A 72,089-nucleotide genomic window follows, 5' to 3' on the forward strand; every position below is an offset into this window, starting at 1 on the left:
AAAAACAACAGAATAAATATCCAACAAGGAAGACACGTTCCAAAACACGCAGCCTCACCAAACGTTAATTCAGCATGCAGACGTGCAAAAGACCAACACAAACTCGCTCACACAATGCAAATACACCATCATACACTTTCACAACTCAAACAAATTAGAACAAAACGATCAAATAATGGAGCAAAGTTTTGTTTCGCCTTAGAACGGCCAGGGCAAAACCAACCATCATGGAGCTTAAACCGGTTTATGGAGAGCCTAATAACACTCTTACCCCCACCATGTTCCAAAGTCACAGGGTAGAGTAAATTCAAGTTATACCCGCCAAGCGAAACCCTAAGATACGCAGTGGCAACAGGAGGCATGTTATGCAAAACACAAAAGCACTTTTGTATATTTATTTAAAAAAAAAAAAAAACCTACTGTAGCGTATAATCGGCCTAAGAATCTGCAACACTTTTTGATAAGCTCAAAGTTTACGACTAACAGTACGAACATTTGCGCATCTGAAAGTTGTAAAAGAAACCGTTGTTCACATTGCCCGCGTATTAATACTGGGACATCATTTACGAGTCACGTTACAAAGGAGACATTCAATTTACGTCACAACATGAACTGTCAAACTAAAAACGTAGTGTACTTAATAACATGCAAAAAGTGCAACATGCAGTATGTTGGACAAACTATGCAACCTGTTTCCAAACGTATGAACAGCCACAAATTTGATATATGTAATTTCATTGACTCTGCATTCTCTTCCAATGTTGCTACACACTTCAATGCAAATAATCATTGTATGAATGACTTCTCATTTATGCCGATTGATATTGTGAAAAATAATATTGACCGTCTCTGTAAAGAAACTTTCTGGATCCATAAACTAAAAACAAAAAGTCCGGAAGGATTAAATTCAAAACTGCTATTTACAATAGATTAAATTCATGAATATTATGCATGTGCAGTTGTGCATTTACACATATACTCTGGGTACTATTCCGTTTTTTCCTATCGCCGCTTTTTTATGTAATCTTACTATAGGAAATTTTTGGTATTTTCATATCCGGGATAGTACCTTGTACTAATTATATGTATATAATTATATGTATTTGCATTTTGATATTTTGATTAACGTTTTCCCGCCATTTGACGTTACGTTATCAGTTTTACGTCACGTCCGTTGTTTATATTTGTATGTGTATTATCCTGATGAAGGCGTTAGCCGAAACGTTGATGAGATAAAAAAAAACTATACATAATACGTGTTGTTGTTGAAATACCTATCGTATATTTATTTAAAAATTCGTATTGAACCAAAACGCATGTACTCCATGCCTTTGCAAGAGAAGGCAGAACGACAAGAGAACTCAAAACAGCTCTGTCCCAGTCGGTTTTCAGAACTACCTGTCGATAGTAAAATGCAGCCAACTCTACTTGTTGAAAAAGCGCATTTCTGTATATTGATTATGTTCACTGGAATCCTTATTATGACTACACCTCTTGCAAACCGAATTAATTGAGAAATATAAGATGTTGCCTCGGGTACATCCCCATTCAAATGTGGGAAATTAAGTCAGGTGAATGGCTTCATTACAGAAAAGAGTTGTAAACTTCAAATCCACAGCGACGGAGACGGGAAAGTAATTCTGTGACAACTACCATAACCAATCAGCCCTTAAACTTTACTCGTAATCTCAGAGAATAGCAAAATGTTTATTATCCAGAAGCTTTGGAAGTTTGTAATTAACATCCACATACTAGGAGAATAGTGATATTCCTAGTAACAAAGTAATTCGGTATTCATGTTGGTTTTGTATGTTTTGAAGTTTAATATCGTTAATAACCGTATTTCAGTGATGTTACGGCAAGCAGTTAACCTCACCGGCGTTCCTGGATTCTGTACAATTACAAACCTATTCTCAGCAAGTAACTACCAAATTCCCCATATTAATAAATGTGGAGGACAATTGATTTCAAACACATTGTCTTTTATCAAATCGTTACGGAGAACATTTGCCTTTACCGAAGATTGAACTGACGACCCTGAGATCCTTAGATCTAGGCTCTTCATATTGCGCTAAAGGTGGGCTTTAAATAAATAGTACATATGATCATAGTAAAGTAGCAATGTATTTACGTAAAGTAGGAAAAGTAAAAGGGAGGGGCAGTTAACATCCCTTTTAATGTAACATATGAATGTTATCAAGTGCATTTTCCGAGTCTAATTTATCAGCGGCAAAGTAAACAATCTGTGCGACTTTTACAACCGAACTAATTTATTTCATTCCCAACGACTAATACATTAGTAAACAGATTCCTCTCTTTACTTTGCAATTTGATTTCATGGAAATGCTATCATCTCCGTGCAATTATTACATTTCCACCCTAGCAAAATAAAAAACAGATGAATTGTCTGATTGAATTTGTTAATGAGAAAAATGAAATGTGCAGCATTCAAAGAATTGCTGACATAAATTTGGCCTGTAGACGCTCTGAACTATTTAAGAGATAGCAATTTCCATTTTGACTATAGTTGGTCTTTTCATTTCATTTCATTAATTATACACGCATACATGTATATATTTAAATAATAATGTATGTTATAATGTAGTTAGACTGTATATCAAAAAAGATCGTATTTTACTTAAAATGAAAGTACAGTCCATTATCGCACACAAATAATATTCTATCCTATGCAACACTATCAGCATTATCATTTCGGATAGGAGTGCGCGAATACCAGTAAACTTAAACTAACTCTGTTCATATTCCTCTTGCTAGGCATACAATAAAGATCACAAACATGTATATGATTGAAAATGCATTGTTAAGGCTTACATGTACATCAATCACATTTTATACAAATATTTCCTGTCGTCTTTTTAAAAAATGCATTTTCGCCTTTATGTAATAGTAAAATGTAAATATAGATTATACACATTTACATTGTTTTTATGAAAATATTTAGTATTTTGACTATCAGTCTGAAAACATATTCTTAAAATCTTAATTCAAAACCTACAATATCAATGCAATGACATCAACTAGTGTAGATATGTACCGCCGCCATATTGGACGCCTTCTTGAAATAATACGGTTCCGCAAATCGGTAAAGTATAATAATCATTTAGTCTCTCAAAATGCATGGCTTTAGCTGCTTAGAACAGTCAAAAACATCATTTGTATTACCTGCTTTGCACTAAATTTCGTAAAAGGAACGACTTTTTGTTACTCAAGGTCCTGACTATTATGTACTTGCAGCGATAATACATAAGAGATAAATACCGTTGTCATCCTTGGCTAGTACTAGCTCAGTAACGTTTTTAATGGATAATCATCTGTACCATACACATCCGTATCCAACTGAAAAAAAAATATTACTGGTACTATGTGAGCGTTGCATAAAGAAAACAAATGTATCACCGTGTAATTAATCTTAAACTAGCAGTTTTGAAGGGGAAAACCCCGTTGAAGTTAAATTAACTAATACTGAGAAACACTTTGAAAATTCTGAATTGGGTTTTAAATTTAGTAGAAGTTATGTTATTCTACTATGCTAAGTATCAATCTCTCTTGTAGAATTACATTTATATATGTTGGTGATGAAACAAAAGAAAAGAATATCTCTAATGTAACGTACAGACATTTGATAGAGTATGAGATCTTATAATCACATTCATTCATTCTGTAAAATGACCGCTGTCAACATAGTCTACAGACCGACCAAGTTGCCAACTGCCCGACAAATATACAGAAGACAATGAGCAAAACAATATACTCTCTCCTCTTCGAAGGGATACGTGAAAATATTTACTGTCACTAGTCGCCATTGTGTTTAATTGGCAGTGTTTCATTTGTTGTGAGAAAAAATAGTTTCTTCACGTATTGAAAGATCTATTTAATTTATTAATTTTCGTTTTGTATTTTACGCTCTGTGGAACAATTACTTTCTAGCTGTGCAATTAAAATGGTGAAGCTTGGCTGCTCTCAGTATAAATTGTAGGCGTTAGAAATCTAATCAACGACAAACAGAAATATGTTTCATTAAAATAAAGAAGTAAACAAAGATTCAACATTTGATCATAATTTAGAAACTTATACGTATAAATGATATAATAATCACAGTTGATATACATTGTATACATAAACTATAGATCGTGGTTAAACTTATATTTCAAGTGTCTTCTAAACAGGTTGGCAATCAATAGCCCTTTACAATTTACGTTGTGTTTTTAATGCTTTGCATTGTTTTTATCCAGTGTTCGTCATTTAATACAAAATCAATATCGTAACTTTACCTATTATGATCATATTTGTACGAATGAAAATTAATTCATATGTGGTTTAAGAAAGTAACATTAGCCTCAAGCGAATAATTGTTTTATATATTTCACGACCAGAGCATACATTAATAATCTGCGTTGTCTTTTAATGTTTATGTGTTACTAGGAGGTGTAGGGCGGCGGAAGAGCAAGTGCAAGACCGAATGATGTTTTATGAAACACACAAACAGAAGAAAATCACTGATATTGTTGTGCTGATAATTATAGACACTTTTTAGACTGAGTGCACTACGTTTACCTTACTAGAAACGTGCATGAAACAAATAATTAATGTTTTATTAATTAGATTTCATTTTAAATTTGTTAACATAGGTTACTTATTACGTGTTTGATATATTTCGTCTGTTTACATTTCCTTAGGTTTTATAGGAAATAAATTTGAAAGTGTGATTAATTTTTTTCATATTCGATTCAACACTTGATAACCGGTTATGGTAAATTCTGATCACGCCATGTACCCGGATAATCCTAACTCTGTTCAGCGACCCTAACTCAGTGCCAACATGGCTGACAGAAAGACGATGTATGTAGCTAATTTCCTGGTCTTTTTTCGTGTTTTTATGTGAGTATGCAATGTTAGCGTAAAACTTTTGATAGTCATAATATCCTGTATTGATAACATGTTTTGTGTACTAAATATTTCAATCGAAATGTCACATTTTGTGGCTGGAATTCATTAAAATATACTCAAAAAAGTCTTCAAAATGAACATGTTTTATGTTTCTAACTGTTTTAAAGTACCAGAAATTGCAGTAAGACCTTAATTATTAAATGTATCAGTTCCATAAATATCTCTTTGACAATGATTAACAGTATCAAAGTTTGAAATCGATTTTTATAGCTTAAAAATTGCATTGATTATGGGTTGGGTTTAAATTTGCGGATAATTCCTAACTGGTATAAGAAACAGTGCTGGATAAATACGAACTTAGAATGGAAAAACACCTAACCAAACGAAAACGACTGTTCATCTGTGCTTTTTTATGGACTGTTGATGCTCGAAGTTCTTTGATATACCCACCCCTGCAGGGATGTGGGATTCCTATGTCCAACTCGTGATTTTTTGCCGGCGGACAAGTGCATTTTTCATTCTGTGTGTCCGCGGAAAAGCATACTTTTTCAGGTATAAAATGAGAAAACATGAAATATCATTTAGATTGTGTGTTGCTTCAAGTGTATGGAGGTGATAAAGATAATGGGTTCTTTGACTAGGTCTCGCGCACACTGTAACTCGGTGACTATGATAAAATATTAGAAAAGATTTAGATACAAGCAGATTTATTTAACGTCGGAAAAGTATAAACATATAACACTAGCTTAAAGCTATTTTCCGACAAACACATGTAAATAAGCTCAACATAAGTAAAACAGCTGTAATAAAATGCAAATATTACTGTTAAAGCACATTAAAGCAAATAAAGTATCTGGCTCTAAGTAGATAAGAAACAAATCACAAATTATCACATACATGTTACAGCGCGTTAAAACAAAATAGCACATATATATAGGTACTAGCAAATAAAAGGAAAAAGTAATTTACCACATACAGATTTAGCACATTTAAAGCAACATAAAAGAATTAGCTGACACTACACAAAAATAAGAAGAGTAACATTTTACAACATGCATTTAAAAAAAAAACATGAAAGAAGAAATCATATACATGCTAAAGGGAACATAAGAACTACTTAAAGTAGCTGGAAAAAAATATTTGCTTCATTAGCATATAGCATTCTGTAACTAAAACTAAAAAAGGAAAACAAGGGTTACACACAGAGAACTAAAATGACATTTAAAGACATCAGAAACGTAAACAACTTTAAAAAAATTTAATGACAAGTTTGTAAGTAGAATTCCAACTGCTGAGACAATAAGTCACTGTCAAAGGAAATAATTGACCCAGTAGTCAGCCAAATTAAAATCAAAAGCACACAGAGATCGTAAGAATGGCTAAAACAAGTCGGAACGTTTTAAGAGTCTTTCTCTGAATTCATCTGGCTTTGCACCATTGCGTGGGCAGTGTTTCGGACATGACCTCGAAAGATCCCGAACACTGCTTACGCGATTTCAGACTTTTATAAACGTTAAAAGGCGAATATTTCAACAGCTTATTTTTTACCACAGTTACTGTGATATGCTTTTCTTTTCATTGTCCTAAATAAAGAACTCGATCTCCAGTCTATTTGCGCTTTCATGAAGGTTTAATATTACAAATCAGAGCAAGTGAAATTTGACTATGGACAAGTGGATTTTTAGGTGTCCGTGGACAAGTGAAAAAGGTAAGGATACCCACATCCCTGTCCCGTCAGTCCATGCATCACTCCCCCCACCCCACCACACCACACACACATACTTTTCTTCCCTATTTACCGTCTGAAAAATATCATATTTAATAATTAATCATAAATCTAATCCCATTTAAACAATATCAAAAATATTCCATTAACACCTCTATAAAATTATCTTACATTATACGATATACAAGATTTGAAACAAACACAATTCTTCTGAAACTGTGTGTGGGGGTGTGTGTGTGCGTGCGTGTGTGCGTGAGAGAGAGAGGGGTGGGACAGTTTGGGACTACAGAACTTCGAACATCGGTGGTATTAAATAATTTCTTATATAAATATAATAATTTTGACTTTTAGACTAAGTTATTTTTTAGGTTTTATCCAGATTTTTCCAAGCATTGCTATTTGCATAATATTAAAATTATGAAAAAATATTTGACTGTATTGGGCATACATATAACATCTTGTAAAATTAATGATCAAGTTTTAAGACAAGCTTATAAAGTAATGTTTACAATGTACATGTCCACTCATTCATTTCTATAGAATACTAGTCAGTTAGGTGTTTATCCGTCACGCAATTTCGTGTAAGTTAGGTTTTTATCCATTCCTCATGTAAACTGAGTTCGGTTTTTATCAAATCAAAGTTATGTTTTTATCCCTTTTCTCGCTGTCAGTACATTTGAACATGTATTGTGTCAACATGTAGTGCGTTAACAACATAGTGTAAAAGGGCCTATAAAGCAGTATATCTTTGCTTTCAAACAACAAAATAGTCGAGGCATCAAAAGCATAGAAGTATTTTTAAAGATTTTTTGTAAAAGTTTTCATAGAAAAAGTTGCCTTGTTCGTCGTTTTTCCACCTGAAAACACAAGGGTTGATATATTTAACATGATACATTCTGAAATAAATATACACTTGATCGATGGAGATAGGTATTATTATTATTATTATACCAGATTTAGGTATAACAACAGAAACATTCCTTTATACATCGTAATTACACAGAAAAAAAAGTTGTATCGGCTTTACATCCGCCGTGTTGGCACTGAGTTAGGGTCGCTGAACAGAGTTAAGATTATCCGGGTACATGGCGTGCTGATTTACATTTGCAGTAATTAATAGTTTTAAGGGCGCTCGCTACAGTTTTTCCGGACGGGTCGATATTTACCCCAACACCGTGCCAATTTAGGTAGCAGGGTATACTTAGATGCAAAAATGATTTGCACGGACGGTCTTACATGTAGCGAGTCGCATGCATTATTGCACTTCTCTTATGAGCAGAATCAGGGTGGCCATTTTATAAATTGCGTGCATGTTTTGTGCTGTTAATTAATGGCAAGATCAGGGTTCTCATACAAGAAGAAAGAAAGTTATCAAAACGAAAGGTTTACACCATCCATGAAAATTAGCATTCCAAAATCATCAATTTTTGCACTTTTTGAACAGCCTGCAATGATCCCGCTGCAAGAACAATGCCCGATTTTATTGCATTTCTCAATTTAACGTCAGGATATAAACGGAATGGGGGCCCATCCAGCTCGTTTTGTTTTCACAAAATAGCGAACGTGTTCCTGAGCATCAATCAACAAGCACAGAACCCTTCCGTGATTTGAATTTTTCCGCGAAAAGGTGTCTCATTGATCATACAAAGCTACCAGCAGTTAGTTTTCCAACTGACATCAGAATTTTACATGTATCGGCTGTATAAATTTTCTAAAGAATTAATAATCAATATCTCTCACCTTAATTTACAGACATCCAAATCACTAACTTCTTTTATAACAAATATTGACATGGGCAAAAATTCGAAGTGTACCCTGCTACTTTGGTTGTGTTTCTAATCGATGTAGCTCACTGCAGAGTTCGAGCGGTCTGATGCGCATGCCCGGAAGTGATTATCAAATGTCGCGTACGGCAACAATTCGCAAATTATTGTATGTTCGCATGCATTTAATGTATAATATGTATAATATACTGACTAAAAGTTAGGGTAAGTATCACCATGGTTACAAAATATATACATTTAAAATACTTTTAGTTCAAATTGCTGCAGTCCGACATGTACTGGAGTCTGTAATTCATACCGGCGCTCCAACTCTGCATTGAGTCACAACTGTTTCTACTCCCGTACCGTACCCATACCGTATATCCGTATTCATAAACTATATGTTCTGTTCGGAGAATGGCGGGAACTTTCATCGTTCTATGCCATCAAAATGCTTCAGAAACACCTTAAAATCCGCTTATTAAGAAATCTGCCTTTTGATAATTTGATATATCTCTAAGTCATTTGCTGAAACACTGAAAAGAGTATTTCGTACCAACCTGCGTTGTATAAATGCCCACCACACCCCACCTCGTTGTAATTTGATTTAAGCGAAATCTAATATGGTGACCTATCAATTTTTCTTTTGTTTTAGATTAGGTTGACATACCCAAAGGTATGTGCAGAGTTTGATTAAATTCTATTATGTGAAACTCGATAAAATAGCAGAAGTACCAACTTAAAATTGACAAAAATATGCAAAAATATCCCTTAGGTCTGCTGAACAAGTATTCCTTTCTTTACAAAATATTTTTTTTTTATTTCTCTGAGCACGTTTCAAATAGATATATTGTTTTCCGTCATAAAAAATGCTTAGATATCAAATTTATGCTGATTATTGTACTTAACTGAAATATATTTTAGGATTATAGAAATTTTGAAAAATGTTAAAAATAGCACCATATCTAGGGGCAAATTAAATTGAAACAAAGCTGGTGACCTAGTATTTTTATTTCCTTTTTCAATACATCATAACATGATCTTTTAATACAAAACATTTAATCAAAATCTATTACTGAGAAAAAAATACAAAACTGAAGCGATAATCGCTGTTATCCAGTATGATGTTAACAAGAAAATAACTAAATTATATACAGTCGTTTGAGATTGCAGAACACATATGATCATGATATATATCAAAAAGCTTATGAAAAGCAATATTAAAGACATAAAAGTACAAAATTCATAAATTGATAACTAATAAAAACATTTCTCACCTGATTTCAAATAACGGCAGTACCTAGTTAAAATAAATTCGATAACTCTCTTAAATGTAGCATGCCACAAAGCCCCCATATTTAACATTTGTCTATATATATGAACGAGAACGTTATTTAAAAGCGTAGAGTGTAACTGATATCACATGTAATTGTCTAAAGATCGTTTTGTTAATAAACAGTATGGTATTGTATTTAAATGGTGGGGTATTTGTTAGATACTCGTATGATAAAACTTCAGATATTGTCGTAGAAAAACAATAGTTTAAAATAATCTTACAGTGAGCGGTTATTAATTTCGACAGATAATCAATAACATATTGGTATCTTGAATGTAGGGGATCGCAAATAAGCATCATTTTGCACTCATTTTTACAAAATAATTGCTAGGTAGCAATAACCCGAGTGTTGCAATAATGATCATGTGACAGGCTGTACGAAGCCGTGTGTTATCGGGTTAAGATTTAACCGCAGCATGTCTAAAATAACATTTTTTTACATATTTCAGCTATTAACAAACCTCAAGATGATGTAATCAAGTAGCTCCTGCAAATCCTTATTACCTGATGGTTGTAGTCAGGTTATGATATGAAACAAAAGCAGTCATTCTTTAAAAGTAGGCTATGTAATTGATACAAATTACGTTACTTATTTACTTCACCTTCATTGAAAAGTACGAATTCAATTGACAGAAATCAGCCATATCATTATAATAGTTCTAGATATTTGAAATGAAAACATCGACATATATGACATGAGATATTTATCATTTACTTCGATTTTGATAGACTTGATTTGTTGTTATTTTGTTTATACCCCAGTTACACATTCGGCGCGTATAGCTACGTCTAGCCACGGAATGAAACGTAGTATTCCGTATTGATCTTTACCTGAGCCGTACGTATTGGTACGAATTGATACGGTTTACTACTTAATACCACAGTCACACATACGGCGCGGATAGCTACGTTTAGCTACGGATAGAAACGTAGTAATCTGTATCGATCCGTACCTGAGTCGTACGGACTGGTACGGATTGATTTAAGGTACGGCTCAGGTACGGATCAATACGGATTACTACGTTTCTATCCGTGGCTAGACGTAGCTATCCGCGCCGTATGTGTGACTGGGGTATTAAGGTACGACTCAGGTATGGATCGATACGGATTACTACGTTTCTATCCGTGGCTAGACGTAGCTATCCGCGCCGTATGTGTGACTGTGGTATTAGGTTGCATTAGGTTGTATTAACCTTTACCATGCAAAATTTCTAAAATGAACTTGTTCATTATTTAATTTGGACAGTACGATACCATTTATTATACAAAGGGGAGTTCGCTGAAAATTTACTGACTTAATAGTGAGTAGCGTAAACTATGATCAACATGCACATCCGTGCAGGCTGATCTTGGTCTGCACGGATCGCAAAGGTAGCATAATTTCCCATCAGTAGTCTAAATGTTTAATTCTAGTACAACTTTGCTCATTACATCACCACATCCAGAAAGAAATTGTGAGTATTCTTGCATAATAACTACTTTTCTCACTGTATCCACCCATGTATTAACAGGAGAAAAATCGTGTGCAAATAAGGCTATTAACGTACTGTTTATACCAGATTTTTATTTTAGAAATGCTTTTCCAGGGACATTATTTCCTAAATAAGCGGTCATCTGTTTTTGAGACGTTGTGAAAATAGCGTTTTTTTTAATTAATGAATGATTAATTAGTTTGAACAGTTGGGATCTTGAATATGGACTAATTTGAGGTAATCGCGATGAGACTGTATAATTGAATATTGATGTGTGACGTTTTTATTATGACTGATTCGCATATGCCGGAAATGTTACCTGACGTTTGTTATTAGGAATTATGTTTATGACCTTGATAAGTATCAGCCGGTATGTTTTTGTCTAATTTCTGGAAAAAAATATATAAACAGCTTGAAAGCTTAAGGTGGTGGGAAGCAGATTTTTTGCTAAATTTTAAGAAAGTACACAATTCGCAAATATGTTTCGTTATAAGTTATCAGTACAAAAAAATCAGCACTTCTTTACATTGTGATATGGCATTAAGGTAAGTTTAAAGATGAAAGCTTCAATTTTAATTCATGTAGTCAATTTTAAAAGGGGTAGACATTAAAGCCTTCTCGTAACTCCTCTATAAACATGAAAATTTGAGTACCTTTTCCTTACTTTCAACACATGCAATACACTCGTTTGTAAACTCTCACAAAATTTCTCAAGGTTTTCATATAAATCATCCCTTATACCCCAGTCACACATACGGCGCGGAAAGCTACGTCTAGCCACGGATAGAAACGTAGTAATCCGTACTGATCCGTACCTGAGCCGTACCTTAAAGTAGTAACCCGTATCAATCCGTACCAATTCGACCGGCTCAGGTACGGATCGCTACGAATTACTACGGTTCTATCCGTAGCTAAACGTAGCTATCCGCGCCGTATGTGTGACTGTGGTATTAGGATGCAAAGCCCTGTCCGTCAACCACCAGGTTTCAGGCGAAAAAGCAGGTCAAAGTTACTTACTGTCCATTTTTTCCGTCGAAAACACCTGATTCATCCAAATCTGCCTCCATAAAGAATGTCTCACAAAATTTATGGATATAGGTTTAGCAAAATATTTGAATCTGCTATTTATAGCTTCATGCATGTACACAAAGATTTCTTTTAAAATAGACTTTCAATAATTAGAATATTTATTAATAATACACTTTGAACAAAGCTACTCTAAATATTTTTAAAAATCGGTCATAATTCGAAACTCCACCCGACCCCATCTTTCCTCACACCCTACTTTCACCTTAAGTTTTGTATATGTCATTTTTAAATTGTCAATATGTTATATTTTACAGATTTGTTCTACTTCCAATGTAATAAAAGAAAGAAATTTTGTGAATTGTATATTGTTTTAATTTTATATACAATTTACAATTGTAACTACATTAAAGGGAAGTAACAGAAGCTTTTCCGACTGATGTTTTCAAAATAGTCTTGTAATTAATTGTTTCTAATGTAAATAGTGGAATGTTGCCTATTCATGCCTGTCAAAAGCTATATCACTTACTTCAATATACAACACAATGAATAACCTGGACTATGAATGTAAAACACATGCACAACCACGCCCCCCCCCCCCCCCCCCCCCCCCCCCCCCCCGCCCCACACTGAAATGCAAGCAAAACTAAAATACAGCTTCTTTGTTAACAGAAAAGCATAATTTTATTCAAGTAGATCATTTGCCCTTCAGTTTCAATTTAGAGCATAATAGTCTTGCAGTGAAACATTCATATTGTCTGTGCCATGGAATTTAATCATCTCTACAGATAAAAAATCAACACTATGATGCAAGGGAGGCTATTGAAAACCCAAATATATTATTCAAATCCTCTCCCAGTAAATAGGGAGGGGAAAAAGACAGCAAATGAAACAATGTATGTCACCTGACACCAAGTTGCCTACATCAACACCTACTATATGATTTACCAAGAAACTTGTTTCCAGTCTGCGCGTGAGAATTCAGTTGGAAATAACGTCAGAAAACAGTCTGCAAAGATTGGCTAGTTTCATAAAAAGCACATGCCCCTTTAAACATGTACTGGATTGCTTTCACGGTACCTTCACACTCAGTCGCTGTTTCTTGTACTGTATATCTAAAAGAAAAAAAAAACTTAGTATGGCACAGATGTGATACATGCTTTTACGTGCTCAAAGGCATGCCAAGTGACAATAAGTAAACAAGTCAATGTAGTCTGACTTTTCACAGAAATGTAAAGCGGCACAAATCATAGCCATATTCTGTACATGAGCCAGTCCAGTTACAGCATTTTTCCTTGAAATTTGTGCGGCGCATCATAATTTTAGATATTTTAGGCCTTTCGTATGTGTCAAAGTAAATCTAAAATATGTACGTGGCCAGTTTGTTTGATACCAATAGATTATCAAGAAGAAATTAGTACTTTTTCATGCATAAAATTATCTAATTTTTCATAAAATACATCTAGAATGTGCTTATCCAGTTATACATCATGTTATATATACCAATAAATAGTTTGAAGTGGACAACGGCCACTTGCCCTGGTGTATGAAGGGGTTGCGTACTATAACAGATAATTTCATAATTTTACCGTAGATAATCATCTCCCTTTTCATTTAGAAATTCTCAGCAATGATTTCTTGCTTCTTCGAAAGGAACTGTAGACAATTATTGTGTGATACATTTACCTGATAGAATTGGAAATTGGCTGACTTTTTGTTTTCGTCAACTTTCCTTAAGATGGCAGAGGAGCACTTGTTTGCTATATTATAAGCAAGTCCGCGGTTCGCAAATATTTTTCTTTATAAGTTATCACTACAAAAAGCAGTACTTCTGCTTTACATTGTGATATGACACCAAGGCAAGCTTCTAAATGAAAGCATTAACTTTAATCGTGTAACTATTTATGCAAGAATAGCGATCAAAAAAACATCCCGAGGGCTTCTACAGACATTAATACACGCAAAACAAACGTGTATTATCCCTACATTAGAGTTGTGTCAATGCACGCTCTTTTCGCATAAAAATACGTTATGTCACCATTTTTACATCAGCTACTTACGCCTAAATTATACATTGCTTCACGCAATACTAGATCTGTCTTAACATACACCATTTACTGCCTGGTTTTATGGCACACGAATTGCACAGTAATCCCCGGAACCTAAAATATCAAGTTTTTTTGTTTTCTTTTTTTAAATAATAGGCATACTTCTCCCCTCAATTAATAGGATAATGCTGGTTTAACTGCAAATTAATACATATGGAAATAAATATCGAAAGTACTTTAGTTTCAAATTAGAAATAAATGTGTTTTATTCATGTGTATTCACAATCAACTAGACATGTAAATTTTTCGCGTTGTTTCTACTCGTGCAGTACTCATTAAAATATGCTGAATCGTTATAAACTGTATTTACCTAAACCATAATTTAAATATCATATATTAATAAATGAAGTAGAATAAGGTTGAAAAAGAAACGGCACCGATCTGTTATATCTTTTACCTCATTTCATTCATATCATCCGGTTTTGTTTCAAGCTAAAATTGAAAATGACAGAGATTTAGCGTCTATATCCAGCTATAATATTCCGGTCAATCGAATTTTAAAAAAAAGATACACATACTGAGAAAAATGGTGGAAGTTTCTATCTGAGTCTTAATATACTAAATAAGTAAATTGCTAGGTGACGCTTGACCTAAAAGTTCAACAAGTTGCAGCAGATGAGATTTTGACGTAACGTAACACCTGTAAAATCCGCACTCGCGACGGTCTTAAAAGACTGAAATGTATCATTTATAATCAGCTCTTCGGAATTTCGGTTTTTGTATACTTATTCACTTACCATAGAATTGAAAATACCAATTGTAAAAGCTGTTAGTAAATCTAATGTTTTCAATTTGTGTGTCATTCTAGTGCACTAAATTCTTTGCTTTTATTAAGTTTAGTTCAGTATTTCCGAAGTATAGTGTTTCTTTAAATCATCTGCGATTACCTAATGATGAAATTTCTGTATTTGATGTAATATATCACCCTTTTCAAAAATAACTAGCGAGTTATTTATTTATTTATTTTTTTTTTTTTTTTGGCTTTATCTTTAACTTATTTTCAAAATCTTAGTACATGATTTCAAGTATATTTGATAGATGCATTTTTACGCGTTCATGAATGTGAAGTGCAAGGTCTTTATACGACATTCCCGTATTTTATTGTTTTCACGTAACGTCATTTTAGTATTACAGAAAAGTAATCTCCTGAAGATAAGTACAACAGTGAAAGCGCTTGCAGTGAAAAACTGAAAGAAACAAGAGCTGTCACTAATGGTGACAAATGCCCCCGCAGCACCTTGACCTTTGACCTGGTGACCCCAAAGTCAGTAGGGGTGATGTACTCAATAAGTACTATCAGCATGTGAAGTTTGAAGGTCCTGGGTAAAATGGTTTGCATGTAAAGTGCCTTCATGCAAAAAGTTAACGTTGGCCCCTGTGACCTTGACCTTTGACCTGGTGACCCCAAAATCAGTAGGCTTCGTGGACGTATAAAGTACTATCAGCATGTAAAGTTTGAAGGTCCTTGATGAAGTGGTTCGCGAGTAAAGTGTCTTCATGCAAAAAGTTAATGTTGGCCCCTGTGACCTTGACCTTTGACCTGGTGACCCCAAAGTCAGTAGGATTGGTGTACTCAATAAGTACTATCAGCATGTGAAGCTTGAAGGTCCTGGGTGCAAAAAAGTAACGTTGGCCCCTGAGACCTTGACCTTTGATCTGATGATCCTAAAGTCGGTAGGAGTGGTGTACTCAATAAGTACTATCACCACGTGAGGTTTGAAGGTCCTGGATGCAGTGGTTCGCAAGTTAAGTGCCTTCGTGTAAAAAGATAACGTTGGCCCCTGTGACCTTGTCCTTTAACCTGGTGACCCAAAAATCAGTAGAGGTAGTGTACTTTATAAGTACAATCAGCATGTGAAGGGTGAAGGTCCTGGGTTTAGTGGTTCGCGAGTAAAGTGCCTGCATGCAAAAAGTTAACGTTGGACTCTGTGACCTTGACCTTTGATCTGGTGACCCCAAAGTCATTAGAGCTCGTGTACGTAATAAGTACTATTAGCATGTCAAGTTTAAAGGTCCTGGGTACAATGGTTTGCGAGCAAAGTGCCTTCATGCAAAAAGTTAACGTTGGCTCCTGTGACCTTGACCTTTGACCTGGTGACCCAAAAGTCAGTAGGATTGGTATACTTAATAAGTACTATCAGCATGTAAAGTTTGAAGGTCCTGGGTGCAGTGGTTCGCGAGTAATTTGCCTTTATGCAAAATGTTAACGTTGTGACTAACGAACGAACTAACGAACTAACTAACTAACGAACGAACGGACGGACAGTTGAAAACTAATATGCCTCCCTTCGGGGGCATAAAAACAAACACAAATAATCTAAGAAGTGTACTGCTGTTAATTTCTCGCGCTTCAAACGAAGTAAGTATGAGGACGATTAATGTATCTATTGCAATTTCTGCCAATAGTCATGTTGCACCTACAGCCATTTTGTTGAAATGCATTTATTTACGGAATTCCGCACTTAAATGTATTAATTTAAAATATGTACTTTGAACAAAATTCTGCAGGTCAATTGCTTTGGGTTTTCTTTATAGTATAAGATTAATATTGTTATATTGTACCATGATAAGGGCTTTTTTGGTCTAACATGAATATTTTCACAGATACTTTCTACACTGAAAAGCAAATGGCACGTCTTGTAAAGCTCAAGTTATCGGTGTTGAATTCTGTAAGATGCATAACAACACTGAATCGGAGCATCGCAAATATTCGAAAAATATTGCTTGCCGTTTTCATGGCACTTACTTTCATTTTAATGCATAAACGTCTGGCAATTTTATGCAAAATAAAAGAATAAAGTACAATAGTTTGCAACCAAACGACACTTTACTGAGAAATTTTAACTATGATTTTACAGGAATGAGAAATGCTGTAAAATTATATCTGCACAACATTCTGAACCAGTTCAACATCCCATACGCTTTGTCTGGGTAAAATCATTCTCTGTAAATGTCTGTTAAATTGACGAAAACTGAAAAGCGTACAAAATAACTTAATTATGTTTTGCTTTTGGCTAACAAGCAGCTGAAGCTATAGGAGGATCATTGATCATGATTTCCACACAGAAGCACCGCGTTCGAATCTACAAAACGCCCTATCGCTAGAGCAGCAGCTGTATTAAAAGCATAACTTCTAATCTTCTCATTTTAAACATGCACATGCGCATCGGAAGGCGATGGTGCGATAATAATAACGCGACATTGCGATAATGATAACGCGATAGTGCGATAAAGATATTGCAAAATCACGATGCTACGAGAACGAAAACTCTATAATACGATAGTACGATGGTGAAAACCCGACATTACGATGGTGTAAATGCGACAATTTATCACATTATCATCATCATACTATCGTATTATCGCGTTATCATCATCGTGTTGTCGCGTTTTCGTTATGGTAGTTTCGTGATTTCGCGTTATCTTCATCGTACCATCGAGTTTCGCGTTTCAGTTCAACACATTCAAAGGCAATGGCCCTAACGGGATTCCTTATTTATCAAGATTACCAAGCTTCAGAATTCGGATTTCTTAAGCGCTAGGCTTTAATTTTTTATTCATTTATAATACCGATTTGAACGTTAATACTGCATTAAACATCGTATATGGCGTTTCATTCTATGACAGGTTGAGCAACCTTGTGCGATAAACAGCCTTGCAGTCTGGTCAAGATCTATATTTGCTGATATATCTCTGACGTGCCAAGGACTTAAATAAGAGGACAAAATAATGTATAGGTTGCTACGCTGCTAGGCCGCTGGGCTGCTAGACCGTTAACTTCACGCTGCCAGGCTGCTAACTTATTTCCTGTAACATCATTTCGTGTTATGTTCTTATTTTGTAGCTAGGGCATTTATGTCCATTTTATCCTACCACTATGCATTTATTAGGCCGATATCTGCCTGCCGTGTAAACTTGAGGTTTATTCAGTCAATGCAGGTTTACTACTTCTTCAAGTATATGTGCTATAGGCAAAGTAACTGGGCTAAGAGTTCAAAGCTCAAATATTTCACAGCCACGGTGAAAAAAAATAAAAAAATGGTTAACTCTGTCCTAGTAAACCTCCATACGGAATGGTACGGTGATGGTTTTTAAAGTTTGAGTGAATAGTCCTTGACTTTGTTTATTTGGCGTTCACTCATTTTTTACTTAGAAATTTACACAAATAAACAGATTTAAGCAGTCGTTTATTGTAATTATTGGATCTAAACCATTCATGGTGGAAGGAATTTCATTATTTCACATTGCCTTGTACGAAAATGAAGTAAATTTAAGACTGCGGGCATTTGAATTCATCTCAAGCGTGGATTTCGGCTGTATTTTATCCGAGTCAAAACCATTCTACTTGTTTCGTACGCGAATGCCCTGTTGGCATCGATGATTTATAATACACAGAACTTCAGAAGGCAATGAAATAAAGTTTTATTGTAAGGAATCTTGTGTAACTTGATCAAGCAGACAAGGGGGTTGAAGGGCGTAGGAATTCACAAGTGAGTGAAAATCTGGATTATTTTTGTATACAAAAAGACATTTTGAAAGTAAATATATGTTATACACAGATTTTATTTACTGCATGATAAATAGAATATTAGGTTACTGTCTTTCTTAACTTAAGTTTATCCACCGAGTTGGAGAAAGGTTTATCCACCCGAGGCAAGCTTCGGGTGGATAAACCTTTCTCCAACTCGGTGGATAAACTTAAGTTAAGAATGACAGTAACCTAATATTCTCTATATATTGTAATTATAATAATATGTCTGCAGCACTGGACTTGAAAAATATAAAACCCGACCAAAATTTGATTTTTCCAGCGATTTTTGTATGTATTGTTCAGGTAAAGGTCACTTCATTGAGGGTCAAAATTTATTCATCATTCATTTGTTTTAAAGTTTGTACCTAGCACTTACTAGTACTATTTCTTATTACACCAAACTTTTTTTTCGCATTTTTCAAAGTTTTTTAAAGATACCCACCCCAACAACCATTAGCACCCAAAAATATTAGTTTAGGGTAAGATGTTTTATTTGTGAATACAGTTCCGTCGGTGAAATAGTTTAAACTCGATTTCCTGAAAAAGTAATAAATAATTATAAAAAGTATTTTTGTCTCCGATTTTTATGCCCCCGAAGGGAGGCATATATTTTTCTGACCGTCTGTCGGTCTTTTCGCAATTTTCGTGTCCGGTCCATATCTTTGTCATCCATGGATCGATTTTCAAATAACTTGGCATGAATGTGTACCACAGTTAGACGACGTGTCGCGCGCAAGACCCAGGTCCGTAGCTTAAAGGTCAAGGTCAAACTTAGACGTAAAAGGTCATTTTTCATGATAGTGCATTGATGGGCGTGTCGGATCCATATCTTTGTCATCCATTGATGGATTTTCAAATACCTTGGCATGAATGTGTACCACAGTAAGACGACGTGTCGCGCACAAGACCCAGGTCCGTAGCTTAAAAGTCAAGGTCACACTTAGACGATAAAGGTCATATTTCATGATAGTGCATTGATGGGCGTGTCCGGTCCATATCTTTGTCATTCATGCATGGATTTTAAAATTATTGGGCATGAATGTGTATCACAGTAAGACGACGTGTCGCACGCAAGACCCATGTCTGTAGCTCAAAGGTCAAGGTCACACTTAGACGTTAAAGGTCATATTTCATGATAGTGCATTGATGAGCGTGTCCGGTCCATATCTTTGTCATTCATGCATGGATTTTAAAATTTTTGGGCATGAATATGTACCACAGTAAGACGACGTGTCGCGCGCAAGACCCAGGTCTGTAGCTCAAAGGTCAAGCTCAAACTTAGACGTTAAAGGTCATATTTCATGATAGTGCATTGATGGACCTGTCCGGTCCATATCTTTGTCATTCATGCATGGATTTTAAAATAACTACGCATGAATGTCAATTGACAATAATTCGTCGGCATTCAATGGGACTCTAACAGGGTGCCTTAGTTTCCCTTTGTCAACGGTGTAGCAGAAATTTTCACCAACGGTGCTATAGTAAGAAATAATCCCTATCACCGGGCGACAATGCGAGGTTTTACTTTACAAATTCTCGCAATAATGTATATTTGATTTCAATTTCATGATGCGAGGTTTAAGAAAGACATGCGAAAATTAAGGCGATAATTATCGCGCTCTTAACCTCACGAGGATTGTTAAATCTCGCATGTATATATGTTTTCGGACAAGGCGAGAATGCGTTAATTATCGCGTTGTAGCGTGTTGGCGAAGCGAGAATTTAAGTGGCACGAACAGGATTCCGTATTCAACTCATGTATGTTCTTCACTCTTAACACAATGAATGTATTAGATTGTAGGTTAACCTAATGTATATTTTTTAGCATTTTCTTGCATCCAGTACGTTAATATATATCTGTATCACTATTGCCATGCTGTAGCTTAAAGACAGATATATAGTTTTCTCTTTTGTTATTTAAGATAAGTGTACATCGTTGTCTATCAAAGCACAACATGTCTCTTATATTATATATACCAGGCGACCGGTCAACAGCAATTGTTCCAAGAACTTGTTTTCCGCTATAATCAACCTGATGTACACTTCCTTTAAGGTCTAATACAAGTACAGTACCGTCCCCAACAACACATACATCTAGTATTTGATGACTTATGTCAGCCTTCAAAGTGAACAGATGGTTTCCTTTGTTATCTATTGTTATAAGACCTTTTGCACCATTTGTAAAATAAATTCGTTCAGCGTCATCACTGATAGCAATACGGGAGAAATATGGCCCAGTTTGTTCTATGTTGTAAAGAAGATGCTTCCCCTGACAGTATATGGTATATGTATATATTTCACTACCTATGACATAGAGTGTATCACCATGACAAACCAGACCGTGACATTCGTGCTTAAGCTGTACAGCATGCTCAAGCTTCATCTTACCCGATACATTCACATACTGAATTCTACCATCCTCACTACAGACAACAGCTCTATCGTTACCTATATAACACACGTCTTTGCAGCTATAGGAATCTTTCGGAATATCACAGTGACTGACGACGTTATACGAACTGTCAATTTTCTTCAGTTTCATGTTATAACTATCAATAAGGAGAACGTTACCATCAGGAAGCATACGGATACTGTCTATGTCACAGTTACATTCATCATTGGCGTCTCTGTTTATCCAACGATTCTTTATCTGTATATTATAGTCTCCTAATTTACGGTTAACGGCAAGCCTTTGATTCTGTTTCCCGTAAGACCTTTCTGATACGACCTGCTTTAATCCAACACAGGATCTGGAATTGTTATAAACAATAGGTTAATGTAAATACTATATACTCACTTGTCTAATATAAACAATAGTCCTCCACATATTATTATACAATATACACATAAATAATGAAATAATAATTATAAATATTATATAGAAATATTAAAAATATTAGAAACATATCTAAAAAGTCTTTATACATGTACAGATGTGTAAATGTTATTTCATATATCAAAACGTATTGTAATGAAGAGTATATTTGCTCCAGTTATATAATACTGTTTAGTTAAAGTCAATAAGTGATACATTTAATAATAAAGTTCACATTGATGTTATCATTTTTATTTCATATAAATGTATGTCTTCTTTTCTATGTACATGTACTGGTTCTTGGAATCGTGATGAATGATGTATTTCTAGTTTAGGTATCGTAAACATTCTATACAGCTTTATCAGAAATTACCTACCGGCTTCTTTGTTCCGATGAGGTCTATAAACACCTTTTAGACCACTTAAGTCTATAAACACCTTTGGACAGTTAAGTTGTGTGTCAAGATGCTGTTCATTCGTTAAAAATAATTGTTGTTTTGTGATATACTGCTAAACCTTAAACTATATAATGTTTATTCAAATCGTTGCCATGTCAATCAACGGACGCCTCTAACTACAAACATCTTAATTAGTTGTACTCATCACTTTCATTGTCAAGAAAATGAAGCTTTTTATAATCTTCTCGATAGATGCTCTCCGCGCAGTTTTTAGCACATTTCGTTTTGTCTTTTTGATGTGTGTTAAATCATTGTATATTATGATACGCATTTCTTGTGATAATGTAATGATAAGTCTATATCATTTTTCTACGGCAATGTATATTTAAGTGTCAAATTAAAGAGCTACCTATAATAAACTTTTTTTTAAATAATTCTGAAAAAAACCCATAAAATACCATTTTCGTCAAATTCTGATTGATTGACTAGACACACATTTATGATCCCAGAGAGAGACTATTTCCCAAATGTGCACGGATTTTTCATGCAATACAAAATGTCATGTCCTGATTGCTGACAAATTCGTAGCATGTTGGGCATTATGTTATATCAATAGTATCAAATAAAATGTGACACATATTGTCTTGTTCTTTCTTCTAACTATTTTTATCATACATACACGTTAAAAACGTTCTTCAAATCCGAAACCAATCTGGACTATGTAAAACAAAGAAGCATGTAGGTAAGTCAGTTATAATTCTCGGAATAGGTCTGCGTGGTATTTATAGACCTGTGAGGAGATTTGAAAACCTCGCTCGCTACGCTCGCTCAGTTCACAAATCCCTCACAGGTCTATAAACGCAATGCAGACCTATTCCTCGAACAATAACTATCACTTAAAAACTTCACATATGTTGATAACTATAAATATCTTAAGATATTATATTAAATTTTCCATTCCTCAGAGGGTATTATAAGACTCTGGACCGAGGCGAGATCTCGCGAATGAACATTTGTTATACTAAAAACATATATAGAAATATTACCTGACTGTATTTTCATATTGAATTTATTGAACAAGTTGAACAAAATAATAAATTTTAGGCTCTGCCAAGCACTTTAAAAATTGTTAAACGACTCTAATAACTTCAATGTGGAATGACATAACAGTAGATCTACTATTATTTTATCACAAATTATTTTATCCTTCTTTTTATTATAGACAAACTCAATTCGACCATGGTCTCTTATTTTACTTAAACGTGAAAACCTTTCTTTCTTAACCTATTATAGACAAAGTTAATCCGACATATTCAGAACGACGTCAACTTCGAAGTTTCATTACACTTGTGACTAATATAATACAAAAATTATATCATGGGTTTTAGTTCACTCACATGAAGTCAAATATGTGATAAAATAGGTATATAGTTTATGACGTCATAAGAGTGCAAGGACAGTGTGACGTCACCTGAGTGCATGTTATTATGTTATTTTAGACAAGGCTTTTCCCTAGCGCGTGCTCGGAGAAAAATATATTCTACCCCCCTCCCCGCTTACCCCCCCCCCCCCCCCACCCGACACACACACCGCCTAGGTCTAAAGATTGACATCATGAAATCAACAGAATGAGTTCAATGGTATAGTACTATAATAAAATGGATTAAAGAAGTATTAACATTACAGAATATAAAAATACATACTTTAAGTTTTAATGACCGGGAGATCATACTCTGAAACTATCATGGTGAATCGCGTTTTCGCTTTATACCAATAACAATAAGCGCCTGAACAACTTTAAAAATTTGTCGTTGCAGTCTCTCACCCAATGCGAAATTATTATCTGCCTCACTTTTGTTTACAATGATAAAGTCCCATTACCCAAAAAAGAGATATTTTGTCTATCAGAAACAACCTTTTGACACGTGACCAAGCGAAAGTGACTGTCAGGTCATGTGACAGCGCTGATATTTTGAATGTAGTATATGGGCAAATAACTGCTTCAATTTTTAGCCAAATGATTGCCTTCTTTGTACACAATGTCGTATAATAATGACATCACTATTCAGTACGACATAGGCGATTACAGCGCTAAAGATAAAACTGTTGAATTATATGACTCAAAAACATTTCTAAAAGTTTTCATGTGCTTAATTTTGTTCGGTATAATAAAATGAATATTATATGACAGCGTGTGTGGTGTGTGGCTTGATATTGTCAACCCTCGAAACTGAATGTCACCGCTCGGCTTTCGCCTTGAGACATTCTGCCTTCGGGTTGACAATATCAATGTCACACACACTGCCTTATGATTTTTGTATAATGTCACATGCGCATAGAACCAGGACAGCGATTTAGCGCATGACATATTAAATCCCTGACTGATATATAGTATTAAACAAATTACTTCAATGTTGAATTTGCACTGAGCATTTTTTGTGAGGTATAATATTACCATATATATCAATCTTTGCAAATTTCAATACTTGTACATTTCCGTTTGGAAAAAATGTTATATTTAAAATAATTCAAACATTTTACTGATTTTACATCGGCATATGCTTAATGATGAAATGGCAATCTAGTTATGAGAAACATTTTTGACACGTGAATACTTTACTCTCGGCGATTACTAATACAAATAATGAACTATGTACCGATTTCAAAGAAAATATTTTAGTTACACTTATACTAAGAAACCAAAACAAAAGAGCTAATGTATTTCACAAAAAGGTTGGTGAGTATAGGGAAAGACGGAAAGATGGGAAAGTAAAACTGAGCAGCGTGTCAAATAAACTGACCCTTGCCCTAAACGAAAAGATGTTTTTGTCTTACTATGATATATTATTAGTTATAAAGATTTTTGACGGGATATACATGTACTGTGGACATATAGCCTAACTGTGATACATATAACCCGAGGCGATAGCCGAGCAGGCTATGTGCCCACCGTATATCCCGTCAGAAACATTTATAACGAATTTATAACACGACAATTTACGTATTTGGTCCCAATAGCAATGTTTTTTTCCTACACCCAAGTCACACATACGGCGCTACGTCTAGCCACTGATAGAAGCGTAGTAATCCGTATCGATCCGTACCTGAGCCGTACCTTAAAGTAGTAATCCGTATCAATCCGTACGACTCAGGTCGATACGGATTACTACGTTTATATCCGTAGCTAGACGTAGCTATCCCCACCATATGTGTGACTGTGGTATAAGTTTGACAAATATTACTATTTTTTCCAATTCCCAACATGGTGCCTCAGTCCGCACCTTTTTTGTCGTGCGTTTCCGTAATTGACGCGGAAACATACGAAGATAACGATGGGTTTGCATTGTTCTTTTGGGGGGTGGGGGATCAGAAGAAATGAATTGATAAATGGAATAATAAATGTTTTAAGGAAATTTACAGCTAGTTTCGAGTTTCTCGAGTAAGAACTTGTACTGTAGTAAAGGATAACTGAAGTAAAACTTGCATATTCGTTGAATCTTATATCTCAGCTGTTCAGCCTCGGGTCACGTGTACCTTTTACAGTGTTTTAGCCTGAACATGAAAGTAGAGTGGATATGTCATGATGTGCATATAACGTGGAAATCTAGGAAAAATCAATGTTAGATGTCAGGTTATCTAAGTGCAAGCTGGTCAGATGATGTTATTCAACTTGCTGTGGCTGCATTTAACTTGAATTCATTGCAGAAACAGAATCCAGGAATCATAAGAAAAATGTAAGCACTTTAGAATATGGCATTATGTTTGAAATATTCCTATAAAAGATTGGTTCCATAGCTATTCACAGCTAATTTCTAAATGAGTACACCCGAATATGATAGCTAAACTTAGCTAAACATATCTAATATTTAAATGATAAGGCCCAAGTATAAATAACGAACACTGTGCCTAGCTGTTTGTTACTCTCTAGCGGTTCAGTGACCGGACACAAAACCTGACCTATATGGGTATTCTAGCCGTCCGATAACAAATTTATTGATGACTGTATTATTCTGTTAAAATATTTAAGTATAATTAAAATTATTTTAGATAATAATGTGAAACCGTCATCTAACCAATATTTGTGTAAAAATGGAGCTGCTCATAAATTTCTGTCATTGAATAAAAGCGTTCCGTTTGTGCTGTTTTTGTGATAATGTTATGTCGAGAAAATTTGAAAAATACATGGTTCAAAACAATGTAAATGTTAGTGCAAAACCCTCTAGAATTAAATTAATTTTACAGAATACATATGAACTTCGGTTGCATTTAGAAGTAGTTTTGGAAAAATATACTTTGTGTGGTCTTTGAAATAAAATATTCTTTTTCGGCGAACGCCGCCTAAATTCGTTTTCGTTACCTATGCCACGTGACTTCAGTTTGCAAATCAGACTACTTGATAACGCATTATAGATAATTTATCAAAATAGAAGATTTATGCAACACTCTGCCTGATTGGACAAGAGTGTCAATTTCTTTCACTCTGTTGATTGTGCTACGCTGAGTGAAATGTAGACAAAGCGTTTATCCTAAACGACGCTGTTCACAGTTTTAAAGCTAACTTCGGCTCAGTATATTTAGTAAGAATATTGATATATCTCAAAATGATAAGTAAGTTTAATAAATATGATAAAAACCTGTTCAAATACCAACATATATCAAATTAAAGAAAGAGCTGAATACGGTCTGCGTATCATATGAATAAGGGTGTGATAAGAGTCTTTTATGTAGAGAAGTGCTTTTTAAAAGATTTTCCTTGTTACAATTGTCGTCTGTATATGAAAAGGTTTCTTGCTTTTGTGAATTATTCAGATTGCATATTAAAATGAGTACTTGTTTGCTTTGATATATTTGTTATAAATTATTTAACTGATTTATTATATATGAATATTTTTCTTTAGTATGGTATGCAAATATTGAACTCAGTTGAAATCTGTTTTATTATATATATGCTATATAATGACTGAGTCTCATCACACTGAAAAGAAGGTACGCTGCATACAGTTTTATCTATGTGATATGACTATGGTCAAACTTTGCTTAGGAAACAGAAATATTGAAATAATTACAATTGTTTGTTTTGCTTGACCTTCACTTTTTTATAGGTGTGACGTCATTGTCCAAAGCTTCGTGAATAGCGAATATGCATTTGTTAAAGCAGGATCAGTTGGCCTATTTTAGAAATAAATAAAAATTATAAATAAAAAAATGCTTTAATTGATTTTTTTCTCATGTATTCTAATCAAACTTGATTTGTAGCATCTTTATTAGGCCCGCAGCCAACTTTGTTCAGCTGGGACATTTGGCCCCTTTTAGGGGCTGCTAGACCTAAAACTAGAAATGCCTTTATACAGCGTCTCAAGAACAGCTTGGTGAATCTTTGTCATACTTTGTCTGGAGCATCATTATAAGGTCCTCTTCTAAATTTATTTATATAGGAACTTGGGCCCTATTAGGGACCACTATAGCTAAAAGTAGATATGCCTTTCTTTGCATTAACCACTAAAATGTAATGGATTTTTATCAAACTCGATGTGTAACAATATCGTAAAGTCTCCTGCTATTTTTTTTACAAATGGGGATAGGGACCAATTTAGCTAAAAATATAAACACGTTCAATGACCTCTTCTCAAGAACCGCTTCATGAATCTTCATCAAACTACTGCTGTAATTATTCGTCTAAGGAAAAACGAAACAAAATTGCAACCCTACGAAACCTTTGCGAAGAATTAAAAGAGAACCATTTTAAATTGTTAAAGTGCGGTGTTTAGATTTGCAATTTGAAAAATGTTAGATGAAAGATGAATGTTAGATGAAAAATTCATAAACTTCTTTCCTTATTACAATTCGCCGACCATCATTTTTAAAGATATTTCTTGTTTATATTTAATTGCAGGTATGTATAGTCAATGATGATGATACCTTCTGGCCAAACACTGCCAAAGAATAACCTATTCACAGAAATATGGAACCTTTAACACATATGGAACGTGACATTTTTGCCAAGACGCTACATAAACTCTGACACCTAGAATATGGCACCTTCCACACATATGGAATGGAACATTTTGCAAAAACGCTAAATAAACTCTGACACCAAGAATATGGCACCTAAAGCTTTCACACATAATTATGGAATGGAATATTTTTGCCAAGACGCAACATAAACTATTGACATCTAACGTACATTTCGACTAGTAGGACAAAAATGGTATCATAAATTACACCATGTTAAAAACTCTTGTCTTTTGTATTGCTGCAGCCGGTCAGATTTTGGAAACAGTAACCTTTTCCCACAATCTTGGCTGGCTGATTAAGAGAGGTTTTACTATCCATATCAGATTTACATGGAGAAGTTGTCATTTACTTGTGGAAACAGGTTTCATCTACTTTACAGGGCTAATTATCCTGTCAAGTTATTGATTGTAACGAGTTTTTTATGATTAGGCCCCTGTGACCCTGACCTTTGTTCAGGCTACACCGAAACAATTAGGGTCATTGACTCTGTAAGTCCTATCAGCCTATGAAGTTTGAAAGTTCTGAGTCAAATGACTCTTATGTTATTTATCTGGTCCCTGTGACCTTGACCTTTAATCAAGAGCACCAAAAATCATCAAGGGTCATTCGACATGTCTGATCATTCTATGAAGTTGCAATGTTCTGAGTCAAGTGGTTCTCAAGTTATTGATCAGAAACGGTTTTCTATGTTCAGGCCCCTGTGACCTTGACCCTTGATCCAGTAACCTTAAAAGTCATACAGATAATTTAATTTATAAATTAAATCACCCTCTGATGTTTGAATGTTCTAAGTCAAGTGGTTCTCAATTTTATGATCAAAAATGAAGTGTGGTCACAATAAACTTTTCCCTAGATAGAGTGATCCCAGAATCAACAGGGTCATCTACTCTATAAGTCCTATCATCTTTTAAAGTTTGAAGGTCCTAGTTCAAATAGTTCTCAAGTAACTGATCCGAAATGAGTTTCCCTTTCTTGCCCCTGTGACTTTTTCCTTTATTCGAGTGACCCCAAAATCAATAGGGGTCATCTACTTGGCATGCTCAATCATTTTAATAATAATATGAAAATTAAATATTCTGGGCTCAATGGCTGCCAACTTCTCGACTGGAAATTGTTTTCCATGTTCAGGTCCCTGTGACCCTGACCTTTAACGCAATGACATCAAAATCAATAGGGTTCATCTACTCTACATGTCCAATTTTCTTAAGTTTTAGCATTCTGGGTATAGTTGTTCTCAAGTTACTGATGGAAAATGGTTTTCCATGTTTAGGCCACAGTGCCCTATACCTTTTATTTGATGAAGTGACTTGCGGGGCGTATGTTCTCCGTCACTATTTGATAAACGAAATTTTGTCTGAAATCATTTGTCCTCCACCTCTGATTCATGTGGGGAAGTTGGCATATACTTGCGAAGAACAGGTTTGTACTGGTACCAGGTAATCCAGGAACACTAGTTAGATTAACTGCCGGCCGTTACATGACTGAAATACTGTTGAAAAACGGCGTTAAACCCAAAACAAACAAAACAAAATATTATACAATTACTGCTTTATACATGATATCATGTCATTGGTATGTTGTTTTTACTGCTTCATGTAATAATAGATATTTACACAGGTATGTTTAAAGTTAACCATTGCCAGTGTGTAAGATCATTTGCATGCTACCATGTCACTCTGGAGATTTTGCAGATTTTATTTAACTGCGTAAGAAACAACATAGAGAAATCAGCCATGCAATTATTCACAGAATTTCAGAAATTCAAACAATGATGTTCTTTTCATAAACTTCCTTTACCAGCCTCAGTGGCAACGCTTTTTTATATTTTTATATTTTCTTTCACATTCTGGTCCTATAGGATAAAGGTATCATTTGCTAAATAGATAATCAAATAATTGATCAGAATTTTGATATGTCCCAGTGCAACAGTTGTTTGAATTTGATCTACGTTGAACTATAGGGAGGGCACAGAAGTTTCTTGCACACAACAGGTTTGTACTGGTACAGAATCAAGAAAAACTGCTTAGGTTAACTGGCCGTCGTTACATGAAATATTACTTAATTACTAGTATACCAATTTTACTTGCACATGGCGTAACATTATATTGACGTCACGAGATATGAAGCTTTACTTTTTCCAGATTTATTTTAAATTTGAATACAGTGAAGCGTATATTTTTATGTTAGTGTCTGTATTTATATACACCTGTATTCTTCGGCATGAATTTCCATTTCTTTAACAGTCATATTACTTCGCGTTCAAATATAATTGTGTACCAATGAATAATATAACATACGATAATCTACTACTCTTAATCAGTTGACCTATTATCTGAATAAAGTAGATGCCAACGTTTAAATCAATTTACCACAATTAAAATATTCAAATATTAATGTACAATAAGAGTGAAATTATTAAACGTTTCATTTAGCAGATTCCTTTTCAGAGTATCAGCAATATCATTGGTCAGTGGTATCGTTTATATAATCCTGACTTTTTTAGCGATTCATTAGCAAGCTGTCCGTTGTGTCAGGATAATTTCATAGTTTTGTAATATTTTCTTTTTAACTTCTACTCAAGTCGATGCACACGATTAATTGAATAAGTTAAAAAATTTTACTAGTTTACATTGAAATAGCGGGTCCCGGAATAATACAGTCGTTTAGGTATTCCAAGATTTTAAAACTTTTTAACTACGTGACAGCTTCCCTGATTTCTGATAAGTATTTGCGCGCAAAACTTGCATATTTGTACAGTGAAATCCGCTCTCAACTGGATTTGAACCCACGACTTCAGGATCAGAGTTCTAGCCTCTACCACTTGCACGTTTGTACCCTAAACAATATAAATATCATATACAAACTGAGACTAAAAGACAAAGTAAAAAAGGGGAATTTTCACATTATTCAGACTACATTTTTATAAATAACATTTATGTCATATTAAGTGAATACCTGTGGTCTGAATCCTTACACGCCGAGCAGAAAAACTTGTCATGGTCAGAACAATACCACGTGCACTGCGTACCCTGATGGATATCACAAGTGAAGTTATCTGTAAAACAATTATAGGTGATCAATGGACAATTTATGTTTTATGTTGATTGGCATAGTAAAGAACCATTATATCCGGAGAAAACATATAACCTTAATGCACAGTAACACCAATGTGGTGGTTGTGTTTTTTTCTTTGAATGTATACAATACATTTCGATGACATGTTATTGATATACGTATATTCTTTTCGGCATAATTTTCTTCTAAGTGGTCCATCATACTAGATACAGGCTATATTCATTTTCTTTTAAAAAAGCAAACATTTTGTTGTTGCACATAGACTGTTTCTGTTTAGCCAGTCATTGTAAATTAATAAACGTTTAGCAATTCTAGCAAACCAAATACAATACACGCCAGAGATGTTTAAATCTTATGAAATCCGTAGTTCATAGAGTATTAATAAAACATTATCAAGAGGTAATATTCAGACTGAAAAGTTGACGATGGACGACGGACCATCGCCTGTATACTATGTACTTACAGCTCACCCTGAACCTTTTGGTTCAGGTGAGGTAAGATCAATTGTAGTATAAAATAATTTTTATCAGTATGAAAAATTCACCAGTATGTCTATTTTCTTTGTCGGGTTACCTTAGTTCTAGACTTTCAACAAGTTCAAAACTATTAACAATGAATCAATAGCATCTAATTAGCAAACACAGTTTATTATTTTAGTCAAACAGAAACTTTTGAATACCGAAGGGTGATTTAGATGAAGTAGTAAAAGAGAACTATTAAATCTATCTAAATAAAGTAAAACTGATTCCTGTTATCTTCTGATCAATTAAAGTAAATGTACATTTTACTTACGCAGCCGCTTTCTTGTATTCTCTATATTTTCTGATGAACAGCTTGCTATTACATCATATGCTGTTATCTTGTCCTTTATCTGTAGACATTTTCTTAGCAGCTGCGTTTCTTCTTGCAGCTCGTTTCCATTGATATACTTGAGAAACTGGCTAAAAGCATCACAAGTAAAACAGTGGATTTCAATGTAGGCAGATATCTTTGTTTCTAGCACCTCTTTCATATGACAGCCTTCAATGTTGGTTATATATCCAAGAATACGGCGAACCGATTGATCAGTAGATTGATCAGACGCATATATAGGCGCAGTAGGTTTGTCATGATTGTAGTTTGCAACAAAATCCTTCATGCTGTCGTAGATGCGCTGTCTCCCTTCTGTAATTGTCTCTCCTGATGATCCAATAACTCTTATGTGGAAGTCGAGTTGGAATGGCACTAAAATAATTGTTTCATATAAATCGAGTTAACACAAAACAGGCATTGAAAAGCAATTCTTCTTTACCCTTCATAAACCGAGTTTGTAATTACTTTGCTCGGTTGCGTTCAATTTCCAAATGACCATCATATATTCTATTACCACATTGTGTATATGAAAAGGAACACAGAAATATCTGTAAATGATTCGTAAATGTCGTCAAAGTATTGCACGAGACTATTAGCAGTAACATAATGACTTGGAATTTGGCTTTATTATTTCAGCAAGTGGATAAATAACTATTGAGAAAATATATTGGTAAATCATTTTCAAAGTCAGTTTTATTATTTTGTTTAGGAGGAACAAGTGTAGAGACAGATTTTTGCTTCGTAGGAATAAATACAAACACCTGAGACCACTATGCCTCGATACGTTTTTCACAGTATTCATAATAATTAAGCTTTACTGTCCTCATTGACACAAATGCAATCAAAACTTTTATTTGTCTATAGGCTACCTCTAGCCGAAGTTTAAATTCAAGGCATCAAACCAAAGAAGGGTTACTAAGCGGAAACTATTGTCTTCTAGTTTAGTAACAGTGTCTTTGATTCCAACTGGCCGATATCTTAAGAAGCTATCTGTGCGTGCGACAGTTACTTTCAAACGTACGTCATTTTTAATGTAAGTGATTTCAAAGACTTTAAACGCATCATAATTTCGCGTCACGCGTTGCTGTTAACGATGACAAAAACTTAAGTCTTTTGAGATGTATATCAGCTAACTTTCATGAATTTAAAAAGAATCAACTTCTTTTTTGTAGGAGGAAAATTGAGGGTGCGCCGACTAGCACAGACTGTCGTCATTAATTGAAACATAATAAGCGACGCATAAAATAAAAATTTCAACTGATGTTATATATATATATATATATATATATATATATATATATATATATATATATATATATATATATATATATATATATATATATATATATATATATATAGATTAAAGATATTCCCTATAATTTTGTAATTGTGACCTTGGTCCTGAAGTACATATCCCCAAAATTTCAGCCTAAAATATGAAGATTCTGTAAGCTATCTATAGACACTTTAATACCTCAATTCAATGAATTTAATTATTGCATGGACAAATAATTTGATTTTCTTCTTTTTTTAACAGCAACCTTAGCCTTTACACCACATCCTAATATTAGTGTGAGCATTAGAACTTACAGAAAGATGTGAGTATAACACGTCTTGAGGTTTAGATTTAAAATATTGCCACATAGAAAAAAGGTGAGAATCTGCTAGTTTAATCATCAAAATTACCTTTAGGATCTTTTGACTCTGTTCCTTTCATGTGTGTTGATCGGAAGGCAATCATTAGTTGAAGCTCTTTCTCTTTATCTGAAACACATGTCATGTTTTATTTTGAATGTCAACCAGCAAGGTTTATAAGGTTGTTGTGTGGTGAACATGATCTGCAATTTCCTTAAAAGATACAAATGTGCATCTGTTTTTGATACAAAAGTTGTTTGTTATGATGGTCCGTCCCATTTTTGGTCCCGATATCGCTATAACTACCGACCCACAACCCAATAGGAGCACTGACCACATGTTATTATCCGACGAAGGTTGTGGACTGTATGCCAAAGCCTTCTATTGTGTTTGAGCTGAAATTTTCAGTCTCAAAGTAACTATAACTTGGTGTCATTGTCCCACGAATCAATGAAGACAGGCAATTATCTTTCAAGTGTGCAGGCCCCTAACTTTCAGCTTTGAGGTCACTACGACCTTACCATTTGACCTGTTGATCCCCAAATCGATAGGAAATATCTATTGATCACAAGCTTCCTATAGTCTAAACGTCATTTTGACTCTGACCTTGGATCAACTGTTCAAAACATTAAAAAGAGATACGTAAAATCCTATCACGTTTGAAAGCAGTATGCCAAAAGGTTATTGAGTTACTGACAAGAAACCCTTTTAATCTTTTCTTTCTTAGACCTTTCCATTTGACCTACCAACCCATCAAAATAATAGAGGTTATGTCCAAGCCACAGATAATCATTCTGTGGAGTTTAGTAGGGTAGGCTAAAACAATCTTTAAGTTAACTAATCGAGCAGAAACTGTTTTCAGTCTACAGTTGACTATGACCTTGACCTTTTACTTACTAACTCTTAAAGTAGTAGGGAATACATATTAACCATAGACTGTCCTCCGATGACCTATTCACAACAGATAACAAAAGGCATTCATTCAGTTATATCAGCGATCTTTATGGAGTGGAATTTTTTTCAGTCTCGATGTTATCCATACTGACTCCCGATAAAAAGCGGCCATCTTTCCTCCACGAGCAATCATCCTATGAAATGTGATTGAAGCAATATAGGCCTAAGTCATACAATATTTTTTTACGAGTATTAAACCTTCCCAGATTCGACCCTTGTAAACGATATGATATACCCTTCACGTGACTTTATTGAATGTTATTGTTTGTTTGATATGAATGGAAGCAAACAAAGAGGTAAGGAAACAACTACATTCTTTAGTTGAAACGAAACAAAATCATATAACACTCATAAAATTTGAAATGAAAAGGAGTTCAAAACTGAACTGATGTCAATCATGTCAATACGGGAGGGACAAGTATTAATTGTATGATTAAAAAGTTTAAATATACATACGTGTCAGTTGTTCCTCTAACTTCTGAACTTTCATGTGATTCTGAAAGTAAATGACTATTGCCTAATTGAGATAGTTGAGAAGAATATAGATCATATCGCTCATATCGTTCATCAACTGTAACGATTTCGTTCAATATAAATGGCGTTTCTACTTACGTATAAAAACAATTACTAACTTGCTCAAAGTTCTGTGAAATGTGTGGTTAAACTGTTAATAATTCAGAAATATTTTTTTATAAGTGATCTTAATGAAATGACTGTATTAAGTATTATCATAATTATGCAAACCTGTTTGTCAGCTTCTTTAACCTTTTCCGCTAATTCACTCTGAGCGTGTTCTTGCAGATCCTTAATATACCTACGGTCTTCAGAAATGTGTAAATCAATCTGGTGTTCCCGCAACTGTGTTTAGATAAACAGTACCAAAACTGTATAAAGTAATGTTTGAACATCGATATCTTAAACTCGCTTATCTAAAACTTAAAGCTGTGTTCAAGTCCCGTCCCGAAAACACTGAATAAAATATCATTATAAGTCAAATTTTCCTTATCTCGAAGTAAAACGCTAGATTCATTTGGGTTTGAGATACCAAGTTTAAACTGTATATTTTATATTATAACGTTTAAAATAAAACCTTATATCCGTTCGTATTAATAAATTGCCATGCATTTACAAAAATAATATTTTAAAACAAGGTCATAAGAATAATAGATAAAATATGTAAGAAATTCCTTGGAACCAGAGAATGTAAGAAGGGAACGAATGGTTTGTTCATGAGAGGTTATGGAACTTGCAACACCTCACATGCCAAATAGCACCGGTTTAAGGGCATATTGGTATTGAATGGACTTCATGACTGTAACGTAACTGAAAACATGATAACCCGGAGTATATGTATATCGTTAGACTCAGTTTATTGAGTTAAATGAGAGGAAATGAAATGCCAAAAACCTTACATGCCCTTGCACCCGTTAAAGCGAAACGGTACCAATAACTAAAACAAGAATGAAATTATATTGCACAGCTAAGTGTAGCTTTTGTTGTTTGCATGATTGATATGGCATTTCTCCCTAGAAAAGTAATTCGTAATTCTTCAGTTACCTTTCATTCTCTTTCATACTACTTTCTGGTGAATAAAATAAAGCGTTGCCGTTGGCGTCTGTTTAATTCAATGTCCTTTCCCGGTTGTGATTATTGGCCAACTTCAGGCAACTTTTATGTGAATTTCACGGATAGTAGCATAGTGATAATATTCCTTTATGAACGCTATATTACCGTTGATACAGAAATAGTTTATGTGAAATGTTTGATGCATCATTTCTTCTTATACGGACCGTGTAAAAAAAACAACTAGGATATATTTTTTATAAATAAGATCATCAAGTTCTTAAAAGCTGTATAGGGAAAACTGACGCCCGCTTTATTTTTTTAAAGAATGTTTTACCCAGTCATCTGAGCGTGTTCTTGCAGATCCTTAATATGCCTACGAAGGTCTATATATTGTAGAGACAAATTGCTTCGCCCATTGATATCCACTTTTGCAATGACCTTGTTTGTTTACCTCATTTAAACTGTTGATGGCTTCCTTTACACCAGGATGGTTGAAAAAATACGATCCATCATTTCTGTTTTTGATCTCCAGAACGCTTTTGAATAAGTCTATATAACCACACATTTGACATTCAGACAGCTCATAATTCGCATTGTGAAGAATATCATTGCGTGCATCCTTCGCCTGAAACAGTATTATTTTGATACAAAAATATAAACCGATATTAAAGGTGGTTAATTAGATTTCGCTCCTTGATAAGTGGTAGAATCTTTTGTAGTGTACACAACAGACTTTTCACTAAGTTATGATCACTGAGACCTTAATACATTTTAGATGTTCACTTAAGGTATATTTAACATTTGATTTACCTGTCCTGGTACCAAAGAAATCTTATTGTAGTACAATTATCAATTTGCTAAAAACATACTTGGCTTAAGAAATTATATGAATAATGAATTATCGTATTATATTTGTGAAAGGTGCTTATTAATAAGTTTGTGTAATATCCGAAATTAATTGCTGTCTGTTGGCTTGGATTGTTGAAATTCACTGATATAATATTCAATCGAATTTATATCGTAATCATAAGAAGTATCTTTATATACTCGGATATTAAGTATGTGTTTTGGAGCGGGTACTACAATTTTTCTGAAAAAAAAAAACAGAATGTATATTTGTCATAGGTCTTTTCCTTCCTTAGATATGTATTATAGAACATTTGAAAAATGGAAAACGTCATAGAAAATCGCTGAAATGCGACTTATCATCTTTAACTGAATTATCGCAAAATATAAGCAGTAAAGATATAATAATAAAGACTAACATACTTCAGAAAGCATTTCAAAAACTAATTAAACTAAAGAATAATCCAAAAGCTGTACGTATTTTTAAAACAATTTAAGATAAAAACTTCATTGCATTGTTTTTTTCCAGTTTTAAGCTGCTTTTGTACCAGTTCAATATTAAGCAACATTCATAATCATTATGAATCATTAACTGGTGTACTATGCCACGATTTAGACTAGTTTATCAATCTAATATTCTATATGTTTGCATAAGATGTATATGTTAACTTGACTAGTTCGAACAAGTTGCCCTCTTGAATATACATCAATGTAAAACACTTAATTCTAGGATATGTTGGACATACATTAAACCTTATTCTTAAGTAATACCTTCTTAAATAGATCTGTTTTATCATTTAAATCTGTTTCATCTAGACTTCTCTCAAAGAAGCAGTTATTAATAAACAAACTCAACACTCCCGCACAGTCAATCTGTTTCGCTGACGATCGGTTATTGTAGCCAGCAGTGTGGATATTACATGCACCAACACTCCAAGGATCACTGCTCCACTTTTGTATATCTGTATTTGTCATCATTGGATCGAAGAATTGGTGATCCCAAAGTATGGTGTCATAAAACTTACTGCAGAATCCGTTATTAGGACATACCTTCCTCTTACGTGATTTATTAGAACAAAGACAAACATGTTGTTTGTGACAAAGGTCCTTATTGTGCCAAGGAAGAAGAACTTCTAAAGTACAGTCTGTGCATTCTATTCCAGCAGTAGGAACTTTGCTAATAATTTCATCATGATGAGCTTTTACTGTAGTATCTGTAAACCCTTCTAAACCAATTTTCAAGTATTTTAGACCAAGTGTACTTCTTAACCAATTTTTGTACTGATTTTCCATCAACTGTTTCCTGTGTAAAAGACTGACGTTACCTGAAACTCAAAATATTTACTAGGTGTGTACAATAAATTTCCAGAAAAATACTCTTTATTTTTTACTATCATTAAAAATTGAAGATACTATAATAACGACTTAATTTTCAACATTTATTAGTCATTTAGTTATTATAGGTATAATTGTTCGAAATTTTTGTGTACCAGTTATTCCTAGCATGAAAGTTCGAGGATTTGTTTTCGACAAAACTTTTTAATCTCTTTGCCATCCTATGTTACTTTGATTATGACTGATATATTCTGAAATGTGTACATGGACTATTGACAAAACTTTCGTGTGCCTTTTGGATTATCGATATTTTAATCACTTTATCTTGCAATTACCAAACTTCGGTGACAAAAGTCAAAATACGATGGTTACAATCACAATTACGGTGATGAAAACTCTAAACTACTATAAGGAAAGTCGAAATAACGAAGCCACGATGATGAAGAAGCAAAATCATCGTGTTATCATCATCCTGCTTTCGACTTTAGTCATCGTAGTTTCGTAATTTCAAGTTTTGAGGTAAGCGGTTCAGGAATAAAAATATTGACGGTCCAAACGAAAACACATACACAAAGTTTAATGTATGTATAGAATTACCTTTTATTATTATCTTTGTACTGGACGAAACACCACTGAAGTGAACAGTGTAATCACCCTCATCCTCAAACTTTGCTTTCCGGATTATCAGTCTATGTTCGAATACATTAACTGACGATAGACGTCTGTTACATGATCTGATTTCATCTTCATTATGTCGCCAGACAACTTTATTCGTATGTAGGTTGACCTCACAAATAAGAACAATATCCATGTTCTCTCTGATATCTGATTCGATGGTAGCGACATGTAAATCCTTTACAATCTTTAAACTTTTTTCTGTGTCGAATACATTAATAATATTTTAAATCAAATAGAAATAGCCTGTCATGAATTACATATGGAATTGCTCGTCTAATAAATGTATGTATGGCGTGTATTTTTAGAAGTGTATGTTAAAGCATATACGAGCATAATGTAGTTTACCTAAAAATTCTAAAAACATTAAAAAAACTTTCCTGAATTATTAAATGAAAGAAATGGATTATAATAACACAATCTCTTGTAAGTTAGTACAAAATAGATTTTGTGAAATTATAATATTATCAAAACGTAAAATGTAACGCATGACATATCGAATGGGAACAAAGATGTTTTATATTCAGGAAATATTTTGAGATAAAAGAAGTTTAACATTTTACAGCGTTCAAGAGTATCTGAATATTTAAAGCAATTACTTCGGTATATTTTTATTCATAATTTCAGATAACAACTGGTACATAATATTATATTTAGAAGAGAAAATAAACGTTATATAAATGAAATTATAATATAATGAAATATGTTTAATTAATGTAATAATAAGATACTACATGTAACATGTTAACACAACATAGAAGTCATTAGAATTCTTAATAATGTGTTGAGATACATGTAAGACGAAAACTGTGGGTTTAGTCTCGTAATATTTCTCTAAATCAAGCGGTTTAATACCTAAAACCTGGAGAGAACATTTAGTCGAAGATTTCCCACAAGCACAAGCATATTCTCCTATATCTGACAGCTTCGCGCGAGAAATTGCCAACCAATGTGTACATTTATCTGTAAGAAACTTCAGGGTCTCAGTTTCTTTTACTGGTTTGTAATCATGTCGCCACGTGACTGTGTTCTCAGAAACGTTGAGTTTACACGTAAGAATAGCAGAATCTCCGACATAAACAACCTTGTCTTGAAGAGTTTCTGTGAATACTGGATATTCTGAAACACAAACTTAAGTATCAAATGCCATCCAAATTCTTCAACATATTTTCAAGTTGTGATAAATTGAAATATTTATAATAACATTGGTTGTTATTGAGTTACAATTTAATGTCTTTTGGAATCGTAACATATTCTTTTTATCTTGGTATTTTAAAGATTATATAAAAGAAATCGCCACTGTGAAACAAATAATAAGAATAACTGTTTTGGCGGTAACTTGGATGAGCCTCGTAACCGCTAAAGTAGTTACTCTCGAAGAGGATATCTACAATTAGGGATAGATTATCACTATAATCCTAAATGTTAGCTTTTGTTACTTGCGGGAAAATGTTTTACAGATTCTAAAAACGAGGTTTGCTTTGAAACATTTACCGCTGCAGAAATGTAAAGATATAGATATAATTTCAACAAATCGAGAAACAAGCACAAACCATTGTCGTCTTTGTCGCATGCTTGGTCAATGTCGCCATGTATCCTTGGAGCAATTTTGTCTTGTATGACCATCTTAAGGTGCAATTTGACATCGTGTGTCTTTTTTATTTGTTTAAATAGATCTAAATGAACTCTAATATCTTCCGATTTAAACGAATAAATCATTCGTGTGCATTCGAATTTCATCTTGTCATGAATTCCTGTGTTGAGTTCTAGAAATGCCGAATGCAACGGAACCCATTTTTCCTCAAACGTTTTGTAGGTAATCGAAGCAGAGTGGGCAAACTTTTCTAATTCATTACTTTGATATTTTATTATCTTTATCGCTTCAACCTCATCATTAACTAAGTATGAATCAAACAGTACCAGTATTACAACACAAAGCACGAGTGTGTCCCAAGAATCAATGTCTGTATTGACCTCTTCATCTTTAAACAACTGATAAAACTCTGCATTGTGATACGTCTTGAATGTGTCTTTGCGCTCAGCTAATAGATCGCCAAGTCTTTTACCGCTCTTACTGACTTCTCTTTCTAGAATGGCCTTTAAAGATACAGGTGCAGCTTGTCCCAATAGCAAAAGGTGTCTCAAATAAAATTCATGGCCTCTTGTTATATCTTTTTCACTCTGTAAGAAATACGCAGAAACGTTTTTTTGTTGTTTCTTTTGTATTTACAGACTCAATGTTGAGCTATATACCGGGATATTGGTATATGCCTCCTAAGTGAATAGTTGGCAAATAGGGCACCTAAACAATAGCAAATAACTTTTAATAAGGAATCATGTGCATATTAGTTTGAGGAGCTGGTCAGTTTCAAAGTAATTCTGTAAACTTTTAAGACAGATGAAAATGTTATGCTTCTTCAAACTATACTATCTCTGACAAACGCACTTACGGAACCAAATTTAAATAGAGCTATTGTTGCAGACTGAAAACACATTCATAACAGTTAGTGAACAAACAGTCTAACATGTGTTAAAGACCACCTTCAAATAAAGATCACCATTATAACAGCTCCTTGTTAAGGTCAACGTTTTCTGTAAAAACTGTGAATTTACCTGTTTTGAGAGATACCCTGACAATAAAAGAATCCTATTTTTATTTTTATTTACAGAATGGCTTGACTGCAAGTACTTCGATTATGCATTTTATTACATTACAGAGATAATATTCTTACCTTTTCCTTCCCGCATATTATCCAAATACTATCTGACAAGTCAGTGATTTTTCAAGAATGATTCAATATTTTCCTGAAGCGTATTTTGTTTTAAATGAAAACAAAATGTGTAACTTAAGCACAATTGATACTATGATAAAGATTAAAAGCCTCCCTCATTATATTCTATATTTGTATCTTATTTTGCAGTTTGCAAACCGATGCGGAATAACAAAGCTATCATGGATGAATTACTTTACCAATGTCATCTTTTTTTGTTTGTAGACTACGTAGAATCACTGTTGGTAAGCCGCATCATACATTACAGTGTCCTGCCGAATACACAATAAGATATTGACATTATATATATTATTCTCGCTCAATTGTGAAATATTTTTATCATTTTATTTGGGTTAAAGATGCATACCTACCGGCGATAGCTAAATGTTTTTACTCAAAAATCATAGAGGACATTTAAAGTAAATTGATTTTGTTCATCGAATAGTTAGAAGAAAACAATGTTTTACATGAAGTGAAATATATATTTCTTGTCATAAGACACCACTAACTCCATCAAACGCTATCGATGAAATTAAATATATTGTCAACAATACAATACAACAGCAACAGTAAGCCTACAAAAAGAAAACCAATTACAATTTTTCCAAATATCAAACATATTCCTGAGAGTCATAATATGAGTATTATTATGCATGACTCTTAGATACAGTATAAGAATACATAAAACTATTGATGTACAGATAAGCAATTGAAAAAGAAAACTTCTAAGAGAAAACGGATACCCTAAAACAATAACTACTTCAAAGCCATTCGACATCGGAAGCGGTTGAAGCGGGCGCCATTATATTTTGTGGGTGGCACCGGCAAGCACGCACAAGTTTCTCCAAATGAAGAATTTTTATCTTCCACCGTGTTAATGTTCCTAGCATTTTATGTCTTTGATATAGAACAAGCTTCGTGTAAATTGACTGTGCAATATTCCCAAACGAACGCTGTTCAAGTTAGAATACAAGTTAGAGCTTATAATATCTCTTCGAGAAATTAGTCTCTAGGTAAGACTCGATATATTGATAATATATATTCATGATTAACTGGTTAGGTACCACCAAAAAGTTCATTCAGTTAGTGGGGCAAGATTATGAAAAGCTTAACGTCAATATTTTGTAGTCATAACGACTTCTCTATTTTAGCAGAGAACAGAATGCGGTATCAGCTATTATATTGTTTTTATTACGTTAATGTATAAGCTAGGAGCTTTAATATTGTAGAATAAATACATTATTTAACTCTTACTCTGTAAACACGAAACGTACATTTATCCAATAGAAATATAAAAGCTATGGAATTTCGTTTCAAGAAAAGGACCCGAACGCAGGCGTAAACAAAGATTCAACATTTGATCATTATTTAGAAACTAAAACGTACAAATAATAATAATAACAGTGTATAGACATTCCATATCTAATGTACCGGTATACAAATATTATAGATAGAGGTTAAAGTTAAAAATTTTAGTGTTCTCTAAACAGGTTGACAATCAATAGCTCTTTACAATTTACGCTTTGTTTTTTTGAATGCTTCTATTGTCTTTATCCAGTATTTGTCATTAAACACGCAATCATTAGTGTAACTTTACTTATTATGATCATATTTACACAAATAGATATTAATTCATGTGTGGCTTAAAACAAGTAAAATTGGCCTCAAGCAAATAATTGTTTTATATAGTTAACGACCAGAGTATACGTTTTCTTTTGGGTTTTTTTTTTAATGTTTATGTGTTACTAGCTGGTTTGTGGTTCCAGAAGGGCAATTGCAAGACCGAATGAGGTCTTATGAAACACCCAAAAGAAGATAAAAACTGAAAATGGTGTGCTGATAAAAATAGACACTTTTGAAATTGAGTGCAATACATCCATAGACATTTATAATCGGTCGCCTATAATTTTTTATATATTTCTTTAAGAATACCCTGAAAATAAAACAATAATTTATACCATCAATTTATTTATTTTTTTAGATAATAATATGGGCAGTCAGTTCATTTTATTAGAACATTTGAGATTTGGTAACAACAACAGTTTGAAAAACAACACTCACTCTGTCCAAAGTCACACTTCCAATCAACAGAGAGTTTGAGATTTCAACCTTCGCCTTCCCCTTCAACGTCTCTCATATATATTTGGGGTAAAACGTCACCAATATGCGTGTTTTTCATTTATATCAGTCGTTGCTACTAAAGTTTTACATGTAATTTCAAGTAAGCCTAAGACTTCGTTTTATTACTATGTGAAATAAAAAGCTTAGTTTCAGGATTTCTGCTTATTAAGTTATTCGATTATCCATATGTATAACTGGACTAAATTTGATGCGAAATACTATCAATAAGTATAAGAATATTGAAGTTTTGTTTGGCTAAGGATTTTAACTAAATACATTGAATTGAACCTGGAAGTATGAAGTTATCAACTGATTTTGAGAAACTTTGAGATTTTGTTCAAACTTTAACTTCTACGGCATATTTGTGTCCTCAGACGGTACTGATTATACCAGATGGGCCTTTTTGTCGTAAGAAGTGAAGTTTTGAACGTCCGAAGATGTGATATCACGAAAGTCAAAACTTTAGTCTTTGTACATCTACTCTGTCCACATACTCGGCATCAAAGACTGAAATCTGGATGGAGGCACATGGCATGACAGTCATTTTACTTGAAAAATGAATGATAACGCGCGATTATTATTTGGTGGAACATTTTATCTTAACTTCCAAATAGAATCAATCCGTTTCTGCCGGACACTAAATAAGACAATTGCGTTTTAATTATAAACATAAAATAGTACTAGTAAGACGGAATTTTTTTTTTTTTGAAGTATCAGACAATTTTAGATCTATGATATCATGATGCGAGATGTTTCCTGTTAGCCGCATGGGATAGCTCCATTTTTTACATGCACGGAGCCAGAACATGACAGGGGGGCATTTGGGTCAATCCCCCTTTGATTCTTACATTTTACAAAGAAAATCGGTCTTGAAACTCGGTGTGACTACCCCGCTCTTAAAGTTGGTGTCCCTCTAACCAAAATTCCTTCATCTGCACATGCTTTACTTATGAAAAAGTATATTCAAACAAATACGTGTATATGCCCACATCTTATTTTGTGCGACAATTTTCGTCTCCACCTAACAGTTCTTGACTGTTTCGCTAGACACATGGTGGCACGATTATATTGTGCTGTCTGAGAGTTTGGCATTATACAGAGTCAAACTGAGTGTCATGATGTCAAAACGTATGATATCACGAGAGTATCTTACATTTGTTTCAAATCGCTTGTTAAATGTATTCATAAATTGTGTATATTGGCTCATGTTATCAACATATCTTTTAAAAGGTTAGATTTTCAACAGGAACAGTCTACAAGTAAATCGCGTCTTTTAAGGAATTCGATGTAGAAAAAACTATGAAATACTAGTCAACAGCCTTTTGTGTCTGCTTTATCTCATATATTTAAGTTCAAAGTATATCGAGAAATGCATTTATTGTAGTTGATGTCTCATGTTTTTGTTTAAAAAATATTAACTGTAATATCTTTCAAGAACACCATCAACAATAGAATACGTTGATATGATTATCATTTTTATTTCCTCTCATGTATGATTTACAATCATGCATTGTATACTGACATCATTTTATATAAAATGTTGTTGTTTTTTTATAGTTTTTTTTTTTGTAATTGCAACTGTAATATCCATGCGATGATTATGTAAATTGAAATGTTTTTATTTAATTTTCATTCTAAAACCTCTTGTAAAAGTCCTGCACTTTCGGACAATTGATATCAAAATGCACGAGAAAAACGATCATAATTACAGATAAATTGCATAGGCGGATTAAAAGAAGTAAGGTTCATTCTAAAGTTTGAAATCTCAAGGAATTTTAATCGAACTTCAACTTCATACGTTAACTTCGCAAGAGACGTTGAAGGGGAAGGCGAAGGTTGAAATCTCAAACTCTCTAATATCTCGTATGTCCGCTGTTCGCATTAATAACTGCCTGAAATCGGCTACACATCGAAATAATAATATGTCTGAATGACGCCTTGTGCAATATTCTGCCACTTGTTAATGGCGTCATTTTCAATGTCATGCAGCAAAAGAAACTTTCCTGATGTATAGGAGGGGTATTTTTTAATAAATCTCTTAAATTTATAAATTTGACTTCTTTTCTTCGTACTGCATTACACTTGAAGAACTTAAAGTGTTAAATCAAAAGCAATATTAAAGAAAGAAATGTATAAAATTCATAAATTTATAACTAATATCAATGTTTCTCACCTGTTTTCAAATGACGGCAGCACCCAGCGAAAATAAATCCGACAACTCTACTAAATGTAGTGCGCCACCAATTCCCAAAATTAATCATTTGTCTATTATATGAACAGAAAGATTATTCAAAGCGTAAAGATTGTAACTGATATAATAGGTAAGTGTCTAATGATCGTTTTGTTAATAATCGGTGTGGTATTGTATGTCATTGAAGTAGAGGCATATTTGTTAGATACACGTATGATAAAACTTCAGATATTGTCGTAAAAAACAATAGTTCAAAATAATCTAACAGTGAACGATTATTATTTTCGTTAGATAATCAATAACCTATTGGTATATTGAGTGTTGGGGATCGCAAGCAAGCATCACTTTGCACTCATTTATACAAAATAAAAAAACATTGCTAGGTAGCACTCAAAAATTTCATGCCTCCATTTTACTTTAAACGATTTTGTAAAAACACTTTTATAATTAATCTAAGTTCAAAGGTTCTATAGTTCACTCTGTTTTATCAACATCTCGGCCTTAAGGCCTTTATCAAAATGACAAATTTCTTGAAATTCTCTACACCAAGGCGTCTTTCAATACAAAAGCAAATGCAATACATACTAATGAAACGTTGTTAAACGTCACCGCCAAGTCCCGCTAAAAACGAAACACATTTATTATTCGAAGGGAGTGTCTATAGCAATCCTGTTATTATGAAAGTATATAATAAGAATGAAAAGTATTGAGAATAGTTTCAATATAAACTCAGATGCATACCCGAAAAAGTCCCATGTTAAATACGGGACACAATCAGTACACTTTTACCGTAGGCTAATATAGGTATATATACCACAAGTATGTTACAAAAATAGACGAATGCAAAAAACTTATCAACAATATTTTGAATTTAACCATCAGGTAATTACTAAAAAATAAAATTAGATTTGTAAGAAATAATATTAGATCAAACAAAAGGCAGAATAAAGGACACGATATATCAAAGAAATACATTTAAAAAAACACACATTAAAGGTGATACAAACAAAACTGATACAAAACGTTAACTAAAAACCATTTTCCTGAAAAAAATATCAATGTAAGTTAAGCCTTAAATTAATTGAGTTTACTTATATTCTCTCCAAAGACCCCTAGTTTATCGTTCGTGTTTAGTCCATTTGGTGTCTCTGTCTGCAATTCGTGAATTCACTCAGGTTTCTTGATCTGTCGGTAGTATCTACTGTCCTCTTTCATGTGCTCTAATATCGAAACACATACATCATTTCTGTTATGATCAGGTATATTGAAATGTTCTGCCACCGATTTTGTACGTTTCAGTCTCGATAGCCTAGTGGCAGAGCGTCCGCTTCGATCCCTGGCCGCGACATACCAAAGACTTAATAAATGGTACTAGTAGCTTCCTCGTTTGGCGCTCAGCATTAGGAGGGTAGTGCTAGGACTGGTCAGCCCGGTGTCAGTATAATGTGACTGGGTGGGGCATCATGTCACGTGTCTACGGCGTGATATTCCAGTGAGGCAGCACTATAAGGTTGGGCATTGTGCTCACTGCTACAAGCAGACACCGTCGTTTATATGACTGGAAAATTGTTGAAAAAGACGTTAAACCTAAACACACACGCACGCACGCACGCACGCACGCACACACAAACACACACGCACGCACACAGGTTTCAGTCGTTTGTCTGCTTCATGTTCCCGAAACATACTTTTTATTTTTCAGTGATCTTGACGTTTCACCAACACACGCAGTTTTATCGCACAGGATACAGTTTATCTTATTTATCAGGTTCCACGCCTGGCAGGTTTGCATTTGCTCTACCCGCGCCGCTACAGACTTGTCATTGATTTGCCTCCCTTTCTCCATCATTTCACACACAACGCACTTTCTGTTACATCTGTGTTTCATAGCGCCCTTTTGTTATTGTCTAATAACCCTGTTTGTCTTTCCATGTATCACTAGGTCAGAAATATGATATGACACCAGTAGGAAACCTTTGCCATTGCGGTACAGAATAAGGTCATACTATAAAACAGAAGATGTGCCAAAAGAATGGGCTTGTCATGTATGTCAATATAAATGTATCAATAGGTCAGAAATATGATATGACACCCGTAGGAAACTATTGCCATTGCGATACAGAATAAGGTCATACTGTGAAACAGAAGATGTGCCAAAAGATGCCAAAGGGATTGTCATGTAGGTCAATATAGCTCCATTTCGGTTGATATTTATCAAACCTCACTAGAATATTAATTCTATTGTGATATTTAAAGGAAAATAGAATGTAGAAATGTTCTCATGCAAAAAAGCGAAACTCATATAGCAAAGCTTCAGAAGGAAAGATAGGATAGGCATTTTTTATTATACAAAGGTTATTATCTGCTCTTCAGCGCTCTTACAAAATACGTACTTTTTTACAGGTTGTGTGTGTGGGGTTTGCGTTTTGGTACGTGCCTTTCCCTGCTAGATATTAGTTTTTTTTACAATTGCCTTACATCAATATACTATAGTATTGATGAATTTGCTTTACAGCATTTAGTCATACTGACAGTTTCGATTGTTTGATATAATACAATGTAAAACTCAAATGGTTAACATAGGACTTTCTTGTAACGTTTGCCTTTTCTAACTGGATATTTATCATTTGCTTTAAGCAGTATCGTTTAGTCTTGAATCTGTCATGGTAAAAACTGTTTTATGGATATTTTAAATAAACCGAGTGTAACAATAATGATCATGTGACAGGCTGTACGAAGCCGTGTGTTATCGGGTAAAGATATAACCACAGTATGTCTAAAATAACGTTTTGATATATTTCAGCAATTAACAAACCTCAAGACGATGTAATCAAGTAGTCCGTGCCAATCCTTCTTACATTGACGGTTGTAGTTAGGTTATGATTTGAAACAATAGCAGTCATTTTTTAAAAGTAGGCTATGTAGTTGATACAAATAATGTAACGTATTTACTTCTCCTTTACTGCAAATTCAATTGACAGAAACAGCCATACCTTTGTTATAGTTCTAGATATTTCAAATGAAAACAACGACACATATTAAATGAGAGATTTATCATTTACTAAAATTAGATAAACTTGATTTGTCGTTATTTTGTTTAACCTTTACCCTGCAAAATTTCTAAAATGGACTTGTTCATCATTCAATTTGGACAGTATAATACCAGTTACAGTCAAACTTGTCTATCAAGACCACCATCGAAAGAGCCAAAATATGGTTTTTATTGGGAAGTGGTCTTTATTCACAGGTTAAATACATTATAAATGTTAAAACGGGAAACAAAACATGTTTTCTTTAGAGCCACGTGGTCTTTGTTCAGAGGTGGTCTTTAACACTGATTTAACTATATTATTCAAAGGAGAGTTCACTGAAAATTTACTGACTGAATAGTGAGTAGTGTAAACCATGATCAGCATGCACATCCGTGCAGGCTGATCTTGGTCTGCACTGATCGCAAAGGTAGAATGACTTGCCACCAGCAGTATAAATGTTAAATTCTAGTAAAAGTTTACTCGTTACATCACCACGTCAAGAAAGAAATTGTATGTATTCTTGCATAAAAACTACTTTTCTTATTGGATCCGCCCATGTATTACCAGGAGGAAAATCGTGTGCAAACAAGGCAACTGACGTGCTATTTATGCATTTCTGCGGCGCAGATTGACATCTGGTATCTGCGTCTTGTCTCTTTCATAAAAGCCTGTTTTTGTGGCATAAAGATGCAATCTAAACCATAGAATGGTTTGCTATATTAGTTACCAACGCCAAATGCGCTGCATTCAACAAGGTTCGCACTCGCTTTACCCTTGTTTACTTCACTTTAAGAACTCAGCGTAGTTTCAGTTTTTGTAGACTATCGTGAATGTTTAAGAATCGCGTGTAACTTTGCAATCGTTTGTTTTTAGGAATTATGTTTATAATTTTGGTAAGTATCAGCCGGTATGTTTTTTTTAAATTTCTTGAATAATTTATATAAACTGGCAGTGGATCTGAATTTTGCCTGATTTTTCTTAATAAGTTATCAGTTAAAAAAGGCAGTAATTCTCTTTTATATTGTGATATGGCACTAAGGTAAGCTTCAAGATGAAGCTTTAAATTAAATCCATGTAAGCAATTTTAAAAAGAGTAGACATGACAGCCTACCCCTACCCCATCTTTACAGCAAGAAAATTTGAGCATGTTTTCCTTACTTTCAACACATGCAATTCACTCGTTTGTAAACTTTCATACAATTACACCAGGTTTTCATATATATCAAACCCTTAGGTTGCAAAGCCCTGCTAAGCAAAGTGTCTGTCAGTCACCAAGCTTCAGGAAAAAATCAGGTCAAAGACATCTGCCTCCATAAAGAATAACTCACAAAATTTATGGCTCTAGGTGTATCAAAATATTTGAATCTGCTATTTATAGCTTCATGCATGCATACATTGATTTCTTTTAGAATAGACTTTCAATAATTAAAACATTAATATTAATACACTTTGAACAAAGCTACCTTAAATATTTAAAAATCGACATTGTGAGTAGGTTATAGGAAAAAGATGTTTCCTTTTGTAAAGAAAGCACCAAACCTTGTATGTAACTATTTTGAAGTATGATGAATCCAAAAAAGGAGGAGACACGCAGTTCGCTAACCTCAATTAGCTTAACATGAGGCCCCAAAAATATTTTATTTATTTTAATCATATATTCCAGAAAGCAATGTCCAAAAAAGGTTAATTTATAACCTAAATAAGTAACTATTATTGATATAATATTTATTTGGTTACATTCATACACATTCAATAAATAGAACAATGACAAATGACTTAGATGAGGCCCTAAAATGGGGAAAATTGTTGAAAATTTCATTTTCTGGATGACTTTATTCAGGGTTTCAGAAATCTGCAAATTTTTAAGTATGAATATTATATCAATCAGGTAAACAAACTAATTTTAGAAAACTATTTAATTATATCAACATTTTATTTAAACATTCTTTACATTTTGAGGTTCATTAAGGGTATTTTATAAAACAAGTTCACATATACTTACATACTGTAATTCATATAATCGATTTTACAGTGCATATACTTATATGGGGTACCGATAGTTCGATTTCCCTATGACTATTATTATTTAGCATTCAAAAGCGCATTTAAAGAAGGGGTTATTTTGTGTTTTTCTTGTAATTCAATATCTAATTTTAACTCATGTAAATTATGTTATACAAAACATTATTTATATGTTTATCAAGGCAATCGGTGACTTCAAGCTGAGGCATACGATCATCCTAATTCTTTCTTTACAACAAAAATATAGAATGTGAACTAAATGTATTGCTGCATTTATTATTGCTAATTTATACTATATTCAAGGATACTAATTTATTTAAATTAGATTAAGATTTCAAGTTTAAGAATCAGTCTAAATTCCGCTATCATGAAAATAGCACCGGTATAGTATGATAGGTTAACCTTTGTATGGTTTTAATTAACGACCTTCCTACTGATTTGACAACACCTTTACCACTAAACGGTCTTTCTCACTGAACCGCTCCACAAAGCTTATAACTATAAACCTTTCTAAAGTGCAGTGATTTACTGTAGACACCCCAAGAACGCAAATAGTTACATATAAAGATTCTTTAAGATGAAAATATGATACAGAAATAAAGAGAATCAAACCAAATAGAGTTAGGTGTGAATTTTTGAAGGTAGATAGATTAATCGATTATAAACAATGTCTCTTTGAAATATACTGAGAAATATACATAGAAATATGCAAGATGTAGTTATTTTGCACATTAAGCCTTTTGACAAATAACTAAATGGTGTATTTCCTATCTTAGGTTCCAATTTGGTTGGTCAATATAATGTATCTGATAAAGAAATGATTATTCAGAACATTGCATTAATAAATTTTGTGGGTCAGAGTTGAGTATACTCTGCATCTCGATATAGCCGATGAAGCTCATTCAGCACGGGTAAAATTACTATTGCAGGCCGTCCTGGTTATAATAATAGCATGCTCTTTTATCCAATACAGTGTTAGGAATACCTCTCAGTAACGCAATTATAAGTCCTAGAATGACTGCTTGTTTAGGGTAATGTCCCAAGCATTTTTTCGTGAACTTACTTAAGTTGAATGAACGTTACGATCAGGTTACCCTAAACAAACAACTTTTAATTTTAGGCGTAGCAACACTTTCAATATTTAACTAAAACTGTAACAGATTTCCCAGCATTTTACTTTCTAGCTCACATGTCTTCAAAATGTCTAAGTACACAGAATTGGCTTAGATACATTTATATCTACTTTCGTATTCTTGGAGTTACATTGAGAAGTTTTCTCTAACTTATAGCAGCTAATTATGAAGCGTATTACATAATTAAAGGCAAGTTCTCTTGACCATTTCCGGTTAACATTTCCGGTTAACAGGATTAGCAATGTCAATGTCTGCTATAAATGTCTGTCTACCACCTGCTTGATACAATGATATTTGCTACATACGTGAACATCTCTCAGGGTATTGCTTTCAGTACGTCTAAGTGCTTAAGAAGATATGAGCCGCGCCATGAGAAAACCAACATAGTGGGTTTGCGACCAGCATGGATCCAGACCAGCCTGCGCATTCGCGCAGTCTGATCAGGATCCATGCTCTTCGCTAAAAGTTTCTGTAATTGCTATAGACTTTGAAAGCAAAGGGCATGGATCCTGACCAGACTGCGCGGATGCGCAGGCTGGTCTGAATCCATGCTGGTCGCAAACCCACTATGTTGGTTTTTTCATGGCACGGCTCATATATTCTCTAGCTTCATTTTGATATTTAATTGTATGATAGAACAACCCATCCTTCCATTTGTCATGTGCGCTTCTTAAATCTTTTTAACACAGAAGAGCCGTAAGTACAGATATCCTATGCCTTGCAAACGTATTGAGACAGTATCACAACCAGATAATGCATTATAAAGAGTATTAGCTTTAAGTCTACGTTCTTTGATGTATCTTCTCCTGTTGGCTTTTTATTCTTATTTTAAAAAAGACAGCTTACTACGGAATTAGTCAGCATGTACCAGAACTGTTTGGAACGGACAAACGAAGCTACAGCTAACAACTAGCAAACTGTTTTACTATAGAAAATACCAGTGTGTATCAGTATTGGTTGCTCGTAACATGTTTTTCATCAGCGGCAAACAAATGTGTACCATGTCGCATACCAGTCTGTGCACCACATGTTGTGACTTCAAACTTTTGGAACAATACGTGGTCATATTATAAACAATAGTATCAAGCTGTAGGTCAGTAAATGGTGCCAGATAAAATTTTACTTCCTAAAGGAAAAAGACAGCATGAAAACATCTAAATTACCTGGTGTTCACATTTCTAATATTTATATATGAAGTCATGTTTGGGGAAAGACAGTACGGTATGAACATATTGGCCTTCTTTATTCCAGATAAAATTGATAAATGTCAAATTGCTACAACACAGAGCAGGACCCGTTTTAAATGTCTGTAGCTTATATTTGTACACTTTCCTAAAAATATTGTCAGTGCTGAAAAAAACATAAAAAAAGAAATTGGGGGCCATGTACTTCAGTCAAACAAACCAACTCCAATTTCAAATTAAAATGATACCACAAATTGCATGACCTGCATTTCCATAATAAATCTGTCATGCTATCATATTATTGTGAAAACAATTCCTCTATGTCAAGGATATATCTGTTATTTGATTTCAGCCAAAAACAAAATGTAAAAAAGGAAGGGAAAAAAGCTCTACAGAGCAAAGAAGGATGACTTTTGAATGCACCTATTTGCGACTACCATGATTTTTTCTGCTCCAGTTTTGTATTTAGTGTCTGTAAACCTTAATTGTGACCTTTGATTGACCAGTAATGACAAATGACTTTCATTACTATGTACACCTCATAGATCCAACTAAATGCCAGTGCAAAAACACGTCACATTTATGTATAAGAAATATAAACTTGTCAAACAAATTTATTAGAGAAGTAAACCAACATGATTATTGTATTACAATCCTTAAATATCTGTTGAAAGGGAGTAAATATCGGTTTCTTTTATTTTATGGGCCTTTGGATGAGTCATTTTTGAAAACATGATTATGTCATATTATATTGTTATGTAACATACAATAATGATCCATTGCAGGGCCCCTCTTTTTAGCTCCTCGGAGCACAAAGTGCTCAAGGTGAGCTATTGTGACCGGTCATTATCCGGCGTCCGTCGGCGTCCGTCATCCGTCGTTAGTCGTGCGTCGTGCGTCGTCCATCAACATTTTCCTTGTGAACACTCTAGAGGCCACATTTGTGACCAAATCTTTATGAAACTTGGTCAGAATGTTAGTCTGGATGATCTCTATGTCAAGTTTGGTCGAAGGGAAAGCTTGTTAACGCTCTAGAGACCAAATGTTTGACTCAATCTTTATGAAACTTTGTCAGAATGTTAGTCTTGATAATCTCTAGATCTAGTATGAAACTGGGTCATGTAGGGTCAAAACCTAGGTCAGTAGGTTAGATCAAAGGAAAAGCTTGTGAACACTCTAGAGACCAGATTTGTGAGTTAATCTTTATGAAAATTGGTAAGAACGTTTGTCTTGATGATTTCTAGGTCAAATTTGAAACTGGTTTATGTTAGATCAAAAACTAGGTCAGAACATCAGCTCAAAGAAATAGCTTGTGAACACTCTAGAGACTACATTTGTGACCCAATCTTTATGAAACTTGATCAGTATGATAGTATTGATGATCTGTAGGTCAAGTTTGAATCTGGGTCATGTTGGGTCAAAAACTAGGTCAATAGGTCAGATCAGTGGAAAAGCTTGTGAACACTCTAGAGGCCACAGTTGTGACCCAATATTTATGAAACATGGTCAGAAAGTTTGGTTTTATAATGTTGAAGTTAAGATCGAACCTGGGTCATGTGGGATCAAAAACTAGGTCACCTAGTCAAATCAAAGGAAAAGCTTGTGAACATTTTAGAGGTCACATTTGTGACCCAATCTTTATGAAACTGGGTCAGAATGTTTGTCTTATTCATTTTAGGTCAAGTTTGAATCTGTGTCAGGTGGGGTCAAAAACTTGATCACTAGGTCATATCAAAAGAAAATCTTTTCAACACTCTAGAGACCACAATTTAAGTTTGAAATTCATGAGAATTAGTCAGAATGTTTGTTTTGATAATCTATGGGTCAAGTTCGAATACGGGTCATGTGGGGTCAAAAACAAGGTCACCGGTCAAATCAGTGGAAAAGCTTGTGAACACTCTAGAGGCCACATTTGTAACCAAATCTTTATGAAATTTAGTCAGAATGTTTGTATTGATGATCTTTAGGTCAAGTTCAACTCTTGGTCATGTGGGGTCAAAAATTGGTGAGCGATGTATAGGGCTATCACGGCCCTCTTGTTTATATAAATCTATTGCCGTAATAAATGCAGATATATATATGTTAACTAGTTGACATAAACATGTGAATATTTTTTTGTTTTGATATTTATACATAGGAGCCATGACTTCTGTTTATTTTTACATATGTTAAATTCAATTTCATGATATTTTAACGATTGAAATAAATTAATTTGCCCTTAAAATGTGATTTTTAACAATTTCCCCTTTAAGGACCTAATGTTATTTTCCCTGAGCCATGTATATTGAATGTGTATATAATGGAATTGAATAAATTTTGTGTCAAGGGTTATAATTCGTTAAGGTAATGAATTAACACTTTGTTCTAGATATATTTATTTTGAAATAAATAAAAGATAGTTCCGCTTTGGGGCCTCATGTTTTGGTCTATTCAAGCCAACAAATCATATATGTAGTCCGTTTTTGACCCAGTATACTTTTATTATACTTAAATACAACTTTCATTTGTTCTTTATATGAAACATCTTTTCACACGCAGTTTTGAAATTAAACATACAATTAAATCTGATTACCTCCCTTTTCAGTATGTATATTGAGAAATAAGAGTATTTTATAGTACACTTTGTATATTTGTCAATACCAAATGGTTGTTTGTCTAGGCTAGTGATATGTTATCCATGTTTGGATCATATGAAACATAACTTTATAGATAAATTTCAATTCAAAGGAAAAAATAATACGTTCAAAACATTTTTACATCCCTTCTTTAAACTGATTTAAAAGGAGGTTCAGCAGGGCAGATATAGCGTGCCTCCTCTTTTTGTAGGATTTAGGATACCTTAAAGTATTTCATGGTGCTTTCTTTACAAAGGGGAACATCTTTGCAATTTTTGTTCCATATCTTACTCGCTAACATGGGCCATAATTCGAAACTGCTCCCAACACCCCCACCCCCGCCACCTTAAGTTTTTATATGTCATTTTTAAATGTTCAACATGTTATATTTTACAGATTTGTTCTATTTCAAATGTAAAGAAAGAAAGACATTTTGTGAACTGTATTTTATTTTAATTTTATATACAATTTACAACTGTGACTACATTAAAGGGACGTAACAGAAGCTTGTCTGACTGCTGTTTTCAAAATAGTCTTGTAATTAATTGTTTCTAATGTAAATAGTGGAATGTTGCCTATTTATACCTGTCAAAAGCAATAGCCAACTTCAGCATACAACAGAATGAATGACCTGGACTATGTAAAAGGGTTCTGCTTAAAAGAATGAGCTGTAAAACACACGCATCCCAAACCCCCACAAAGGCAATAAAAACTAAAAAAACAGCTTCTTTGTCAGCAGAAAAACATAATTTTATTCAAGTAAACCATTTGCAATAAAACAATTACTTCAGTATCAATCATCAGTCTAGAGCATAACAGTCTTGCAGTGAAACATTCACAGTGTCTGTGCCATGAAAGTGACTCATCTCTACAGATAAAAAAATGATGCAAGGTAGGCAATTCAAAACCCTAATATATTGTTCAAATCCTCTCCAGGTAAGTAGTGAGGGGAAAAACAGACAGCTAATGAAACAATGTATGTCATCTGACACCAAGTTGCCTACATCAACACTCACTTCATGACTTACCATGAAACTTGTTTCCAGTCTGCGCGTGAGAATTCAGTTGGTGCTTACGCCTGAAAACAGTCTGCAAAGGCTCGGCTAGTTTTATCCGTAAAGCACATGCCCCCGTAAACATACTGGATTGCTTTCCCGGTAACTACTCACTCAGTCGCTGTTTTGTGTGCTGTATATCTAGAAGTAAAAAAGCCTTATTATGGCACAGATGTGATACATGCGTTTGCATGCTCAAAGGCATGCCAAGTGACAATAAGTAAATAAGTCGGTGTAGTCTGACTTTTCACAATGTAAAGCGGCATTTTGGAAAAATGTAGCCGTTTTGTTTGATATCAATAGATGATCAAGAAGAAATGGGTACGTTTTCAAGCATAGAACTATCTAATTTTTCATTCTAATTATACATCATGTTAAATATACCTATACATGGTTTGAAGTGGACAACGGCCACTTGCCCTGGTGTATGAAGGGGTTGCGTACTATAACAGATAATTTCATAATTTTACCGTAGATAACTATCTCCCTTTTCATTTAGAAATTCTCAGCCGTGATTTCTTGCAGCAGCTAAATATTCTTCGAACAAAATAAGACCATAAAATGAATTGAAAATATTTGATCAGGTATTTTTACTGTCACAATATGCCGATGACACTACAGTTTTGCTAGATGGTTTGGCAAAGTCACTGAGAAATACTGTAAACATGTTAAAGTTCTATGCAGAAATTTCAGGTCTCAATGTAAATGTAGATAAAACTAAAGAAGTCTGGATTGGTACTTTAAGGAACAGTACTAACTGTGTTTGTCCAGATTTATTGTTGCAGTGGGAACGTACCTTTAAGTTGTTGGGAGTAAATTTCACAGCAGAAGAGATTGTACAATCGAATTTTGGCCCAAAAACTGAAGAAATTAAAACTCTATTGACAATTTGGTCTAAAAGGATTTTAACTCCTACTGAAAAAAATGTAGTTTTGAAAACATTAGCACTACCAAAAATTAATCATCTTTTTGCTAGTCTTCCTATCCCCTCACGTGATATAATAAAATAAATAGAAAATATGTTCTTTAAGTTTTTGTGGAATAATAACCCAGATACGGTAAATCGAGATACAGTAAAACAAGACTTTAAAGGGGGAGGCTTAAGAATAATTGATGTTGAAAAGTTCATAATGGCCATGAAATGTTCATGGTTTAGAAGGTATTTGACCAGTAACTCCTCTTATTATGATTTAGTTAGTAGCATTTATCCATGGATTCATTCTTTTGAAAAATATGGCACACACTTTTACAAAAGAAATTTTCAGAAGTTAAAAGTCCATTTTGGAAAGATGTTTTCTCAGGAATACACCGATTACTTTTTGTAAAGACCCCAGCAAATTGGGATTATTTTCTTTCAGAACCCATTTTTAATAGTCATAAATTTCATATAGGCAGAAAGCCTTTCTGTTTTAGAAACTGTATTTGTAAAGGTGTTTTTTAGTAAATGACTTTATTGGCAAAGACGGAAATCTTCTATCATTTGATTTGTTTCAAGAAATATATGAAATAGAAGGAAACAATTTCTTGTTATATATTAATATTGTATTGGCAATCCGAGCTTACTTGTTTCACATAAGGCTAAGAAAGAAAACTTTCCATTACAACCTCTTTTATCTAAAGTTATTCTTAAACAAAAACAGTGATTTAGGTAACATAATAAAGGTTATTGCATATTCAACAGGATTTAGATATGTGCATTGAAAACTAATCTATATGCTTGACGTATGCATCTAGATTTACGTATTATATTTATGTGGATACTATGTGTTTGGAATTTCTAATAATATAAAGATTTCCTTCGCATAAAATCCAAAAGTCTATTACGACAACTATTAACCATGACCATCACATAATATATAAAATCAAATTTTACCAAAATTGATAATTGAAAGAAGAATAAGTTACCTTCTCTATTATAAATGATAACACCGGTTATGCTGTGGAGTGATCCGAAAGAAACAACCCAGGAGGCATAGTTTCCATAGCTTGCAGATGTATGACTACAGCTTTTTGTGTCAAAATTTGTGCTATTATTACCGTCAACAGCCAGACGTGCGTAATAATAAGTTATCCCATCGTCGTACGTACCAGGACTTTGCTGAGTCATTTTACCAAACGCAATATTGACTCCTGCTGAAATAGAAATATTAATATTTCAAGGTGAACTGATGCTTAATATGAGTACATGTATAAGTGTGTATGGTTAGGTAAAAGGAGAGGAAAGGATATGAGGCATCAAAATTAATGATTTGGGCATTAAACCCGTCAGTATAACTTCAGCCTACTGGATGTAAGAGCATGAGTGTTATCAGTATAGGACTTCTGACACTGAAAATAGATATGTTTAACACCCATAAGGTTATCTAATGCACTATGAGTCATACGACAATATCAGCATATATCTATTCATAATCAGTTTAAGATTAAAGCAATAAATGCACTACATTGCAACTGTTCTAGCTTTAGAATGGTCTGTAGAAACAGCTCGTACATTATAAAATGACGGAAATGGGTACGTGTTTCTTCGTTTACACAAAATGTAGAAATCATTGCCAAATGGTAATTATTCTCAACGACTAAACAGGAGGCTATGACCTAATTTGAGCAGTATTGGAATTTGAAAATAGCGCATAAAGCAAACCATGAAGTAAGTTGGACCAACTGTTAAAGTAAGAAAAATAAAAAATAATTGTACCCGTTCATGAATCTTGGTATTAATTTTTCACAAGAATCTTCTCTATAGTTTTCAGATACGGCCTGACTTAGATTTGTATTTCAATGACTTTAAACGGTAATTCATCACCAAACACATACCACAGTACATATTTCATTGCATGCCATTGATAGCAAATAACCTTCAATTAGAAAGATTCTCGTTAGGCTAATTGCAATAGATTAGTTAGTTCTAGACTAGTCATATGGTTACAGCACAGAAAACAAGGTAAAGTACTCAAGTCCAATTTTGAAAGGTTTTGTCGTTTTTCTTATTTCAGTCTACAATCAAATCGTAAGTACATCCAGTCGAGACGGGTTCGAACGCGAACAGGTGCAATATTATATATTATCTGATAATAGAAATGCAAATTATATAGTTTCATAGTTTAAAGCATAAAATTATGCGATTCACAGAGAAACGCCTTACTTTATAGAACTAGTTTAAAGAAATGTAACGAGATAGTCCTACCCGGTAATACATAGGCCATTTATTTAGCTTTTAAAGTAACACATAATATGATGTTTCCTGTCATTAAAACTGAAAAATAGAAGTAGTGTTTTGGTGTTCCATTTACTATTCGATCTCCAATTGCAAAACACTACAAGATGCATCATGGTGTGCAAATACTGCTTCTTGTATATGGGAAACAGTGAAAAGCAACAACATACCAGTAAAATGCCAGTCAGTGGAAGACATGACAACACAGCCTTGTAGCAAAATAGTGAATGCTTGTAGTTGAATATTGTCCTTCATGATTGATTTTCTGCAATGAACGCAAGACAGATTGTAATATGAATGTTCACATAATTATGTATAATACTTTATCATATTTTTAATAACAACAGAGGATGCAGTATTATCATAAAACGGTGTAACATTGATTGATATATATTAAATTACAACTTGCTTTGTTATTAAGTTTATAATAAAAAGATAGCTGCCAGAGACATACATTGAACACAATATTATTACAAGAGCCTTAAAATGATTTTTATGCGATTAATATGTCAACTGTATTGCTATTGAAAGAATATAAAAATATTAGTGTGAAGATTTTCAAAATTTATCGTTTATATATATATAACAATAACATTAATTTATCAGTATGAATAATACATAAACGTGCAATCGAAGTGATTCAATGCGCGTTCTTTTTCATAGAAATCCCAATGGAATGTGCTAATTTTTTGTTGTTTATTTTAGTTTTAACATTGCACCGAAACAAATGCAGGCCATATAGCAACTTTCCAGCTTTGATGATGGAGGAAGACCCCAGATGCTCCTCCGGCCATTATTTCATCACGTGCGTGTACCTGGGTAAAACCACCGACCTACCATCACCCAATTGATGGCTTCCTCACATGTGGAATTCAACGTCCCGATAGAGGCTTGAATCCATCTTGTTTAGGGCCAAATGTTTCAAAGTCAGAGACCTTAACCACTCGGCCACGGAGAAGTCCCTGACCACCAAATGTGCTGAAGAAGTCATACATATGTACTGAAGGAGACATGCGTATGAAGTATCATCGAAGAATTGTCACCTTGAGATCATTCTTACAACATATGGAAATATGATCAAAGACGAATTGCATGAAATGCTTTAAAAAGCATTCTCAGCATTTCTGCTGTTTTGTTGATATTACATGTAACACACAAGTTTGTCGATTTAAGTTTATTGTGTAATCATACCTATACAAACAACTACATGCATTTGTGTAGAAATACGTCAGTCATCTTTTTTTAATGGCCTTCTGCATCAAAATTAAAAATTTCCAATCTATTGTCTAATCTTATTATAGTTTTGGTAGCCACATTTACCTAAAACGTGTGTGTTCCACGTTAACAATGTTAAGGAAATTCTGCACATTTTTTGAGTTTTATATCTTTATTTACGTCTCATTCTTGCATACGACATATAATTACAGTGTACAATTACAACAAACTATTGCAAGACCATTCTATTAAAGTATTATAAGAGACTGCAAATATAATATGATTTCTGAACATATCATATAAAATTTTCAAATAATTTACAGTTAAGATTCATGAATAACAAGAATCGACTTTTCACGGTGCTTGCCTCTGAATAAGAGCTTTGCCAGTAAAAGCGGCATAAATCTCTCAAATTTCGAATCAGAACTATGGGAATTGTTTATAATGGGGTAACCTTTAATAGTAAACGAGTATTTAACTAGAAAATGCTTTTGTAAAAAAGCGCATGTCTCCCCCAATGCAAAGTCCTATAGGCAAGAAGTCAATAGGGGTCAGGAGCAAAAGTCAAAGAGACACTGATGGTTGGCTGCAGTAAGGATCATCTACTTGGCATGTCCAATCATCCCGCTAAATTTCAACACTCTTGGCCTAGTGGTTCTCAAGTCACTATTCAGGCTTCTGTGACCTTGACCTTTGATCAAGTGACCTCAAAATAAATAGGGGTCATCTACTCTGCAAGTCCAATCATCCTATTAAGTTTCAACATTGTAGGTCAAGTGGTTCTCAAGTTATTTCCAAAAAATGATTTTACATGAACAGGCCACTGTGGCCTTGACCTTTAATAGACTGACCCCAAAATCAATAGGGGTCATCTACTCTGCATGTTCAATCATCCTATGAAGTTTCAACATTCTGGGTCAAGTGGTTCTCAAGTTATTGATCGGAACTGGTTATCAATGTTCAGGCCCCTGTGACCTTGACCTTTAACGGAGTGACCCCAAAAACAATAGGGGTCATTTACTCTGCATGGACAATCTTCATATGAAGTTTCAACATTCTGGGTCGAGAGGTTCTCAAGTTATTGATTGGAAATGGTTTTCCATGTTCAGGCCCCTGTGGTCTTGACCTTTAACAGAGTGACCCTAAAATCATTAGGGGTCATCTACTCTGCATGTTCAATCATCCTATGAAGTTTCAACATTCTGGGTCAAGTGGTTCTCAAGTTATTTCCAAAAAATGATTTTACATGAACAGGCCACTGTGGCCTTGACCTTTAATAGACTGACCCCAAAATCAATAGGGGTCATCTACTCTGCATGTTCAATCATCCTATGAAGTTTCAACATTCTGGGTCAAGTGGTTCTCAAGTTATTGATCGGAACTGGTTATCAATGTTCAGGCCCCTGTGACCTTGACCTTTAACGGAGTGACCCCAAAAACAATAGGGGTCATTTACTCTGCATGGGCAATCATCATATGAAGTTTCAACATTCTGGGTCGAGAGGTTCTCAAGTTATTGATTGGAAATGGTTTTCCATGTTCAGGCCCCTGTGGCCTTGACCTTTAACAGAGTGACCCTAAAATCATTAGGGGTCATCTACTCTGTATGACCAATCATCCTATGAAATTTCATCATTCTGGGTCAAGTGGTTCTCAAGTAACTGACCGGAAATGGTTTTCAATGTTCAGGCCCCTGTGACCTTGACCTTTAATGGAGTGACCCCAAAATCGATAGTGGTCATCTGCTCTGCATGTACAATCATCCTATGAAGTTTCAACATTCTGGGTCAAGTGGTTCTCTAGTTATTGATCGGAAATGGTTTTCCATGTTCAGGCCCCTGTGACCTTGACCTTTGACAGAGTGACTCCAAAATCATTAAGGGTCATCTACTCTTCATGACCAATCATCCTGTGAAGTTTCAACATTCTGGGTCAAGTGGTTCTCAAGTTACTGACCGGAAATGGTTTTCAATGTTCGGGCCCCTGTGACTTTGACCTTTAATTGAGTGACCCCAAAATCAATAGAGGTCATCTACTTTGCATGTACAATCATCCTGTGAAGTTTCAACATTCTGAGTCAAGTGGTTCTCTAGTTATTGATTGGAAATGGTTTTCCATGTTCAGGCCCCTGTGACCTTGACCTTTGACAGAGTGACCCCAAAATCAATAGGGGTCATCTTCTCTTCATGACCAATCATCCTATGAAGTTTCAACATTCTGGGTCAAGTGGTTCTCAAGTTACTGACCGGAAATTGTTTTCAATGTTCGGGCCCCTGTGACCTTGACCTTTAATGGAGTGACCCCAAAATCGATAGAGGTCATCTACTTTTCATGTACAATCATCCTGTGAAGTTTCAACATTCTGGGTCAAGTGGTTCTCTAATTATTGATCGGAAATGGTTTTCCATGTTCAGGCCCCTGTGACCTTGACCTTTGATGGAGTGACCCCAAAATCAATAGGGGTCATCTACTTTTTATGACCAATCATCCTATGAAGTTTCAACATTCTGGGTCAAGTGGTTCTCTAGTTATTGATCGGAAATGGTTTTCAATGTTCGGGCCCCTGTGACCTTGACCTTTGACGGAGTGACCCTAAAAACAATAGGGGTCGTCTACTCCAGCAGCCCTATAACCCTATGAAGTTTGAAGGTTCTAGGTCAAACGGTTCTCCAGTTATTGCTCGGAAATGAAGTGTGACGTACGGACGGACGGACGGAAGGACGGACGGATGGACAGATGGACGGACGGACAGGGCAAAAACAATATGTTTCCTGGGGGAGACATAATTATCAATTCAATGGCTTGATAGCAACAGAGATCTTGGACATTATGTAAGAGGTAAAGAAAAATCTAAGTTAAAAAAGGGGCATAATTCTGTCAACACTGAAATCAGAGTTGTGGGGATTGTTTCTCCTTGGGTAGGTTTTGATAGTAGAAATATATATGAAGTACTAAGTCAAAAGCTTTGATAGCAATAAAGATACTTAACTTTATAATATAAAAACTTAAAAAGGGGCACGTTTGAAAAAAAAAGGACCTGCTCTTAACATCATTTATCTGAATAACCTTAACGGGATGCAGGAATAGAATTCACTGTATTAAACATACGAACCTATATGTTACTTCTCCATATAATAGAAAACGCTTTCCCGACAGTAAGATGTTCTTCCTGCAGATGTTCATATTTAATAATTAGCGCAATTAATTTTCTGTCAAGAATGAGTTACATCAATATGTAGTAGCACTGAAAGGCGGACCTCACTCGCGCTAGTTATACTATCACATGTCCGTTAATAAAATAAGAAAAGAACAACCAAGTGTAGCAAAACCAGACATAAAATATTTCGAAATGCATTTAATACATTGAAATTATATATATTTAATCATGTTAATTAGCAGGAGGAGTTGATTTGCATTTTTTGTGTTTTTTTCCGTTGATGGCACATCCACGGGATGCTAAATTAGTCACAATTTTAAATAATAAGTAGTATACTACACTTTTCAGAAAGTCGGAAAACAAATTACATTTATGCTCTGTAAACATAAAATTATCTATTGATTAGACAATACAGTTTTCCATTCCTATTATCGCGATCATTTTACTAATTATTGAGTGTTATTAATAACAATTAGATCTACTATAATAACTATAATAGTTATGATACATTCATCAATTTTGATAAAAAAATTCACTATTTGCTCATATTTGAAATGGGAACTTCCTGGTGTTATCAAATGTATTTTAAGTATCTGTAATTTGGATGAGCGTTAAGTTTAAACATTACAAATTACAAATGAAATGTTACCTTTTACATTGTATGTATTGCAAACTAAAACTCAAACAAGCAAATTAACTCCTCACGCATTGTTTCTTTGAAACTTCGTATCACATTACACTATTGCATCAAATATTTACACAATAATTATTTAATTAGATGAGATATTAAACGTATTAAAGGATAACTAAATGAATTTATCAGTCTAAACAAATGAATTTACCGTGATACGTTCATGATAATTCTCCGTGTGTTATCTTACATATTATTTCTATTTCGGTACTATTTGGGCTTTAATTGCTTAAATTGATAGTTTATAATTCATAATAAAATTCACATCTCAAACAGTGATGGGAAATTAGGCAAGTGTACCTCCTTGAATAGTTTTATAATATAAACTATCTTTAATTTTTATTTCTTTTCTGGATGTGAATAATTTTTTATCCATTTTAGACTTCAAATGTAAAATTTCATGATTAAAAATTCATTACCCTGTGATACCCTTACTCTTAGATAGATACCGGAAGAAACAATAACCTTTAAGTTTCTAATTGAGAATAAATAAACGATGTCCTAGATAAATTGTTTGATACTGAGTTTGTTTGAAATTGCAATTAAATTGGAATTTAACTAAACACGGAAATAATGCGAGATGTTTATATGCAGCAGTGAAAAAATAAATTTATGCTGTGAAAATTGTCGTTTAAAGAGACAAACCTGACATTCTACCCAAGATTACAAAAATCTGTTTAGGTAATTGTGTTATGCAAGGGAAATATTAATGGGTGTGGTCCAATGTCCAAAGCTGATATTATATTTTGTAGTAAATAGCAGCAGGCAATCAGATGACAAAATGAGAGAGTGATATTAAAATTATTACAAAAATAAAGGGAGGAGTTTAACTTTCTGACATAACCTGTCGAAACTATTGTTTGTTTACAAAAAATGTAAACTTGATGATTTAACATAGCTATATTAATATATATTTTACTGTTATCAAATATTGTACTATTCTGTAAATATTGGTTACTAATATTTTTACTTAATATATTGTGTATGTCTCATATCTTTGATTTATCCGATCTGATCGGAAACATAGTTGATTTCTTAAATTAAAACATGATTTATAAGTGCGCAATATGTCTTTTCTTTAGTTCGTTTTGTTCAGTATTTTTCACATACATTTTGATCAGCGACCGATCTTCAGTCGTACCATATGAATACAGTGTAACTTTCGAAAACCGAACAACCTCCGGACCAGTCTAAAAGTTCGGTATTTGGAAGTTTCCTTAATTCAGAAGTTTGGAAGTTTTGCAGGCAAAGTGGACATTATGCACTAAGTTATGTTTGCTTACACGTTGGTCGAAGGAGATTAGCATCCTTTTTAATTGTACAAATTTGTATAAAGTGTTTTATTAATTGATTTAATAATTATTGAATTAATATGTTCCAAACATTAAGGATAATCAAGTATGTATAATAAATTGCATTTTTGTTGTATATAAAACAATAATAGCATTTACCCAAACATTTTCCACTTACATTTTACCATCTTTGAAGTCCCGAGTTCATCAATAATTAATTGATGTTGATAATGCGTAGTTTAATCAATGTAACTAAATCAATTAAAACATCTATATTTCTTTCATTGAGACATAACGAAAGTTTTCCACGCGTAAGACATTTAATACGTTACTTTTTATATATTAAAAACAAATTAAAGTTATAACTGATTAAGTTTTACTTTTGCATCAAATGATTATTGTGATTATAATGCATGTCAAAACAAACGCTCGCTGTTAAGAGATAAAACAAAAAAAACATGTTGACGACAACTTGCCACGGGCGTTTTTGGATTAAAAACATGTTAAAGACAGTCCGGCAAATATTTTGCTGTTCGGTTTTCGGAAGTCAATTTTAGTGTTAACAGTCCTTCAAAAATCATCCGGTTTTCAGAATTCAGAAGGAAAAATCCGGGACTTCGAATTTCGTGCGGTTTTCGAAGGTTTACGGTTTTCAAAAGGTCCAGGTTTTAGAAGTTCCACTGTATATACATACATAAATACGATCTCGTCTTGTTTTGTTTATAAATTTGTTATAGTCAAATATTATAATATTGTCTCCTCTGAAACATTAATCATAAAAGTAGCATAAAACAAATTATCCGTCAGTATTATATCTGATTGATGCAAACTAGATAATTCATCTTAGCGCTGAAAGTTTAAAGATTAAAGATTAAGGTAAAAACAAATGCCTATGTGGTCAAGTAGGTAATTTTGCTGATTTCGAATCAATTTTCTCTCGCCACTGTAAGTCTGAAATTTTAGAATTCGTTAAGTTGGATAAAGATTATGTTACGCCGCAAAAGTTGCATTATGATCTCTATTTGTGTTGGTATGACGTTAAACCCTAAAATGTAAAGATGTTCTCTCTGATATATGTGATCAAAAGTATTCCCAAACAGGGGCTAATAATCCGCAAACAGGTTGCTATCCTAGTGAGACCGAGGGAGAGAGAGAGAGAGAGAGAGAGAGAGAGAGAGAGAGAGAGAGAGAGAGAGAGAAAATGATCGTTTAATTTCGGTTGATCTCAGCTAAACGAACATATGGTAAGTTCCCTTTCGCTATCGAAGAATTAATATTTCATTTTGATTTGATGCTGTTTTACTAGTTTCCAAATGTTTTGTGATATCCTCAATTGAATCTTTGATGTCACTTCTTATTTATTTTATATTTTAATTCTAGATATGAGAAACTAAAAATTGGGGGTATCATTTAAGCGAACGACGGATATAAAAACAAGAGATATATACGATTTCATTTTGTGATATCATTTCGTAATTCAATGATATCTTTATTTATATCAGAAAATACGTTTTAATTAAATTATTTCTCAAGTTTCAATTAGAATAAATAAACAGCATTCATGACATAGACATAACCAGACAGATAGGTCAACACGTTTGAAACATGTTTTGTGTTTCAATTCAGAATTTTACTAATATCTTACAAAGCATCCTTGTATCCGAAGGAAATACAACCGATAAATAGTGTCTCGTGCTTGACCTTTTGTTATTAAACCGAATTTGAAATAGAGCCATTTTCCTCTGGAAACTTTTAACAGTGGACTTCTATGGGAAAATCGCGCTTTTGATGACATTTTAACAAATAGTATAAGTTCCAAAATGTAGATTATAATGAAACTTTTCATGGTCATAGTCTGAACTATTTGCCATCATATGACTAAAAAAACATATAGGTTCGTATGCTAAAAGTTACATCATATCGATTGAGTTCTAACATTTTAACTTATGTCACTGTTGTTAATTATTATACATTGTACATGTATATCAAAATGTTGTCAAAATTAACACAATATTAACACTGTTAATACAAATGTTTTATGAGATATATACCTTGTGTTCAGTTTGCTGCAAAACGATAGTTATCCGTAGAAATAAATGTCATTCCTTTTAATGAGCAATACAAACTGTGCTTTTAAACATAAATCAGCTCGATAGTAGAGGGCTTCCTAGTAGTTATATATGATAAACAAACCAAAACTAAAACACTCGAAAATTCAAACAGAAACTTAAAATTAAAGATAAAACTACCAAACATTTTAGCAAGAGGAAAACCTTACATTGAAATAGCAAAAAAGGGTATTTGTTTTGAAATACAAGACTTAGTGCAGTTGGAATTTTAAACTGTATTGTATGGTTTATGTTGCAGAGTTCACAAAACAATATCAGGTGACAACTCTCTTTCATTGATATTGCTCATCAAATTAGAATATTTGCTCTTTCACAAGGTATTTCACAACAGTCTAATAAAAACAAAATCAAACACACGACTCTCCAATTTGTATTTGCTTAATTTATCAGTATATATATAATAAAGTCCAAATATGATATATTTATGTTTTGAAGAATCATGTTTTACCATATTCTACATTGTCGATAATTCATCCGAACGAGCAGACCTACCTTACCTACATTTGATTATTTGCTCGAAATGCGCTTTCCACATATTGGTAGGTTTCAGCCGTATCTTTGTTTAATTGTTAGTTATATTAACTTATTATGGTCTTAAGTGAAGTGTTTCAGTTGAAAAACAAACCTCTGTCCTCGTATCAAATTAGTATACAAATATCACATTGCTTTGAGTTGTACTATGTATAATTTACTAGATGAGAACCGTCAACCGAAACCGGACTTTGGCCGGACTTTTCCCTTACTGTCGACTAAATTACTGTCCTGACCATCCCGCTTAGCTCAGTAGGGAAAGTGTAGGTCTACCGATTCAATCCCAGGGCGGGGCGTATATATATTCTCCGTGACGATTTGATAAATGACATTGTGTCTGAAATCATTCGTCCTCCACCTCTGATAATTCATGTGGGGAAGTTGGCAGTTACTTGCGGAGAACAGGTTTGTAATGGTACAGAATCAAGGAACACTGATTAGGCTAACTTTCCCCTTTTACAGACGAAAATGCTGTTGAAAAACGGCGTTAAACCCAAACCATACAAACAATACCTGACAATCGAACAGTATTATTAATGAACAGAAGGAAGTTTAATGCATAAACTTATTGAGAAGTTGTTTGAGAAAAAAACTACATGTAGTTCTATTTTATTTTTCTTAAATATTCTTGTTTTGGTAATTGTTAGAGTGACAATATATAGCAATTGTTATATGGAATTTTTGTATGAGACGAAAATGTTGTATGATAAAAGCACGTCTATTACGTCCTTTGTGCAGACGTAAATACAAGCATAAACGCACATACTTTTGTTTGAGACGTATTCTGTCAGATAAATTTACATCAATATCTTAAGTTTTTCGCTCGTGCGTACAATACCATCATATATTTGTTAATAAAATAAAATGTACAAGTCTATAGAGTAATATTTCGACATAAAGTTATAACAGAAGCTACACATGTTTATTCATTTTTGTCATAAAGCTTCAACTATTCATCCAAAGAATTTTACGAACAACCCTTTATTTTTTATCATGCATGATAACAGTTTTTTTTTTGGATGAAATTCTTAAACTGTAAAACATACTTTCGTTGCCTTGATTATGATATTATGCCCGAAAGAAAGGGATTTCTTTTCATGGTTTACCTGTATGCGTTATTATCGTCCGATATTACCAAGCCGACAGCCACACGTTAAATGTAAATGTAACTGGCAATTACGGGCAGGCGGATTTGATATATTAAAAAAAGTTTACCATATTCTTTTGTAGATTAAGTCATATTAACACTCTGTTAAATCATTGGCTGTTCCGTTTATAAATCTCTTTATTACCTTAGGCCAGAGAAAAATGTATAATATAGCTCAATGCCTGTAAAAGCGTGGCCTCACACAAACAGGCTTCTAATTTTTGTTTGTTTTGGGTTTAACGCCGTTTTTCAACAGTATTTCAGTCATGTAACGGCGGGCAGTTAACCTAATCAGTGTTCCTGGATTCTGTACCAGTACAAGCCTGTTCTCCGCAAGTAACTGCCAATTTACCCACATGAATTATCAGAGGTGGAGGACTAATGATTTCAGACACAATTTCGTTTATCAAATAGTCACGGAGAACGCGACCCCGCGGTCCGTAGACCAACGCTCTTACCTACTGAGCTAAGCGGGCGGGCTGACTTCTAATTGATTTTGTCGTCACCATACACTGTATGTCAATTACACGCCTTCCAATTTCAGAAAACAAATGTACTACATACTGAACAGAACAGAACAGAACAGAACAATTCATTTATTCACCCAGGTACATGGTATTATAGTACAGCATGGGGTTATTACAGAAAGGTAAATTAGCATGATTTAACAGTGTTCCGGTGCAAGATAGTCAATATAATACATGTTACAGTTTTAGAGAAAAGTTTAGACAACAGTAATAATAATCAGATACTTACAAGAAAAAAAAAAGACAAGAGATACGGGGGAAATGCTAGAATAATAAATATAAAAGATAAAACAAAAAACAAAAAAAAACATCTAGGTATTTCTGAATATACATTTGCTATGTGTATACACTGAAAAACACCTCTTAGAAATTCAGTTTCCTCACAGTGAAACAAGTGACTCAAAATAAAGAAAAAAAGCACGATTTCCGTGACAAAAGTGCGGAAAGTAGTCCGGTTTTGGTGAATGAAATTCCATAGTATCTTTAAATGAACTTACTACTTTTACCTGATTGACTGTTGTCCAATGTGTAGTAATCAATCATTGGCTGGATTACTGAAGCATAAAGATTAGCAAGTGCATTCCATTTATGTTGATATTAGGTTATATTTATAAACAGTATTATTTCGGGAATAGTTTCCATTCGATTTAAATTCATTGGATTTAAAAAAAAAAAACACACAACAAAAAACAACAAATTGGTAAGTGTCTTAGAATTAGGTATTGCTTAGTGAGATATTTAATTATACCAATGTGTTATTATACCAATGTGTTTTACCTATTTCATGTCTCTCAGTGAAATATCAAAATATTAGAGCGAAGTATATCTGGTAATTTCACAGTATATAAGAATCTATAAATGGGTAAGATTTAGTAAAAAACAGAGTGACATGGTAATTAATTTATGCTTTTGTCAGCAAAAAGAAAAGACATGTATGATATAAAAAAGAATGTGAAATAATATAATTATGTATCAAAAATGAGAAGAGAAAGAAACAGCATTTAGCATGATAATTTCAGGCAGACA

The 72,089-nt window shown here is 33.8% G+C and overlaps 1 protein-coding gene across 1 annotated transcript; it reads right to left on the reverse strand.

Annotated features, from left to right (window-relative positions):
- Window positions 1-20,847: 20,847 nt before the first annotated feature.
- LOC128552251 (uncharacterized) lies at window positions 20,848-46,180 on the reverse strand (the record flags this gene model as incomplete). The annotated part of the gene is made up of 13 exons (XM_053533280.1): window positions 46,102-46,180; window positions 42,008-42,079; window positions 40,590-41,217; window positions 39,892-40,155; window positions 38,959-39,237; window positions 37,798-38,351; window positions 36,632-36,805; window positions 35,359-35,472; window positions 35,071-35,110; window positions 33,712-33,789; window positions 31,966-32,397; window positions 31,054-31,153; window positions 20,848-21,620 (listed from the first exon to the last, which is right to left on the reverse strand). Coding segments are annotated over exons 2-13 (3,445 nt in total), but the record flags the coding sequence as incomplete, so codon positions are not given.
- Between the last annotated feature and the right edge of the window lie 25,909 nt (window positions 46,181-72,089).

This window comes from Mercenaria mercenaria, unplaced genomic scaffold (assembly GCF_021730395.1).
Source record: "Mercenaria mercenaria strain notata unplaced genomic scaffold, MADL_Memer_1 contig_2206, whole genome shotgun sequence".
In the NCBI taxonomy this organism is placed as follows: domain Eukaryota; kingdom Metazoa; phylum Mollusca; class Bivalvia; order Venerida; family Veneridae; genus Mercenaria; species Mercenaria mercenaria.